This window comes from Mus musculus, chromosome 5 (assembly GCF_000001635.26).
Source record: "Mus musculus strain C57BL/6J chromosome 5, GRCm38.p6 C57BL/6J".
Classification (NCBI taxonomy): Eukaryota; Metazoa; Chordata; class Mammalia; order Rodentia; family Muridae; genus Mus; species Mus musculus.
The window spans coordinates 145665242-145737330 of NC_000071.6; the positions used below are offsets into that span (position 1 = coordinate 145665242).

The 72089-nt window shown below is 41.3% G+C and overlaps 1 protein-coding gene across 2 annotated transcripts; it reads right to left on the reverse strand.

The window, feature by feature from the left end:
• Nucleotides 1-28807: 28807 nt before the first annotated feature.
• Nucleotides 28808-54895, reverse strand: Cyp3a41a (cytochrome P450, family 3, subfamily a, polypeptide 41A). 2 transcript variants are annotated; one of them, NM_017396.3, is made up of 13 exons: nt 54738-54895; nt 52684-52777; nt 50229-50281; nt 48273-48372; nt 43804-43917; nt 43636-43724; nt 43216-43364; nt 40509-40636; nt 39550-39619; nt 36887-37047; nt 34485-34711; nt 32896-33058; nt 28808-29361 (listed from the first exon to the last, which is right to left on the reverse strand). In NM_017396.3, exons 1-13 carry the CDS (start codon nt 54806-54808, stop codon nt 29266-29268), a joined length of 1515 nt encoding a protein of 504 aa, NP_059092.2. In that variant the 5' UTR covers nt 54809-54895; the 3' UTR covers nt 28808-29265. The 2 variants fall into 2 exon arrangements, with proteins under 2 accessions (NP_059092.2, XP_006504907.1); XM_006504844.2 differs by lacking the exons at nt 50229-50281; nt 54738-54895 and having other exon boundaries at nt 52684-52768.
• Between the last annotated feature and the right edge of the window lie 17194 nt (nt 54896-72089).

Here is a 72089-nt window from a genome sequence, read left to right on the forward strand (position 1 = left end):
ACTCATAGCCCTTAGTGCCTCCAAAAAGAAACTAGAGAGAGCATACACTAGCAGCCTGACAGCACACCTAGAAGCTCTAGAAGTAAAGGAAGCAAATTTACCCAAGAGGAGGAGACAGCAGGAAATAATCAGCCTCAGGGAAATCAACCAAGTGGAAACAAAAAGAACTATCAAAGAATTAACCAAACCAGGAGCTGGTTCTTTGAGAAATTCAACAAGATAGATAAACTCTTAGCCAGACTCACTAGAAGGCACAGGGATAGATTCCTAATTAACAAAATAAAAAATGAAAAAGGAGACATAACAACAAAACCTGAGGAAATCCAAAACATCATCAGATCCTACTACAAAAGGCTATACTCAACAAAACTAGAAAACCTGGATGAAATTGACAACTTTCTAGGCAGATACCAGGTACCAAATTTAAATCAGGATCAGATTAATGATCAAAACAATCCCATTTCCCCAAAAGAAATAGAAGCAGTCATCAATAGTCTCCTAACCAAAAAAAGCCCATGATCAGATGGGTTTAATGTAGAGTCTATCAGACCTTCAAAGAAGACCTAATTCCAACTCTTCTCAAACTATTCCAAAAACAGAAACAGAAAGTACTCTACCCAATTCATTTATGAAGCCAAAGTTACTCTGATAGCTAAAACACAGAAAGATCCAACAAAGAAAGAGAATGTCAGATCAATTTCCCTTATGAATATCGATGCAAAAATACTCAATAGTGGTTCCTGGATTTTGCCAAGACTGGTCTTCACAGGTGAGAGTGTGGACTGGCGAGGCTAACAGCTTCTGGGACAGGCAGAAGCCACAGAACTTCTGCAGCAGACCTTGTTTCAGGCACCAGAAACCCATGCACCTTCCCTGCCAGAGGAGAGGTGTCCACCCCCGCCCAGGAGGGCTTTGCCATAGCATCTGGTGGAACCATCTTGTTTCTGGGATTCCACCAAGACTGGTCTGCCCAGGAGAGAGTGTGGACTGCTGAGGCTAACAGCTTCTGGGACAGGAAGAAGCCAGAGAGCTCTGGGGCAGACCGTGTTTTGGCACTAGACATCCGGGCTCCTTCCCTGCCAGAGGAGAGGTGTCTGACCTGCCGGGAGGGTTTTGCCACAGGATCTGGGGGGGGGGGGTACATCTTGGTTCCCAGATCCCACCGAGGCTACTCTGTGCAGGTGAGAGTGTAGACTACAGAAGCTACACAGTTTCTGGGACAAGCCCTGTTTCGGGCCTTCATCTTCTGCCAGGAGGCAGGTCTGAACGCCAGATATCTGTGCACCTTCCCTGCAAGAGGAGAGCTTGCCTGCAGACAGTGCTTTAACCACTGAAACTCAGGTTAGAGCTAGCCTTCCAGGTCTGCTGATAGAGGCTAACAGAATCAAGAGAGGAACAAGCTCTAACTAGAGACTACTATAACAAATAACTCCAGAGATTAACAGATGGCGAAAGGCAAATGTAAGAATCTTACTAACAGAAACCAAGACCACTCACCATCATCAGAATCCAACACTCCCACATCACATAGTCCTGGGCACCCCAACACACCCAAAAAGCTAGACGCAGATTTAAAAGCATATCTCATGATGATGTTAGAGGACATCAAGAAGGACTTTATTAACTCACTTAAAGAATACAGGAGAACACTGCTTAATATCTCTTAATATCAGTGGACTCAATTCCCCAATACAAAGACATAGACTAACAGACTGGCTACACAAACAGGACTCAACATTTTGCAGCTTACAAGAAACCCAATTCAGGGAAAAAGACAGACACTACCTCAGAATGAAAGGCTGGAAAACAATTTTCCAAGCAAATGGTCTGAAGAAACAAGCTGGAGTCTCCAATCTAATATCAAATAAAATCAACTTCCAACCCAAAGTTATCAAAAAAGATATGGAGGGACACTTCATACTCATCAAAGGTAAAATCTGCCAAGAGGAACCCTCAATTCTGTCTATGATCCAAATGCAAGGGCGGCCACATTCAATAGAGAAACTCTAGTAAAACTCAAAGCACACATTGCACCTCACACAATATTAGTGGGAGACTTCAACATACCACTTTCATCAATGGACAGATTATGGAAACAGAAACTAAACAGGGACACAGTGAAACTAACAGAAGTGATGAAACAAATGGATTTAACAGATATCTACAAAACATTTTATCCTAAAACAAATGGATATAGATTCTTCTCAGCACCTCATGGTACCTTCTCCAAAATTGACCATATAATTGGTCACAAAACAGGCCTCAACAGATACAAAAATATTGAAATTGTCCCATGCATCCTATCAGATCACCATGGACTAAGGCTGATCTTCAATAACAACATAAATAATAGAAAACCAACATTCATGTGGAAACTGAACAACACTCTTCTCAATGATACCTTGGTCAAGGAAGGAATAAAGAAAGTAAAGACTTTTTAGAGTTTAATGAAAATGAAGCCACAACATACTCAAACTTATGGGACACAATGAAAGCATTTCTAAGAGGAAAACTCATAGCTCTGAGTGCCTCCAAAAAGAGACTAGAGAGAGCACACACCAGCAGCTTGACAACACATCTAAAAGCGCTAGAACAAATGGAAGCAAATTCACCCAAGAGGAGTAGATGGCAGGAAATATTCAAACTCAGGGGTGAAATCAACCAAGTGGAAACAAGAAGAACTATTCAAAGAATCAACCAAATGAGGAGCTGGTTCTTTGAGAAAATCAACAAGATAGATAAACCCTTAGCCCGACTCACTAGAGGGCACAAGGACAGCATCTCGTTTTCATCAGGAATGAAAACAAGACATAACAACATATCCTGAAGAAATTCGTAACACCATCAGATCCATCTACAAACGGCTATACTCAACAAAACTGGAAAACCTGGATGAAATGGACAGATTTTTAGATAGATACCAGGTACCTAAGTTAAATCAGGATCAGGTTAATGATCAAAACAGTCCTATAATCCCTAAAAAATAGAAGCAGTCATTAATAGTCTCACAACCAAAAAAATCCCAAGACAAGATGGGTTTAGTGCAGAGTTCTATCAGACCTTCAAAGAAGATCTAATTCCAGTTCTTCACAAATTATTCAAAAAAATAGAAGCAGAAGGTACCCTACCCAATTCATTCTATGAAGCCACAATTGCTCTGATACCTAAACCACAGAAAGACCCAACAAAGATAGAGATCTTCAGACCAATTTCCCTTATGAATATTGATGCAAAAATTCTCAATAAAATTTTTGCTAACTGAATCCAAGAACACATCAAAACAATCATCCATCCTGAACAAGTAGGTTTCATTCCAGGGATGCAGGGATGGTTTAATATATGGAAATCCATCAATGTAATCCATTATATAAACAAATTCAAAGACAAAAACCACATGATTATCTCTTTAGATGCAGATAAAGCATTTGACAAAATCCAACACCCATTCATGATAAAAGCCTTGGAAAGATCAGGAATTTAAGGCCCATACCTAAACATGATAAAAGCAATCTACAGCAAATCAGTAGCCAACCTCAAAGTAAATGGTAAGTAGCTGGAAGCAATCCCACTAAAATCAGGGACTAGACAAGGCTGTCTACTCTCTCCCTACCTATTCAACATAGTACATGAAGTCTTAGCCCAAGCAATTCGACAACAAAAGGAGTTAAATGGGATAATTTGGAAAGGAAGAAGTCAAATTATCACTATTTGCAGACGATATAGTAGTATATATAAATGACCCTAAAAATTCCACCAGAGAACTCCTAAACCTGATAAATAGCTTCAGTGAAGTATCTAGATATAAAATTAACTCAAACAAGTCAATGGCCTTTCTCTACATAAAGGATAAACAGGCTGAAAAAAAATTAGGGAAACAACATGCTTCTCAATAGTCACAAATAGTATAAAATACCTTGGCGTGACTCTAACTAAGGAAGTAAAAGATCTGTATGATAAAAACTTCAGGTCTCTGAAGGAAGAAATTAAAGAAGATCTCAGAAGATGGAAAGATCTCCCATGCTCATGGATTGGCAGGGTCAATATAGTAAAAACGGCAATCTTGACAAAAGCAATCTACAGATTCAATGCAATCCCTATCAAAATTCCAACTCAATTCTTCAACAAATTAGAAAGTGCAATCTGCAAATTCATCTGGAATAACAAAAAACCTACGATAGCAAGAACTCTCCTCAATGAAAAAAGAACCTCTGGTTTAATAACCATGACGGACCTAAAGCTGTACTACAGAGTAATATTGATAAAAACTGCGTAGTACTGGTATAGTGACACATAAGTAGACAAATGGAATAGAATTGAAGACCCAGAAATGAACCCAAACACCTATGGCCACTTGATTTTTGACAAGGGATTTAAAACCATCTAGTGGAAAAAAGACAGCATTTTCAACAAATGGTGCTGGCACAATTAGCAGTTTTCATGTAGAAGAATGCGAATTGATCCATTCCTATCTCCTTGTACTAAGGCCAAATCTAAGTGGATCAAGAAATTCCACATAAAACCAGAGAGAGTGAAACTTATAGAGGAGAAAGTGGGGGAAAGTCTCAAAGGTATGGGCACAGAGGAAAACTTCCTGAATAGAACAGCAATGGCTTGTGCTGTAAGATCGAGAATTGACAAATGGGACCTGATGAAACTGCAAAGCTTCTGCAAGTCAAAAGACACCATTAATAAGACAAAAAGGCCACCAACAGATTGGGAAAGGTTCTTTACCTATCCTAAATCAGATTGAGGACTAATATCCAATATATAAAGAACTCAAGAAGGTGGACTCCAGAAAATCAAATCACCCCAATTAAGAATGGGGGCTCAGAGCTAAACAAAGAAATTTCACTTGTGGAATACCGAATGGCTGAGAAGCACCTGAAAAAATGTTCAGCATCCTTAATCATCAGGGAAATGCACATCAAAACAACCCTGAGATTCCACCTCACATCAGCCAGAATGGCTAAGATCAAAAATTCAGGTGACAGCAGATGCTGGCGAGGATGTGGAGAAAGAGGAACACTCCTCCATTGTTGGTGGAATTGAAAGCTTGTACAACCAGTCTTGAAATGAGTCTTGCAGTTCCTCAGAAAATTGATCAAAGTACTACTGGAGGATCCTGCAATACCTCTCCTGGGTTCATATCTAGAAGATATTCCAACTGGTAAGAAAGACACATGCTCAACTATGTTCATAGCAGCCTTATTTTATTATCCAGAAGCTGGAAAGAACCCAGATGCCCCTCAACAGAGGAATGGATACAGAAAATGTGGTACATTTACACAATGGAGTACTACTCAGCTATTAAAAAGAATTAACTTATGAAATTCCTAGGCAAATGGATGGACCTGGAATGCACCAGCCCGAGTGAGGTAACACAATAACAAAAGAACTCACATGATATGTACTCACTGATAAGTGGATATTAGCCCAGAAACTTAGAATACCCAAGATACAAGATACAATTTGCAAAACACATGAAACTCAAGAAGATCGAAGACCAAAGTGTGGACACTTTACCCCTTCTTAGAATTGGGAACAAAATACCCATGGAAGGAGTTACAGAGACAAAGTTTGGAGCTGAGGCGAAAGGATGGACCATCTAGAGACTGCCATACCCAGGGATCCACCCCATAATCAGCCCCAAACGCTGACATTACTGCATACACTACCAAGATTTTGGTGAAAGGACCCTGATATAGCTCTCTCTTGCGAGGCTATGCTGGGGCCTAGCAAACACATAAGTGGATGCTCACAGTCAGCTATTGTATGGATCACAGGGCCCCCAATGAAGGAGCTAGAGAAAGTATCCAAGGAGCTAAAGGGGTCTGCAACCCTTTTGGTTGAACAACCATATGAACTAACCAGTACCTCCCTGGGCTCGTGTCTCTAGCTGCATATATCTCAGAAGATGACCTATTCTGCCATCAGCGAAAAGAGAGGCCCATTGGTCTTGCAAACTTTATATGCTTCAGTACAGTGGAACGCGGTGTGGGGGGGGGGCGCGGAGTGGGGGGCAGGGCTTGGGGGACTCATGGGGTAGCATTGAAAATGTAAATGAATAAAATACCTAATTAATAAAAATAAGGAAAAAAATACTCAATAAACTCCTCACAAACTGAATCCAAGAACACATCAAAATGATCATCCATCATGACCCAACCTGGCTTCATCCCAGAGATGCAGGGATTGTTTAATATACAGAAATCCATCAGTGCAATCCACTATATAAACAAATTCAAAGACAAAAACCACATGAACATCTCGTTAGATGCTGTGAAGGTATTTGACAAAATCCAACACTCCTTCATGATAAAAATCTTGGAAAGATCAGGAATTCAAGGCCCATACCTAAGCATAATAAAAGCAATCTATAGCAAACCAGTAGCCGACATCAAACTAAATGGAGAGAATCTCGGAGCAATCCCACTAAAATCAGGGACTCGACAATGCTTCCCACTTTCTCCCTACCTATTCAATATAGTACTTGATGTTCTAGCCAGAGCAATTTGACAACAAAGGGAGATCAAGGGGATACAAATTGGAAAGGAAGAAGTCAAAATACCACTATTTGCAGATGATATATTATATATAAGTGACCCCCAAAATTCCACCAGAGAACTCCTATACCTGATAAACAGCTTCAGTGCAGTAGCAGGATATAAAATTAACTGAAATAAATCAATGGCCTTGCTCTACAAAAAGGAAAAACGGACTGAGAAAGAAATTATGGAAACAACACCCTTCTCAATAGTCACAAATAATATTACATACCTTGATGTGACTCTAACTAAGGAAGTGAAATATCTGTATGATAAGAACTTCAAGTCTCTGAAGAAAGAAATTGAAGAACATCTCAGAACATGGAAATATCTCCCATGCTCATGGATTAGCAGGATTCACATAGTCAAAATGGCTATCCTGTGGAAAGCAATCTACAGATTCAATGCAATTCCCATGAAAATTTCAACTCAATTCTTCACTGACATAGAAAGGGCAATTTCCAAATTCATCTGAAATAATAAATACCTAGGATAGCAAAATTATTCTCAACATAAAAGAACCTCTGGTGGAATCACCATGCCTGACATTAAGCTGTACTACAGAGCAATTGTGAGAAAAACTGCATGGTACTGGTACAGTGATAGACATGTAGGCTAATGGAATAAAATCTAAGACCCAGAAATGAATCCACCCACCTATGGTCAGTTGATCTTTGACAAGGGAGCTAAAACCATCCAGTGGAAAAAAGACAGCATTTTCAACAAATGGTGCTGGCACAACTGGCGGTTATCTTGTAGAAGAATGCGAATTGATCCGTTCTTATCAAAGCCCAAGTCTAAGTGGATCAAAGACCTCCACATAAAACTAGAGACACTGAAATCAATACAGGATAAAATGGTGAAAAGCCTCGAAGATATGGGCACAGGGGATAAATTCCTAAAAAGAGTAGCAATAGCTTGGGCTGTAATATCAAGAATTGACAAATGGGAGCTCATAAAATTCCATAACTTCTGTGAGGCAAAAGACACTGTCAAGAAGACAAAAAGGCTACCAACAGACTGGGAAAGGATTTTTACCAATCCTACATGTGATAGGGGACTAATATCCAATATATACAAAGAGCTCAAGAAGCTGGACTCCAGAAATTCAAATAAACCCATTAAAAGATGGGTTACAGAGCTAAACAAAAAATTCTCAACTGAGGAATACTAAATGGCTGAGAACCATCTGAAAAACTGTTCAACATCCTTAATCATCAGGGAAATGCAAATCGAAACAACCTTGAGATTTCACCTCAAACCAGTCAGAATGGCTAAGATCAAACATTCAGGTGAGAACAGATGCTGGCGAGGATATAGAGAAAGAGGAACACTCTTTGCTGGTGGGATTGCAAGTGTGTACAACCACTCTGGAAGTCAGTCTGGAGGTTCCTCAGAAAATTGGACATAATACTACCAGAAGATCCAGCAATAACATACCTGGGCATATACCCAAAAGACGTTACAACTGACAATAAGAACACATACTCTACTATGTTCATAGCAGCCTTATTTATAATAGGCAGAAGCTGGAAAGAACCCAGGTGTCCCTCAACAGAAGAATGGATACAGAAAAGGTGGTACATTTACACAATGGATTACTACTCAGCTATTAGAAACAATGAATTTATGAAATTCTTGAATAAATGGATTTATCTGGAGGCTATCATCCTTAGTGAGGTAACCCAATCACAAAAGAAGTCATTAGATATGTACTCACTGATAAGTGGATATTAGCCCAGAAACATAGAACACCCAAGATACAATCTGCAAAACACCAGAAAATCAATAAAAAGGAAGACCAATGGCTGGATACTTTGTCCCTCCTTAGAATAGGGAACAAAATACCCATGAAATGAGTTACAAAGACAAAGTGTGGAGCTAAGACAAAAGGATGGACTATCCAGAGACTACCCAACCCAGGGATTGATTCCATAATCAGCGACCATACCCAGACACTATTGCATATGCCAGCAAGATTTGGTGAATGGACCCTGGTATAGCTGTCTTGTATGAGGCTATGCGAGTGCCTGGCAAATACAGAAGTGGATGCTCACAGTCATCTATATGATGGAACACAGGGCCCCCAATGGAGAAGATAAACACCCAAGGAGCTGAAGGTGTCTGCAACCCTATAGGTGGAACAAAAATATGAACTAACCAGTATCTCCAGAGCTTATGTGTTTTGCTGCATATGTCGCAGAAGATGGCCTAGTCGGCGATCACTGGGAAGAGAGGCCCCTTGGTATTGCAAACTTCATATGCCCCATTACAGGGGAACGCCAGGGCCAGGAAGTGGGAATGGGCGGTAGGGAAGCAGGGCGGGGGAAGGGTATTGGGAACTTTTGGGACAGCATTTGAAATTTGAAATGTTTATAAAGAAAATATCTAATAAAATGTGAAAAAAGGAAAAAGAAATTTTACATATTAAATATTGAAACTTGAAGTGCTATGCTTTGTTTCTACTTTTCCCATGAGAGTTGCTGTATGGAAAGTTTAATATCAAATCTGATCATATCAAGAGATAGAGAGACCTTGAAAGTGGGAGAGCCTTTGGAGAAGTCATTCCTAGACCTCCCTGTGCTATGGTCTTCAGCCTTACCCAGAGGGCATCCTAAGATTCATCTCCCTGCTATCCACCTGATCAATCTTCAGTTGCAACCAATTTCCATGGACACAAGCAGAGTTGGCATGGGTGGCAGACTGAGGAATTTTCACGATGTTTCCTTTTTAGATGCAGAGACCAAGAATGATGGAGTTGTAGAGCTTTTCATCAAAATTTCCAGGAAATCCTGGTAGATCAGATAGTTATTTGCTGTACAAACGATTAAATATAAATTGTTCGCATATAATATGAATATATTTATATATTCTAAGTCCTGTGAAGTCCTGTGAAGTGAATTTACTTCACCATATGTGTACTGCTGTGTGGAGAGCAGTGAGCAATTGCCATCATGAGCTTCCACTGTGCCTAACTGGTAAACAAGTAATGTGCGCAGGTGCAAGAGTGTTTTTGTGCCAAGTCACGGCCCATCCCGGGGCATGGTGATGAGGCTCTGGGAGAGCAGCCAATCAGGTGTGGACACGCCACACTAAGGTGTATATAAGCAGCACCTTTTTGGTGCTTGGGGTCTTCCTCTTCATTTTGAAACTGGTGTAATAAAGTTGCTGTAGAAGGATCTGGTTTCTCACGGATGTGTTCTTGCTGGCGAGACAATAGTGCATGTGAGAATTGGTGCTGAAACCCGGGAACTGCCTTACCATCGCCAGCACCGAGGAGACCCTCCATTCGCGGGGCAGATTCAGAACTGCAGTCAGGTTGATTTTTTAAGGTTCTGGGAGGCATGTTTGGTTCTGTTCTTTCTCTACAATTAGAAGGGGCAATGGAAGCCTTTGTAATTGTTTTTACAGCACTTATCCTTTTCCTTATAGTGAAAGCAGGACAGGGAGTGCTGGAGGAGGGTCAAGACAGCATGTCAGAAACAGAGCGGGGTAAAAGATTGGGAGCTCAAAGAAAAAAAGGTATACCTAAAAAACAAGGCCCTTCCAAGGATTCTGGATCTGAGGAAGAGAGAGAAAAGGGAAAGGATGCCCTGGGAGAGAAAAAGGAGAAGGGAGAGAGAAAGAGGAGGAAAGATAAAGGGGAAAGGAAAAAGGAAAGAAAAGGGAAAAGGAAAGGAAAATGGAAAAGGAAAGGAAAATGGAAAAAGGAAAGGAAGGAAGAAGGAAAGAAAGAAAAGAAAGAAAGGATTGAGATGAAAAGGTTCTCGGGTAAATGGGACAAGTTAAGGTTCCCTGCTTTGGGACAAGTTAAGGTTCACGTGTTTGGGACAAGTTGCACCAAGCACCATTGGGACTTGAGGTTTGCAGAGGAACAGGGGGTTTTACAAAAGGGGTTTTGTTGGTCTGGAAGTTAGTGAGAAATTGCATAGAAGATAAAGATGTGGCACAGAACTCCAAAGAGGTAATGAGGCACTGAATCAGGTGAGAGAGGGGTGCTCTCAATTGGTTTGGGACAGAGGGTCTGTTTGTGTTTCCTCAGGATCATAGACAACAGCTGCAGGTCCCAGAGTGGCTGACCAGAGCAATTCAGGGCAGGTGGAGCTGTGAGGACATGGATGTTCCTGTGGCTGGAGGTGCTCCGGCTAGTGAAAACTGAAGAGCTGTGTGTTCCTGAAACCATACCATTGAAGAATTCGGGTGTTTACTCAATTCTTTACATCTAACGCCAGATTTTAAGCCTTAATGGAACTCGAATAGCATCCATCATTGTTGGCAATTTTACTTGGCTTACCTCTGCTTTTTCTTACTTTAAGGAATGGGCGGGGGTAATTTTGTTTGCTGCTGCCATCTGCTGTGGGCTTGTGTTCATGCTCTGGTTGGTCTGCAAGCTCAGAACCCAACAAAACCGTGACAAGGTCATTATTGCTCAAGCACTTGCAGCCATTGAACAAGAGGCCTCCCCTGAAATTTGGCTATCCATGCTTAAGAGCTCTCTGCTCTTGTGCTTCTCGGTTCTGCGGATCCATTGCACTAAAATGAGAGAGACTCGACAATTAAAGCTCGCCCTAGACTATACTCAGCTCTTGCACCCCTAGAGCCTAGACTCATTGCACAGGGATGAGTGAGTAGGTCGTTGACTCTTATGAATTGTTGGACTAAGCACCGCATAGGAGTCGCTCAGAGGTTTGGGCACTCCTAGAAGACAAGTCGATTTGCATGAGAGTTGAGTGTCCAAGTGTCCCTCCCCTAGGAAAAACAGCACGGGAGCGGGTCAGGGTTGCTCTGGGAAAAAGCCTGTGAGCCTAAGAGCCAATCCTGTACATGGCCCCTATTTCTGCACACTAAGGATTCGACCTCTATCTTCATCCATTAAAGAGTGGCTTGCATTTTAATAAAATAAAAAGGGGGAGATGTGGAGAGCCGTGAGCAATTGCCATCATGAGCCTCTGCTGTGCCTAACTGGTAAACAAGTAATGTGCGCAGGTGCAAGAGTGTTTTCGTGCCAAGTCACGGCCCATCCTGGGGCGTGGTGATGAGGCTCTGGGAGAGCAGCCAATCAGGTGTGGACACGCCACACTAAGGTGTATATAAGCAGCACCTTTTTGGTGCTTGGGGTCTTCCTCTTCATGTTGAAACTGGTGTAATAAAGTTGCTGCAGAAGGATCCGGTTTCTCACGCATGTGTTCTTGCTGGCGAGACAATAGCGCGTGTGAGACTGCTGCTTGTGTAATCACTTGCAGTTGAGTCAACTCACATCCCATAAGCCACATGCACCCAGAGTAACTCTGAATGTAGCCCAACAAAAAACATTAAACTTATTTAAGGACTTTTTAAGCTCAGGGGTTAACAGGGAGATCCAATTTCTTATAACTCAGTTCATGGTCTCTGGAATGAATTTTGTATATAACGATGCTTTGTCACCATGTCAAACAGTTGACTCAACTGTACTTTTTGACAATTTCAATATTAGCACAACCAACTATCTTCTCTATGTAATCTCCACGGACAAAGAGTCCTTAGGTACACCAGCAAGTATCTTTACCCCAAGAGCCACTACTCCCACACTTTTGGTTTTTTGTGTGGTTTGTTTGTGTCTCTGTGCAGCCTTGGTTGTCCTGGAACTCACTCTATAGACCAGAATGACCTTGGACTCAGATTACCCTACCAGATTTCTTATGACTTCTACACAGGCACTGTGAAGGATATGCATGTGTGCACACCCACCAAAATGCAAACTTAGATGGTAATAATAAAATGTAGAGCCATTGAGGAAGACATCATTATGCCAACCTCTGGCCAACATATAAATGCACACACATGTACATATAACACACACAAAAAATTCAGGTCAGAATGAATATATATATTTCCAAGCAATTGGAAAAGTCAAGGAGATTTAGCTTTCTTCTAACCATAGAGACCAGATTTAAACCAGATTCATACAGACAGTGACTATGAAGGCCAGAAATATTTAATTTTTTGGTTTCTGGTAGACATGACACCATTATACCCCATAATGTCACAGAAGCTCTGTTTAATTTCACAAGTCACCCAAGGCCAGGCCAGTCAACATCCCAGCAGGGCTGCTGTGTCACATCAGCTAAGAGCTTCTGAGAGTGGATGGCTGCTAGAGGAAGACAGTCAGGTTTTTCTCGAGGGGTGTAGCCTGAGATAGTTACCTCTGCTCAAATGGATGCTCCCAATCTATGCACACATGGACAACACTAAATTGACTAAGTGGCTTATAAACAGAAAAGAAGACATCAAGTTCGTGGGTAGATTTGGGGTGGGGCATTCAAAGGAATTGGAGGTGGAGAATAGGGGGATGTATACTAACAAAATATGTTGTGTACATGTGAAATTCTCCAAGAATTAAATGTTTTATTATATTTTGTAAAAAAATATTTTCGTTCTTATTCTACTTGACTCATATATCTATATTCCCTTTTAATATATGTCCAACCCTCAGGTCACTAGGTCGTATTCACAATACTAGAAGGTGCTGTGCACAATACTGGATGAGCAAAGAAATGATGACTCCCACCTCACTGTGGACCTTTGAGATACAGTAATGACTTGCCTGAAAGACAAGCCCACTAGAACAACGATGGCACAGATGTTATGGGAGTAACCAATCACTTCATAAATTGGATGTCAGGCCCACTCCATAAGATGGAACCTATAACTGATAGTGTCTATGAAGTTATAAACCAGAGACTAGATGCATCCTATGTCCTAGCAAGAAACATACTACTATTAATCTATTAAAGAGATATAGCAATAAAATATACTAATGAAATACTGCCATATCCATAGAATAGTGTATCTCTCATTAGAAAAGCTTCATGCAGCAGTCAGTAGTAAGCAAGGAAACATACAACTTTTCAACATAAAGAGATTTTGGAATGCACAACTCTAACTATGTAGGATGATAAATCGTACATCTTGCCTCAAAGCTCAGGGATTTTCACAAAATGGAAAGAAGAAAGAGTGTAAGAGCCAGAAGTAGTGGGTGACTTTAAGGAAATAGCACTTTCAGACACAACATGTCAGGCACACATATGAACTTATAGAGGCTACAACAAAATTCACACAATCTGCACAAGCTCAAACCAAAGAAAATTGTAGCTGAGAGGAGTTCAAGTTCTTACCTCTAGCAAAGGAGATATGGTCAGCTGAGAGCTCTTGACAGAGGACAGATCAGTTTTTTTCAACAGGGTGACACTGGGTGGAACTTCACTCTAGGGTAGGCCTCACACCCAGGAATGGCTCTCCAACACAAACTGGACTTCACTGTTCAGAGCTAGTGTCTCACCGGCAAGAACACACTCAGACAACCGGATTCTTCTACAGCAAAGCTTTACTGTTTCATCAGAAGGAAGACCCCGAACCTGGAAAATGGCCTTGCTTATATACCCCTCCACACGGCGTGTCAGCACCTGATTTGTTGTTCGCCCATCACCTCATTGCTATGCCCCAGGATGGGCAGTGACTTGGCACGAATTTACTCTTGCACCTGCGCACATTACTTGTTTTCCAGTTAGGCACAGTGGAGGCCAGCACCATCTTGTAATGGTGATTGCTCATGGCTCTCCACATCTCCCCCTTTTAGTTTTATTAAAGCAAAAGTTTGTATACTAAAGCAAGGCTAGTCTAGGCCTGTGCAGTTATGACCATCTGTTGTGGCTCCTGTTTTAGGTCGTTCCTCTAATGTCACAGCCTCACCCGTTATAGGGTAACCCTATCATTACCGGGACCCATGTCTTAGGTTGGTCTGTGCATTAGGAAAGTTGCCCGTCTCTGGTTACCACAGTGCTTTGTGACAATAACTGCTAGATGGCCTAGGGTGAACTCTACAAGCGAGGCCAGCCAGGTTTTCAGGAAAAATTCGCGTGCAATGAAGAAACCTCAAGGGCTGATCAATGATCATTGAGTTTCTCTCATCCCAGTGCAATGGATCCGCAGATCTGTGGGGTGCAAGAGCAGAGAACTCAGATGCCAATTAAGTCTTAAGCATGGATAGCCAAATTTCAGGGGAGGCCCCTTGTTCAATGGCTGCAAGTGCTTGAGCAATGACAACCTTGTCACGTTTTTGTTGGACTCTGAGCTTGCAGACCAACCAGAGCATGAACACAAGCCCACAGCAGATGGCAGCACCAAGTAAAACTACCCCCACCCATTCCTTAAAATAAGAAAATGCAGATGAAATCCAGGAGGAGAGGCCCTCTGTCAATGACAGGTCCACTTGAGTCGAGTTGATCCTTAAAACTGCTGCCATCAGGGCCTCTAGAGACTCATCGAATCTTTCGGACCAATTTCCTGCAAGATACAAGGAAAGCTGTCTAGACAGATTAGCTCCACGAGTCAATTTTTCATACTGAACACTGATAATACACAGAGGGCCCATTTTTCTTTCACAACCCAACTGTGCCAACTGGTATAGGACACCTATCTGTTCCTCAACCAGATCAAGGCGCTGATTCAAAATCATCAGCCCTCCTTTCAACTGGGCACTAGCAGAAGTTTGGACATTGATGGCATCAGTCAATTCGACTGAAAGCTGATTTAATTTAGTGCCTGTTTGGACTGTACCAGCCATAGTGAACCCTGCAGCTGTAGCAGCAGCTGCACTGGCTGAAATTGCTATGATCATGGCAGCAGTAATGCCAAAATCTCTTTTTTGTCAAAACAGGGATAAGGTGGAGGGTGTTTCCACCGGAACAGGGATCCAACGTGGGATCCGGGCCACCATGGCATGGGTGTTCTTTGTTGTATCCCAACATTAAAAATCCAACAGGAATTATTTACACAGTTTTCAAAAGAACCATTAGATAAAATAAACAAGAAAGAGGATAGACACATACTGTAGTTGATATATAGCTGGTTTGATTATTTTTGTCTTTTTTAAAAAATTTTTTTATTAGGTATTTTCCTCGTTTACATTTTCAATGCTATCCCAAAGGTCCCCCTTATCCATCCCCCCAATCCCCTACCCACCCACTCCCCCTTTTTGGCCCTGGCGTTCCCCTGTACTGGGGCATCTAAAGTTGGCAAGTCCAATGGGCCTCTCTTTGCAGTGATGGCCGACTAGGCCATCTTTTGATGCATATGCAGCTAGAGACAAGAGCTCTGGGGTACTGGTTAGTTTATATTGTTGTTCCCCCTATAGGGTTGCAGTTCCCTTTAGCTCCTTGGGTAATATCTCTAGCTCCTGCATTGGGGGCCATGTGACCCATCCAATAGCTGACTGTGATCATCCACTTCTGTATTTGCTAGGCCCCGGCATAGTCTCACAAGACAGAGCTATATCTGGGTCCTTTCAGCAAAATTTTGCTAGTTTGTGCAATGGTGTCAGCATTTGGAAGCTGATTATGGGATGGATCCCTGCATATGCCAATCACTAGATGGTCCATCTTTTTGTCACAGCTCCAAATTTTGTCTGTGTAACTCCTTCCATGGGTGTTTTGTTGCCATTTCTAGGAAGGGGTAAAGTGTACACACGTTGGTCTTCCTTCTTCTTGAATTTCATGTGTTTAGCAAGTTGTATCTTATATCTCGGGTATACTAAGTTTCTGGGCTAATTTCCACTTATCAGTGAGTACATATTGTGTGAGTTCCTTTGTGACTGGCTTACCTCACTCAGGATGATGCCGTCCAGGTCCATCCATTTGCTTAGGAATTTCATAAATTCATTTTTTTAATAATTGAGTAGTATTCCATTGTGTAAATGTACCACATTTTCTGTATCCATTCCTCTGTTGAGGGGCATCTGGGTTCTTTCCAGCTTCTGGCTATAATAAATAAGGCTGCTATAAACATAGTGGAGCATGTGTCCTTCTTACCAGTTGGGATATGTTCTGGATATATGCCCAGGAGAGGTATTGCTGGATCCTCCGGTAGTACTATATCCAGTTTTCTGAGGAACCGCCAGACTGATTTCCAGAGTGGTTGTACAAGCTTGCAATCCCACCGACAATGGAGGAGTGTTCCCCTTTCTCCACATCCTCACCAGCATCTGCTGTCACCTGAGTTTTTGATCTTAGCCATTCTGACTGGAGTGAAGTGGAATCTCAGGGTTGTTTTGATTTGCATTTCCCTGATGATTAAGGATGTTGAACATTTTTTCAGGTGCTTCTCAGCCATTCGGTATTCCTCAGGTGAGAATTCTTTGTTCAGCTCTGAGCCCCATTTTTTAATGGGGTTATTTGATTTTCTGGAGTCCACCTTCTTGAGTTCTTTATATATATTGGATATTAGTCCCCTATTCAATTTGGGATAGGTAAAGATCCTTTCCCAATCTGTTCGTGGCCTTTTTGTCTTATTGATGATGTCTTTTGCTTTGCAGAAGCTTTGCAATTTTATGAGGTCCCATTTATCGATTCTTGATCTTACAGCACAAGCCATTGCTGTTCTATTCAGGAATTTTTCCCCTGTACCCATGTCTTCTAGGCTTTTCCCTATTTTCTCCTCTACAAGTTTCAGTGTCTCTGGTTTTATGTGGAGTTCGTTAATCCACTTAGATTTGGCCTTAGTACAAGGAGATAGGAATGGATCAATTCGCATTCTTCTACATGATAACCGCAAGTTGTGCCAGCACCATTTGTTGAAAATGCTGACTTTTTCCACTGGATGGTTTTAGCTCCCTTGTCAAAGATTAAGTGACCATAGGTGTGTGGGTTCATTTCTGGGTCTTCAATTCTGTTCCATTGGTCTACTTGTCTGTCACTATACCAGTACCATGCAGTTTTTATCACAATTGATCTGTAATACAGTTTTAGGTCCGGCATGGTGATTCCACTAGAGGTTTTTTATCCTTGAGAAGAGTTTTTGCTATCCTCAGTTTTTTGTTATTTCAGATGAATCTGACGATTGCCCTTTCTAATTCGTTGAAGAATTGAGTTGGAATTTTGATGGGGATTGCATTGAATCTGTAGATTGCTTTTGGCAAGATAACCATTTTTACAATGTTGATCCTGCCAATCCATGAGCATGGGAGATCTTTCCATCTTCTGAGATCTTCTTTAATTTCTTTCTTTAGAGACTTGAAGTTCTTATCATACAGATCTTTCACTTCCTTAGTTAGAGTTTCGCCAAGGTCTTTTGTATTATTTGTGACTATTGAGAAGGGTGTTGTTTCCCTAATTTATTTCTCAGCCTGTTTATCCTTTGTGTACAGAAAGGCCATTGACTTGTTTGAGTTAATTTTATATCCGGCTACTTCATTGAAGTGGTTTATCAGGCTTAGGAGTTCTCTGGTGGAATTTTTAGGGTCACTTATATATACTATCATATCATCTGCAAAAAGTGATATTTTGACTTCTTCCTTTCTAATTTGTATCCCCTTGATCTTTTGTCATCTAATTGCTCTGGCTAGGGCTTCAAGTACAATGTTGAAAATGTAGGGCATGAGTGGACAGCCTTGTCTAGTCCCTGATTTTAAAGGGATTGCTTCCAGCTTCTCACCATTTACTTTGATGTTGGCTATTGGTTTGCTGTAGATTGATTTTATCATGTTCAGGTATGGGCCTTGAATTCCTGATCTTTCCAAGACTTTTATCATGAATGAGTGTTGGATTTTGTCAAATGCTTTCTCAGCATCTAACGAGATGATCATGTGGTTTTTGTCTTTGAGTTTGTTTATATACTGGATTACGTTGATGGATTTCCATATATTGAACCATCCCTGTATCCCTGGGATGAAACCTACTTTGTCAGGATGGATGATTGTTTTGATGTGTTCTTGGATTCGGTTACCAAGAACTTTATTGTTGAATTTTGCATCGATATTCATAAGGGAAATTGCTTTGAAGTTCTCTAACTTTGTTGGGTCTTTTTGTGGTTTAGGTATCAGAGTAATTGTGGCTTCATAGAATGAGTTGGGTAGAGTACCTTCTGTTTCTATTTTGTGGAATAGTTTGTGAAGAACTGGAATTAGGTCTTCTTTGAAGGTCTGATAAGACTCTGCACTAAACCCATCTGGTCCTGGGCTTTTTTGGTTGGGAGACTATTAATGACTGCTTCTATTTCTTAGGGGATATAGGAATCTTTAGATCATTAACCTGATCTTGATTTAGCTTTGGTACCTGGTATCTGTCTAGAAACTTGTTCATTTCATCCAGGTTTTCCAGTTTTGTTGAGTATAGCCATTTGTAGAAGGATCTGATGGTGTTTTGGATTTCTTCAAGATCTGTTGTTATTTCTCCGTTTTCATTTCTGATTTTGTTAATTAGGATGTTTCCCTGTGCCCTTTAGTGAGTCTGTCTAAGAGTTTATCTATCTTGTTGATTTTCTCAAAGAACCAGCTCCTTGATTGGTTGATTCTTTGAATAGTTCTTCTTGTTTCCACTTGGTTGATTTCACCCCTGAGTTTGATTATTTCCTGCCTTCTACTCCTCTTGGGTGATTTGCTTCCTTTTTTCTAGAGCTTTTAAGTGTGTTTTCAAGCTGCTAATGTGTGCTCTCTCTAGTTTCTTTTTGGAGGCACTCAGAGCTATCAGTTTTCCTCTTAGAAATGCTTTCATTGTGTCCCATAAGTTTGGGTATGTTGTGGCTTCATTTTCATTAAACTCCAAAAAGTCCTTAATTTCTTTCTTTATTCCTTCCTTGACCAAGTTATCATTGCGAATTGTGTTGTTCAGTTTCCACGTGAATGTTGGCTTTCTATTATTTATTTTGTTTTTGAAGATCAGCTTTATTCCATGGTGATCTGATAGGATGCATGGGACAATTTCAATATTTTTGTATATGTTTAGGCTTGTATTGTGACCAATTGTGTGGTCAATTTTGGAGAAGGTACCATGAGGTGCTGAGAAGAAGGTATATTCTTTTGTTTTAGGATACAATGTTCTGTAGATATCTGTTAAGTCCATTTGTTTCATCACTTCTGTTAGTTTCACTGTGTCCCTGTTTAGTTTCTGTTTCCATGATCTGTCCATTGGTGAAAGTGGTGTGTTGAAGTCTCCCACTATTATTGTGTGAGGTGCAATGTGTGCTTTTAACTTTACTAAAGTTTCTTTAATGAATGTGGCTGCCCTTGTATTTGGAGCATAGATATTCAGAATTGAGAGTTCCTCTTGGAGGATTTTACCTTTGATGAGTATGAAGTGCCCCTCCTTGTCTTTTTTGATTATGTTGGGTTGGAAGTCGATTTTGTTAGATATTAGAATGGCTACTCCAGCTTGTTTCTTCATACCATTTGCTTGGAAAATTGTTTTCCAGCCTTTCATTCTGAGGTAGTGTCTATCTATTTCTCTGAGATGAGTTTCCTGTAAGCAGCAAAATGTTGGGTCTTGTTTGTGTAGCCAGTTTTTTAGTCTATGTCTTTTTATTGGGGAGTTGAGTCCATTGATATAAAGAGATATTAACGAAAAGTAATTGTTGCTTCCTGTTAGTTTTGTTGTTAAATTTGGCATTCTGTTCTTGTGGCTGTCTTCTTTTAGGTTTGTTGAGGGATTACCTTCTTGTTTTTTCTAGGGCGTGGTTCCTGTCTTTGTATTGGTTTTTTTTTTCTGTTATTATCTTTTGAAGGGCTGGATTCGTGGAGTGATAATGGGTGAATTTAGTTTTGTCGTGGAATACTTTGGTTTCTCCATCTATGGTAATTGAGAGTTTGGCTGGGTATAGTAGCCTGGGCTGGGGTTTGTGTTCTCTTAGTGTCTGTATAACATCTGTCCCGGCTCTTCTGGCTTTCATAGTCTCTGGTGAAAAATCTGGTGTAATTCTGATAGGCTTGCCTTTATATGTTACATGACCTTTTTCCCTTACTGCTTTTAGTATTCTATCTTTATTTAGTGCATTTGATGTTCTGATTATTATGTGTCGGGAGGAATTTCTTTTCTGGTCCAGTCTATTTGGAGTTCTGTAGGCTTCTTGTATGTTCATGGGCATCTCTTTCTTTAGATTTGGGAAGTTTTCTTCAATAATTTTGTTGAAGATGTTTGCTGGTCCTTTGAGTTGAAAATCTTCATTCTCATCCACTCCTATTATCCGTAGGTTTGATCTTCTCATTGTGTCCTGGATTTCCTGGATGTTTTGAGTTAGGATCTTTTTGCATTTTCCATTCTCTTTGATTGTTGTCCCGATGTTCTCTATGCACATATCTTCTGCACCTGAGATTCTCTCTTCCATCTCTTCTATTCTGTTGCTGATGCTGGCATCTACGGTTCCAGATTTCTTTCCTAGGGTTTCTATCTCCAGCGTTGCCTCACCTTGGGTTTTCTTTATTGTGTCTACTTCCCTTTTTAGGTCTAGTATGGTTTTGTTCATTTCCATCAGCTGTTTGGATGTGTTTTCCTGTTTTTCTATAAGGACTTGTAACTCTTTAGCAGTGTTCTCCTGTATTTCTTTAAGTGAGTTATTAAAGTCCTTCTTGATGTCCTCTACCATCATCATGAGATATGCTTTTAAATCTAGGTCTATCTTTTCAGGTGTGTTGGGGTGCCCTGGACTGGGTGAAGTGGGCATGCTGGGTTCTGATGATGGTGAGTGGTCCTGGTTTCTGTTAGTAGGATTCTTACGTTTACCTTTCACCATCTGGCAATCCCTGGAGTTAGTTGTTATTGTTGTCTCTGTTTAGAGATTGTTCCTCTGGTGATTTTGTTACCCTCTATCAGCAGACGTGGGAGACTAGCTCTCTCCTCTGAGTTTCAGTGGTCAGAGCAGTCTCTGCAGGAAAGCTCTCCTCTTTCAGGGAAGGTGCACAGTTATCTGGTGTTTGGACCTCCTCCTGGCCGAAGATGAAGGCCCAAAACAGGGTCTTTCCCAGAAGCTGTGTTGCTTTGGCCTGTCACAGAAGCTGTTGTTTCAGTACTCCACACTCTCACCTGTGTAGATTACTTTCCCAGGATTCCCAGAACAAAGGTGGCACCCGCGGAAGCTGAGGCAGAAGCCTCTTGGGCCGGGTGGACAACTGTGCTCTGACCTGGAAGGTGGCCCGTTGTCTGGAACCGAAAATGGCGCCGCCTCAGAAGGTCTGTGGCTCTTGCCTGTCCCAGAAACTACTGGCCTCTGTATTTCACACCTTCACTCATGCAGCCTGCCCTCCGCGGAGTCCTGGAACCAAGGTGGCTCCCGCGGAAGCTGAGGCAGAAGCCTCTTGGGCCGGGTGGACAACTGTGCTCTGACCTGGAAGGTGGCCCGTTGTCTGGAACCGAAAATGGCGCCGCCTCAGAAGGTCTGTGGCTCTTGCCTGTCCCAGAAACTACTGGCCTCTGTATTCCACACCTTCACTCATGCAGCCTGCCCTCCGCGGAGTCCTGGAACCAAGGTGGCTCCCGCGGAAGCTGAGGCAGAAGCCTCTTGGGCCGGGTGGACAGCTGTGCTCTGACCTGGAAGGTGGCCGGTTGTTTGGAGCCGAAAATGGCGCCGTCTCAGAAGGTCTGTGGCTCTTGCCTGTCCTAGAAACTGCTGGCCTTGTCGGGTCTTATTTAAACCAAAGATCTCTTCAGTATGAATTATATATTTTTTTGTTGGTCCATATGCCCCAATCAGGGTATAATTTGAGAGACCAGTGTAAATGGCCTTTCCTACAGCACCTCCTTTTAAGAAAACAAGGGGATTAAGATCTGTACAGCTTCCATTAATCCCACAATGTAGCCATTTGTGGTAAGGGCTCAATCTGCGGTCCTGCAAGAAGAGGCCCATTCTCGTTACAAACTCTTCCTCAGGCCTGAACAACATATTGGGGGAGAAGGTAAAATATTTGTGCTCATCAATCCATCTGGCTACAGACGACTGACAGTCTGTCCATGGCGGCAACTCCCCGTCATCCTCTCCACCACAATGGGGTGCAATTCTGGGTTGGCGAGGATGCTTAATCTCATTCCAATTGGGAGAGGGGAATGTACGATTTAGCCAGACTGTCAATTGCCACCAAAACCATGTAACATGAATAATACTTTATTTCCTTTTTCTCGGGTTTGGGTGAAATTTACAGTCCCCCTATCCTTGAATGATCCTAACATACAGATACTGAGCTGAATACTATCCCCCTTTTGCGGTAATTGAAAACATAGGGAGCCCTGTTCTTGGAGGGAGCGATTTTCTCCTAACAGGACCCGTAAAGGGTCAAATGGCAAATATGGTAAATCCAGTTTTTTATTAGTAGTAAAGAATTTTGGAAAAACTATAGCATCATGGCGAACCGGCATTGGTTAACGAAAGCTGAAAGAATGGCCCATCTCTGTTCGCCCATTATACTAGGAACCTGAGACAAGTTCAGCATTGTCAGAATCAAAAGCAATCCTCGGGAGGTCAGCATCTTCCACACCATTCTTGATTAATATCTTGCGGGTGAGTCGTTCCGGCAGCCAAAATGGGTTGTCTTCACTCTGTGGAAAAACACAGACAGCTCCCCTGGATCTTATTAAAATAGTATCCGGGCCTTTCCACAGACCAGATAAGACATCTTTACATTTCACCATTTCTTTTGGTCTATCAGGGTCTGAGCTATGTCGATCAGCTGCAGAGCGACCTTGCTCGTCAAGATTCAAAAAATTAAGTGTGAAGAGTGCTGTGGAGACAGCTACTCTTGGCACGGAGGGCAGAGTCTCATCAACTCCCACTTTTTGTTTTATAAAATAAGACTTGAGTGTACGGTGGGCACGTTCCACAATGCCTTGTCCTTGAGGATTATAAGGAAGGCCAGACAGGTGAGTGACTTCCATTTGATGACAAAATTGCTGAAATTTAGCAGAGGTATATGCTGGCCCATTATCAGTTTTAAGGATTGTGGGCTTGCCCCAAGCACTCCAAGCTTCTAAACAGTGCTGTATAACATGAGAGGCTTTTTCACCTGTTAAAGGTGTAGCAAACATTACACCAGAACATGTGTCAATGGAAACATGTAAATATTGATTTCTTCCAAAGGAGGAAACATGAGTGACATCCATTTGCCAGACTTGTAATGGCCTGATGCCTCAGGGGTTTACCCCTACATGAGGAGTAGGCAAAAATTGACAACAGTTTTGACATTGGGAGACAATGTCACGAGCTTCTTTCCTGGTTTAAGTGAAATGGCGGCGCAAAGTTTCAGCCGTCACGTGGAAGCGTTTATGAAACTCCCTTGCAGCCTCTGCCTGTGAGGACAGAGAAGTAGCCACGATTCTAGTGGCTTTGTCTGCTAAGTCATTTCCATGAGACATGGGGCCAGGAAGGCCAGAATGAGCCCTGACATGAGTAATATACACAAGATGTCTTCTATGTAACAGGGCTGACTGAATTTGCTGAAAAATGTGAACAAGCTTGCTAGAGGGTCTAATGAAAACAGCAACTTCAAGTGTATTAACTGCATTAACCACATATAAGGAATCAGATACAATATTGAGCAGTCCCGGGAAAGTTTCAAGGACCTCCAGTACCACCAAACACTCTACAACCTGGGGTGATGTCTCATTATATTGTTTAGGTGTTACTTGGCCATTTACTACATATGCACCTATGCCAGATTTGGACCCATCTGTATACACTACTACCCCATCCGGAAGTGGGTGTTTGGCTGTTATTGCTGGAAACACTATGGCTTGGCTTAAGGCAAACTGTAAATTTGGATGTTTTAGATAGTGATTATCAATTTGTCCTGAATAGGAGGCAACCAAGACTGCCCAATCATTAGTTGTTGCTGCCAGGGCTTGAACTTGAGCAGAGGTATAAGGCACAATTAGCATAGGAGGTTCTTTCCCAAAATGAGTAATAGCTGCTTTTATCCCCGGAAGTGCAAGTTGAGCAACTGCATTAGGATACCATTCAATGATTTTTGCAGGGGAAGCATTAGGGTGAACCCACAATAAGGGTCCATTTTGCCACAAGACTGCTGTTGGCAACTGTGCAGTTTTTAATACGCACAATTCAAATGACTTCGACTCGTCAATGTATTGTAATTGAGCATCTTGTAAGGCCTTTTTTACAGTTTGTAAATTTGACATGCAGCCAGGGTAAGTGCTCTGTGGGAGGAGATGTGGGTATCTCCCTCTAATATATCAAATAAGGGCTTTAGTTCTGCTGATGGAATTTTCAAAAATGGTCTTAGCCAATTAATATTTCCCAGCAATTTTTGGAAATCATTCAAGTTATGTAGTTGACCTTTGTGAATCTCTAATTTTTGAGGAACAATTTTGTCAGGATAAATGAGTGATCCTAGGAAGGTTCCCACTTGAGCAACTTGCACCTTTTTGGTGGCCACCTGCAATCCCCATTGCCCTAACGTTTTTATTAACATAGGGTATGCATCTTGCAATTACTGTGAATTTTTATGGCAAATGAAAATATCATCCATGTAAAGTACCCAAAGTAATGATGGAAAATGATTTTTAACTGATGTAAGTGCCAATTGCACATACAGTTGACATATGGTGGGGCTATTTGCCATCCCCTGAGGTAGGACCTTCCATTGGTATCTTTGATCAGGCTCTAAATGATTAATGGCTGGGATGGTAAATGCAAATCTTTGCCTATCTTGAGGGCATAAAGGTATAGAGAAAAAACAATCTTTAATATCTATAATTATAATTTCCCAATTTTTGGATAGGGCAGAAAGCAATGGAAGTCCTTGCTGAACTGACCCAAACAGGCGCATTTGTGCATTAATTGCTCTAAGATCATGTAATACGCACCATTTGCCAGATTTTTTCTTAATTACAAAAATAGGTGTATTCCAGGGTGAGGTAGAGGGCTCTAAATAACCCAAGCGTAGCTGTTCAGAGATCAGTTTTGTGGCTGCTTCTAATTTTTCAGAGGAGAGAGGCCATTGAGGAATCCATACAGCTTCCTCTGTAAGCCATGGTATGGGCATGGATCCCTCAATGGCCCCTAGGAAAAACCCAAACCTTGTCTTCCATTATTACCTTCTTGAGGGATAGGTTCAAGTCTACCCTGCTCTCCTTTCCTTAATCCTCTTCCTTCTGTATAGCCCATTTCTTCATCATTTGACCAGCTTGTGGCGAGTATTCATTAGTCAAATCATTCCCATTGCCTGCAAAATATCTCTCCCCCAGAGATTAACTGGGAGTTGTAAGACAAAAGGAGTGAACCGTCCCATTTGACCTTCAGGTGCTTGCCAGCTCAAAGAACGGGAGCTAATAGTGGGGCAGGACTGATAGCCTAACCCTTGTAAAGAATATGATGACTGAGTGACGGGCCAGGCTTTTGGCCACCAGTGGGAAGAGATGATACTTTTATCTGCTCCTGTATCTAAAATCCCTTTAAATTGTTTCCCCTCTATAACTAATTCTAAGGATGACCTGGAGTCAAAAGACATTATTAAGTAAGCAGAATCATTTCCAGTAGAGCCAATCCCTCTGGCAGCTCGAGGGACACCAGAGGAAGGAAAACAGCCATGTAGGCTTGGCAAAATTATTAGCTGAGCTATTATATCCCCTTGTGAAATAGAAAAGACACCCTGAGGGCATGAACAGATTATTTGAAGTTCCCATTCATAATCTTGATTTATGACTCCAAGGTGAACAAGAAGGCCTTGTAAGGCGAGGGAGGCCCGGCCCAGTGTTAGGACGACACTTCCGGATGGCAGAGGCCCTTTGTAGTTAGTAGGAACGGGCTGCACCCCCATATGGGGCATCAGCATGAACCGGGTAGTGGCATGGAGGTCCAATCCAGCTGATCCTTCTGTTGCCCTGAGGGCTGTGGGGTCCACCTTTTGCCTGCCAGGATCCCATATGTTTTGGGGCCCTGAGACCTGGGGCCCTGATACCCGTTTTTTGGAATGGCCTCATTCTCTACTGCTTGAGAAGAAATCCTGGCTGCAGGGGCCTGCCTCAAATGTCTTTCACTGAGCGACAATCTCTGGCCCAATGATATCCTTTCCCACACTTAGTACACAGTCCTGGCGCTCTCCTTTTGACAAGGGCTCTGCAGTCTTTTTTTTAAATGTTCTGGTTTGCCATAATTATAGCAGAGTTTGGGCTCAGCCATGTCAGGGTGTTTCTTCCCTTAGAATGACAGCTGCCAAACCGGCATTAGTGAGCAGCCCTCCAAGCTCACGGCAAACCTTTAACCAGTCCTGCAATCCTTTACTCTTTCTGGGTGTAATAGCTGCCATGCATTCCTGCGTGGCCTGTTCATAGACCAACTGTTCAATTAAAGGCATAGCTGCCTCTGGGTCTCCAAAAATTCTCCCTGCCGCTTCTGTCATTCTATTCACAAAGTCTGAGAACGACTTCTGGGCACCCTGAATGATCTTTGTTAAGTGTCCACTTGCCTCTCCCTTCCTAGAGAGTGCTTTCCACGCCTTAACGGAAGCAGCTGAGATCTAGGCGTAAGATCCCCAATGGTAATTTGTCTGGTTAGCAGCGTGTTGTCCCTGACCCGTAAGCAACTCAAAAGTCCATGTTCTTTGGTCCCCTTCAACGGCGGCATTGGCTCTTGCCTGTGCTTGGCAGGAATCTTGCCACAAAGATTTCCATCCTAGATACATTCCCATATTAGGGGCTGCAGCTTTTACAACAGTCATCCAATCCCCGGGAGTCATAGCCAAAGTAGCAAGCCTTTCGACTTGCGCTATAGTAAAATTGGTGCTGACTCCATAGTTACGGACTGACTCAGCAAGCTCTTTAATCTGTATATACTACACCGGAGCGTGAACGCCTCTGCCATCGGCGCCTTCAAAGACCGGAAACGCTTGCTGCACTTTTCTCTGTTCCTCTTTTGGAATGAATAAGTCTGAATGATAACTCTGCACATAGGGCGGAGGTGCACTAGGACCCAGAGGTTGAGGGCTCGGAGACCGCGCAGCAAGCTGACTTTGAGACCACGCAGCAAGCTGACTTTTGTCTCTAGCTGCTTTTGTCTTATTCTGTGACTGATTAGCTCGTCTTTCACCTGGATGGTGTCTTTCTTCCTTATATCGAGCCAACTCTTCCTCTGAGTCTGTTTCCTCAGGGGGGCTAAGCTCCTCATCCGATTCTGAGCTACTAAAACCTAGAGCCTTAAACTCATCTAATGGCGAATAGAGGCTCCCTCCCCTAGGGGCCTGTCCAGCTTGATCTCTCTTTGTCTCTCCCTTCCCATCTCCATTTTTAAACTCTCCCAGGACATACTTTCCCTTGTTTCTCTTTTCCTCGGGCTCAAGGTCTGTGGAAAGGCTTTATTTTTAATGTTTAGGTGCACCATGTTTCCTCTGAACTCCTAATCTCTCTCCCCACTCTGTCTCTGATAGACTGTCTTGGACTTCCTCCAGTACCCTCTGCCCCACTTAACCATTTGTTGGCATTCCTCATCTTTTAAGCACGATCTTATCAGCTTCCACAACGACATGGTCCCAGCTTTAAGTTTGCCATTCTGCTGTTCCCCAACTAGATCTCCTTTCAGTTTCTCCCAGGAGGCAATAGTTAAGGACCCTGAGCACGCATACCATGGAGCTTTGTGATCTATCTCTTTAACAAAACCTTCTAGCATCTTAGTGGCAATCTTCAGGCCATGCTGCCTCAGGACCAACTGTAAGCGGTCACCACAGAGTGGGAAGTTCCCATACTGCCCTTTTATCTAACCCTGCCTGACCGAGACTGAGAACCAGTCAGCAGTTCCACCAGTGGAAGCAGTACGCAACCAAAAGAAAAAGAATGAGCCCCGTGAAAACAAACAAAAAGACCTCTAATGCTGGAGAAAGTTCAAGACCGAACTTACCTTACAGAGCTTACCTCATCCTGTAGTTCTGAATCTGCCCCGCAAAAACGGAGGGTCCCCTCTCGGTGCCTGGCTATGGTATGTTCCTGGGTTTCAGCGCCAATATTGTCCCGAGCTAGTGTCTTGCCGGCAAGAACACACTCGCACAACCGGATTCTTCTACAGTAAAGCTTCACTGTTTCATCAGAAGGAAGACCCCAAACCCGGAAAATGGCACTGCTTATATACCCCTCCACGCGGCATGTCAGCACCTGATTTGTTGCTTGCCCATCACCTCACTGCTATGCCCCGGGATGGGCAGTGACTTGGCACGAATTTACTCTTGCACCTGCGCACATTACTTGTTTTCCAGTTAGGCACAGCGGAGGCCAGCGCCATCTTGTAATGGCGATTGCTTACGGCTCTCCACACTTCACAAATTTGTTTTGTTGCTTTGATTATTGCTTTGCTTTGGTTTGGTTTGGTTTGCTTTTTTTTTTGCTTTGCTTTGGTCTGAAATAGTGCGAGAGATTATAAAGTGGCTGGGAAAGAAGGTAAGATAGGATCTAGGAAGAGTTGATGGAAAGGAATTCATGTGATCAAAATGTATTCTATGAAGTTCTCAACAAATATTAAAACGCTTGAAATGAGGATTTTTAATAAGTGTTTATTTACATTTTCTGTGCAGCATTTATTATAAAATATGGCAACTAAAGCATCTGATAACAATTCTACAATTAGAGATGTTACAATAGCTCACATTTTCATCAAAAATTTTTGTTCAAATTACAAACACTTGGTTACTATCAAAAGATCTCAAAAGGAATTAGCAGAGACAATGAGATGTGGATGGAGATGGTCCCATGAGAACCAGTGAAGGCAAATTTGCTGTGCTGTCACTAATTTATTCATCTCTTTTTAATTAGATGATAACCTGTACAGACACTGAGAAAGCTCAGTGGATGTACTGAATCTTTAACCATGAATCAAAATCAATCTATTAAGCCCCTTATTCATCTCGATTTTACTCATGATGAAACTAACATATCTGATGTTCTTAGACACTGCCTTTCTGAAGAACTCAGCAGAACTCCTTGAGGGAAACTCATGCTCCAGTTATAACTACATCCCGTGGTACAACCTTTAGAACAATGGGTTTTTCTGGTTGAAGAAGTCCTTGTCTGCTTAATTTCAGAGGTATCTGCAATAGGGGAAGAAAAATATTGAGAACCAGTGAATGAATCAACAAAATCACCAAAAGAAAAGTAAAACAAGATAAAACAAGAGTTTGGCATAATATGCTATGAAGGAAAAAAGAACTGCATTCAAAGTCATATGTTTTCCGTGCCTTTTCCTCCAAGCTGTCTCACTTGGGTGGTGAGAGTATGCATCCAAATACACATTATGTAAAGTGGTGATTGAGAAGTTACTGTTTTCAGGACCTGAAACAATCTCATGCTGGTTTATACTAATATTGTGTGCTGATTTAGAGTACAAGAAATGAGTTCCACATTTTTAACCTTATTCTTAGTCTTTATGTCATATTGATTTTTTTAAGTCATATAAAGTTATTTTTGGTTTTTAAGCTTGCAAGATAACCATGTGAGTATACCTGTCAATGCTATTAACAATTCTCAGCTCCAAGATCATGTATACACCTCAACAGTCAGCCCGTTTATGGAAAGTCTTCTGAAAGAAACATATGTTGCTTTTCTAGCATCTATTCTTGGCTTCCAAGGATGTGGTGAATGGGAATGTCTGACGCCGCAGGGTTTTCAATAATACTTTAGCATCATATGTTTTCAAAAATGAATGGGGAAAGTTGCGAATACACAAATCTTCTAGTCAGAGGAAAAGGAAGGGGAGTATTGTTGTCATGGAGACAGAAAAGTGTCAATTTTCAGATGACTGGAGCTTGAAAGAGCAACCCCTCTGCCAAGTGTACCATGGGGTTTAAAAACAAGAACCATATTTAGTCTGTGTAAATCCCTATGCATAATGTAAATGCTTTACTGATAAAGTACTAAAATAAGTGATTGTGGGCTATGCACAGACAGCCTGGTTTCCAGTCGAGTTGAGGTCTTGAAACCCAGTGAGACCCGGTGGTGGTAATCTCCCCCTACATGGGACAGAAGGTGTTCCCTCATGTCTCCTGCACCGCTGGATCCTGTCAAAGTTACCACCCCCACAGCTCCCACAACAGAAGCTGTAGCTTTCAGTCAAGTAGACAATGTCTCAAGTTTCTGGCCTTCTGGCTAGACTCCTCCCCAGAGTTACCTAGCAATAGAAGATAACAAGCCAACTATAAGAGGGGCTGTTTGGCCCCTCCTCTCTCTCTCTCTCTCTCTCTCTCTCTCTCTCTCTCTCTCTCTCTCTCTCTCTCTCAGCTTTTACCACTTTATCTTACTCTCAAGCCTTTTTCACTTTCTCTCTTTCTACCTTCTCTCCTCTTGGCCATGGCCAGTCTCTCTCTCTCTTTTTCTACCTTTTTCTGCCTGCCTTTCTAAAATATAGCTCTAAAACCATAGAGAGAGGCAGAGACAGGCCATGACCACTTAGAGAGAGGGAGGAAGGGAAAGAGTGAAAAGAGAGTTAGAGAATAAGAAAGGTAAAGGCAGAGAGAGAGAGAGAGAGAGAGAGAGAGAGAGAGAGAGAGAGAGAGAGAGAGATATTAGGGAGAGAAAGGTAAAAGCTTTGAGAGTAAGAGAGCTTATAGAGAGAGCAAGGAGGGGCCTAAGAGCCCCTCTTATAGTGGGCTTGTTATCTTGCTTTTGCTAGGTAACTGTTTGGAGGAGGCTAGCCAGAAGCTTGGGACATTGTCTACATGACTGAAAGCCATAGCTTCTTTTGGAGGACTGTGGGGGCAGTAATTTTGAAAGGATCCAGGGGTTCAGGAGACATGAGGGAATGCCTTCTGTCCCATGTAGGTGGAGGTTACCACCACCAGGTTTCACTGGGGTTCAACACCTCAAATCAACTGGAGACCAGGCTGTGCATAGCCCATTGCCCCACAAGTGAGGTTGTAAGAGAATAAAGCATTACAACTGCCTTTAGGAACAGATCAAAGAATAAACACTTCTGTCCCTTTGTCCAGAAAAAATTCCAATCGATAAAGAGGAGACACACTCTAAATACACAAGTCCTGTAATATTAGCCATGCTTGTTACATGAAACAAGAACAAGTTATTGAGGAAAATGCAATATAAATGCTTTTATTAAATGTCTTATTTTATGTTTTTTATAATTATAAGTACTACGCACATGGTTTGTATTGAGGCATACAAAAAAAGATGTACATCTAAATATTTGCATAAATGATACTAATTTTTAAATTAATGTTTTTATCGAATAATATTATAACTGTAAGCCATACTTTCAAACATTTACCAGGTTTTGAATGTGAAAACTATCCTCAAAGAACTGTTTAGAATTTGTGCAAGGAATAATTATGAGGTGTTATACAAAAGAGAGAGGATATCCTTTAATACAGAGAGTACAAACATAAAAAAAAACAAACAAACTGGAGGTTTTAATGGCATATAAGTGATTGAAACAGCCCGCAGGACCCAAAAGTTGAACATGCAGTAAATAAGGACAGAAACCTAAGAGGAAGATTCATTTAGAGAGTGAAGAAGAACTTGAAGTATGAGAGCAAAATAAATGGGGAAATAGACAACTACCTATTTTTAGAGCAGGGTTCCTGAAAAATGAGCCACAATCAACAAGATGTCTCATAAGGTTGAAGTTCATCATAATAAGCAACTTTTAAAAGAATATAGCTTATGTACAAGAATGTTTTCCCTGCACTTTGTGTATACACCATGTGGGAATTCTCAAGAAGCCAGAGTGGGCCATGAGAGTCACTAGAACTGGACTTAAAATGGTTGTGTGCCACCATGTGGGTATTGGAAACTGAACCCAAGGCCTCAAGAGCAGCAAGTGCTCTTAACTATTGAGCCAGCTCATGAGAACAAGCACTTGTCATTATTTAAAATAATGATTCTCAGCTTGGCATGACATGGGAAATCAGAAATGAGCTTTTAAAGCCACACTGTGGGTGAGATGTTTTAGGACTTCAGAAATGGCAAGGTATCTTGAGTTTCTGGTTCCTTTTTGAGATACGTGGCCCATGTTGGCTTCAAACTCACTAACTGACCAATATTACTTGAAATTATGATCCTCTAGCCTCTATCTCCTGAGTGAAGGTCTTGCAGGTATGAAACACCAGAGATTGTTCATGTACTTCTGGGGACAAGAACCAAAGATTTATTCACAACCAGTAGGCATTTTGCCAAATGAGATCACTCCAGACCCCATTATGAGTTTTAAAGCTCTTCTGTAACTCTATTGTACATATACTAGTTGAGAAGAATGTGAGAAGAGGGCTTTTGTGAGCTCTAGAAGAAGAGGGCAACAAACAACACACATTGAAGAAATGACCATTGTACATTTGAAAGGCACATGACATATTCAATCTCCAATGGACATGACTAAATTTCAAATGGAATGCATGGAATCTTGTCTCACTAGCCTACTCTGACTCTTCATAATGCTAAGTTTCATTCTATACCGACAGAGAATAAAAGGCTCCTTAGGTAAAACAAGGAAAAATAGCTCATTTGGTCAGAAAACAAATAATTAAACCTCAAACATTCATTATTATTTTTATATACAGAACCTTCAGTTGGAAAAAGCCTCCCATAAAACACTATATAGAGATCATTTTCTGCCTTACCTGTGTTTCCTGACAAGGCTGGAAGGAAAAGTTCTGCATAACTTTAGTGAGAGCAAGTTTCATAGTCATGAAAGCAAACCTCATGCCAATGCAGTTCCTGGGTCCAATTCCAAAGGGCATATATAAATAAGGATCAATGCTGCCCTTGTTCTCTTTGCTGAACCTGGAGGCACAATACATGACTAATTGACAGAGAATAAAAGCATAAGTGTTGCACATATGAAGTTTCCTTTTGACATCTATCCAGTAACACACAGGTAGTTTGGGAAAGGTTTATTGAATTTCTACTTGCAGGTATTTGGATCTGAGAATTTTCCACTAAAGTTTCTTTCTATTCCCGTTCCTTATAAGTTTCTCCTATGTTGAGACAACATAAATGGTGTTTTAAAAACTGCATCATTGTTTGGGTACACACTAGTGAGATAGTGGTATTACGGGGTAGGGGAAACCAACCATTTTCTGATTGGTTAGAGATCCAGTTCACTGGGGAAATTAATGCCTAGCACTGAAAATTTGTTAAAAGTCCTAGGGCTGCAGAAATCATAGAGAAGAATGTGGTGATGTTTTGCTAAGTCAACATGGTACCAAAATGCCTTTTTGATATTTATCTTTACACACAAAAATTAGTGCTGATCTCAGCTTTGGTCAGAAAAGCCTCAGTTTTCAGTGAGAAGCAGCACAGAAACTCATGATTTGTTATAGTGCTGAAAAGTGGTGGTGGAGTGCTCAGTCCCACCCAGAATCAGGAAACATCACAGAAGGAGGGTAAGTAGAAATGTCAGAGACAGGGCATAAAATAAATGTTGGGAAGTACTATCTTCTGGATATGGCACATCCATTGCACTCATGATTTCACAGCATCTGTGAACACCTACACAAGACTAGACACATCATAATTGTATTATGGGAGGGAAATAAAGTTCATGAGATGCCACCTCGCTAAGGAGCTGTTGACAATAAATGCTTAGTGGATGATGGAGGAGTTTTTCTTCAATGGTACAGTCACTGGTGAGTTGATCATTCTCCAAGATATAACCCCTACATCTATGCTTATGCAAACAACCCTAAGTAAACTCACAAGTCACAAAAATCCAAATATATATAAATACAGGAATAAGACAGGTTGAAGACAGACAGGGATTCCACATGAGTGTGAGGGAGAAGAGACAGGGCAATGTGAGGTGAAAATGACCAGAATTCACTATCCATTCATGAGACAGTTAAAAAAGAAAAAGAACCAAGAAATGAACTATACCTTTAAACACTAAAAATCCATTTGGGATGATGCTGTATTCCAACTGTGAAAATACATATCATTTTAACTGGAGAAAAAATGGGTTCTTGCCTCACAATTAAGTGGGTCATTAACTACTTGAAAAAGAAGGAGGTAAAGATTCTTTGTGTAATTAGTTAGACTTTATGCCAGTCGCACTTCCCCTCTCCTCTCTTTTCTTCTCTTTTTTGCCATTCTCCTCACACAATGCAAATGTATGGAAAATCATACTTAGATCATCTTCCTATGAGAGACATCATAGTATACACAGGCTTGCTGAGTATAGAGTGTGTTCCTGCTCCTGAGGTTCTAGTACCTTTCAGGTTGGAATTCTTCAGGCTCTGGCCAGTGCTGTGGGTCATGGTGAAGAGCATAAGATGGAATCATCACTGTTGACCCTTTGGGGATATACACACCATTGAGTTCAACATCTTTCTTACAGAATCTCTCAAGTCTATTACCAATGGGATATAATCTGAGGGTTTCATTAAGCACCATATCCAGGTATTCCATCTCCATCACAGTATCATAGGTGGGAGGTGCCTAGGAAGAAAGAAAAAAGATTTGTCGTGCAATTTTAGTTTAATTTTCAACTGTGTCTAGTGTTGAGTTCTCAGCATCCCCAAAGCCAAGCTCAGCAGCTCAAATTAATTAGTTAGTACTTATAATTTATTTTAAAAGGTTTCTAAGATTGTTTTAATTCATATATGTATATATTTTGCTTGTATATGTTCATGTACACTATATAAGTACAGTGCCCACAGAAGAAAAGGAAGACATCAGATCTCCTGTAACCAGAGGTAGATTAGTTGAAAGCCTTAATTTTCATGCTGGGACTCAAATATGAATGGATAGTATGGCAGAGCAGCAAGTGTTCTTAACCATTGTGCCATCTCTCAAGCTCCTTACAAATGGAATGACTGTCACTGGGGACCTGGAAGATGCTCAATTAGTGAAGAGTCTACTATGAAAGCCTAAGGATGAGGGTTCAGATACAAATCATTATAAAGCCTGACACAGTGGCACCCATTTCTAATCCCAGTAGTAGGTAGACTGAGACAGGTTATGCCTGGTTCACATTGACTAGACAACCCAACCCAATCGATAAGCTCCAGGTTTGGTAAGAGAGCCCGTATCATAAAACATGGTGGAAAGTGGTTTAGAAATGTATACAATGTAGGTCTATGACCTATACATATACATATGCACACAAACACATACATAGAGAGGTGGCGGTGCTTGGCTCATAATTTCAACACCAAGGCTCACACCTTAGTTTCTTCTCCTATAATCATAAATAGATAGGGGGAAACATGGCACAGGGTTGAGTCAACCCACACAGATTAATCTAGGCCAAGGCTAGCCTCTCTCAGTATACAGCAGGGAAAACATAGCAGAACTAGCAGTATCATAGAACCATTTAGAGAGTTATATGTTAAGTGCATATCTTTAACATCACACAGGTTGTGTGCATGTTGTTTGCTTGGTATTCTTGTGGTCCTAGATAACAGACACAACAGGCCCAGCCCTGTGTCACAACAACCTTCTGTTGCCATGAGTGTCTTTATTGCCCATTTCGCCATCTGTGTCATGTTCATGATAATTTCTAAATGGTTCTGGGAAAAACCAGTGCTGTGCTCTTGTTACAAATTATGAAGGGTTGCTCAGACAGATCAGAGAAAAAAGGTGCCTGCCATTGAGCCTACTTACCTGATTTGGACTCTTAAAACTCATGCAGCAGAAAGAGAGGACAAATTCCTTCAGGTTATCCTTTGACCTCCACTTACATGCTGCAGCACACATGCCCCCATACATATATACACTCATACGCATATATAAATACATATATATGCCCATACATACATACATATATGTAAAGAAAAAAATCTCCAGAATCAGAAGGTTGGCTCAGTGATGTGAATGGTCACTCACTCACTCACTCACACAAAATTCATATACAGAGAAAAAAATACATATATGTGTCTGTGATGATATGGAGTCTCGTCAGTGAGAACACACACACAGGACACACACAGGTTCTTCTGCAGCATAGCTTTAATGCATCTCGAGAGAAAGATGATCAGCTTCTGGAACAGGCCCAGAACACAGGAAACTCAGTCCTTAAATAGACCACAAGAGGGGTTGGAGACATATTTCACACTGACTGGCTGCTCACTATCAGCCCAGATGACGCCTTGGGACAGGCAGGGCACAAGGAATGGAAAAATACCCCAGCACAAGCGCAGACTAATTGTTTACCAGTTAGAACACCGGATATCAGCGCCATCTTGTAATGGCGATTGCAAGAGCGGCTCCTCACACATATACACCCCCCATACAACACCCCATACAACATACACACACTCCACCTCACTCACACAGTCTTTGTCTCTCACTCACACACGGAGACTCTATTTCTCTCTCTGTCTCACACACAGGCACACACTCTCTCACACACCTATATACACACAAACTTTCTCTCTATCCCCCATTCTGACTCTCACACACTCTATTCCTCTCTTTGTCTCTCTGTGTATCTCTCTGACTCTGTCTCTGTCTCTGTCTCTGTCTCTGTCTCTGTCTCTCTCTCTCTCTCTCTCTCTCTCTCTCTCTCTCTCTCTCTCTCTCTCTCACACACACACACACACACACCATTGCAGTTGACCAAACTGTGTCTTTGTTGAGATTTCTCTTTTCCCTTCTACACCGTCATCTCACCTTATTGGGCAGAGTCTCATCGATCTCTTCCTGCAGTTTCTTCTGGATATCAGGGTGAGTGGCCAAACAATACAGGGTGAAGGAAAGTGTGCTACTGGTGGTTTCATACCCAGCAAAAATAAAGACAATTGACTGGGCTGTGATCTCCATGTCAGAAAGGGCTGAAAGTAAGAACACATTTCAGGTAAGTCATGTCATGGTGTGCTATCACGGAGGAGATGAAGAGAAAATCAAATGAGCCCCCATTTTCCTAGACAGACTATGGAAATGGTGTTCAGTCACACTGACACTGTCTTCACCATGCCAGCAAAATGACACATCCAGAAAAAGAAGAAGGCTTCATGCAGGTTGTCCTAGTGTTTCTGCTAATTCTCACAATCCCCCGTGGGCAGCTTCAAGACATGGACTTTCACATTTGTAAATTTTATTTTAATTTATGAGTACTTCTGTTTGTGTGTATCTGTGTGGAGGCTGTCAATGTGTAGGGAGGGTGTCCATGGAAGTTAGAAACCCCTAGAGAAGCAATTATAGAAGGTCCCTGGTATGGGTTGAGATCATTTTAAATTTTATTTATTTATGTGTGTTTGTCCAGGAAGGCCAGAAGATGGCATTGGAGTCCACAAATGTAGAGTTACAGGCAGTAGTACATCTTCTACCATGAGTGCTTTAATTCTATTGTTTGTAATTTTTTTCTCCCAATTAGTGTAAGTGGTTGCTACTAAAGTAAAACTGGACTATAAATCCACAATTGGTGCCTATTTTTAAAGTGAATATTTATTTTAGCAAACAAAAAATTAAACAGAAAGACTGAGATGTAGTTAGTAGATGGCAGTACTTCCCTAGTGTTCATGAAGCTTTGGGTTCAGTCCCCAGCACTTTGTGAATCAAGTGTGGTAATGTCTATATTCTTGTTTACACTGGAAGATTGATAGGAAAGAAGACAGTCAGTGATGGAAAATTTCTGCTTAATAGCAGAAGGGGGATCAGCCCCTCAAGGACTAATCACTGACAGCTTCCTAGACGCTCATTTTATTGTTAGAAAAAAGGAACCTTCAGCAAGTCAATTTCCATACACCAAACCCTCTTAACTGATAGAGGGCTTGTCTTGAAAGACCCATCACCTAAGCAGTTCTCAGCCATGGGAAATTTCCTGGCTTTCCAGGCATGCCTACAGACTAAGGTATGCAAAGGCTCCGGAAATATTTCCGAAGAAAACCTCAAAATCTCAGATAACAATCACTGACAGAAGTCTACTTCAAAGCTGAGTGGCCATCACTCCAGATTCACTCCAGATTCAATGGTTCTGCTAAAACTGTGCTGTATGGTAGTACGTGTCTGTAGTCTCAGGAGTTAAAGGTCATTCTCAGGCACATTGTGAATGTGGGTCAGCCTGGGCTACATTGGAGCCTGTGGCAAAAGGAGGAGAAGGTGTAAAAGAACTTGAAGTTACCTGATCACATGAAAGGGTTTCAAGTGGGCAGACAGAAAAGGACTAGAAACACAAAATACATGCCACTTTAAATATTAAACATGGGGACACAAAAGGCCATAACTACATATAAGCAAGTGAGTTTATGGGAAATAATCAGATAGGTAAGAATGGAAGACTCCCTTTCTATTAGTTACTGATGCACACCTTTACATTAAAATCTGGAACTGGAATGCTATCATTCATGATAATAATAGTGATTATAAATAAAAAAAACACATATGGGAGGCTAGAGAGATGAATCAATGGGTAAACCTGAGTTTGAGTCCTCAGTTCCCATGTAAAAAGCCTGGTGGAGCAGCACATACTTGTAACCACAACACTGTGGATTGTTGGGACCTGCTGGCAGCCAAGTTTGTCCCGGGTTTAAAAAAAAAGATCCTGTCTCAAGGAAATGAGGCAGAGAGGGATTGAATAAGACACTGGGTGCCTTCATCTGTTCTGTGTACATATATCTAAAAGTGTGCAAGTATGAACATACTCCAGCATACACATATACTACACAAAGAAGATAATAAACTGTAAGTGAGAGTTTTATGTGTTTTGAGATAGGGTTTGTCTGTGTAGCCATGCCTGTCCTGGAATTTGATGTAGACCAGGTTGGCCTTGAACTCACAGAGATCCACCTCCCTCTTCCTCCCAAGTACAAGGATTAAAGGCATGCTCCATCACTGCCCAACTATGAGTGATTTTAAATACATAAAAGAATGAAAGGGAAAAATCCTTTTGTACAAAGAGGCTTTCTCCAGAAGCTACTTACACATCACACTATGAAGTCTATCTTTACCATGGATTAGGCTAGAGAACACGTGTTCAACAGGGGTCCCAGAGAACTTCAACACCACTTGGGTCCATGCCCCTGATTGGAAGTTTAGACACAGATGTCTAGGCTGAGCTCTGAGATTTCGTGCTGGGAAAGACACAATCAGCACATGTGCTCACCCAGGTAACAGACAGACCACTGCAGAGGTCCATCATGGCCACCCTTCCTGTTAGGAGTAAACTTTTGCCCATGTGAATCCAGAATATTCCATGTTGATAATAGACATGCCTGTCTTTCAGCAAATCAACAGTGTTTTCCCTCTACCTAGAAAAACCTCCTTGCATATTTTCTGAGCAACTCACCTGCTCCCCAAGAGTTTCCTCGCCTATAGACCAGGAAGGGATTGCTTACCTTTATGAGAGTCTTTGTCTTTGGAATTATTATGAGCGTTCATCATCAGCTGAAGAAAATCAACTCGGTGCTAGAAGCAGAAAGAGGATACAAAAATGGAAGGTCAATGGTAAGTTCAAAGGTCAGAGGTGGATCACAAGTGCATAACCTTAATTCTCTCCCTCCGAGAAGGTGGTTCCCTCAAACTCACAACTGTGGCTATGGTTATATGGTTAGAGTCATTAAGGAACAAAAGCATGAGTGGACTAATTAGGAAGAATCTAGCTCCCACACCAACCACTTTTACAATAAATTATAATAGATAAAATTCTAAACAAGCATTTTATTCTCTAAAAATGTTTTTGAAAGAGATGAAAATAATATTTCCCCCTTTTGAACATTTTTATTTGTTATTGGAGTTTCATACTCATACACAATCAGATAAGGTCATCTCCACCCCAGTGTTTGCTCTAAACAATTCCTTCTATACTGTCTGTAACATTTCTTCCTCCATATTCCATGCCCTCTTCTTAGTCACCCACTATGTCCAACTAGTGTTGTGCATATGTGCATGGCTGTGAGGAGTTCCATTGCCTCATGGGAAACCTACTAATATTCACAACTTCCATCCACAGCTATGAACTTCCAATTGACCCTCAGCAAAGAGCACTGCAAACAGAGATCCTCTCCCATCCTCGTTGGAGTTCTGACAGTCTTGACCTTGTTCAGGTCTAGCACCATGCCATTTTTTTCAGTCCTAATGCAGGATGTTCTAACTTTCATCCCTATTGCTAAGGATTAATTTTTAGATTATTCTCAATCAACTTATAAAACTCCAACTTCTCCTCTATGAGAAAACATGAATATATTTTCTCTCTTTAAATATAGCCTTTTGTATCTTCCACTAGCACACAGCTTACATGTTCACAGCCCAACATGTTATTAAACTTTGAACCTCTCATGAAACCACCACCTTTTACCTTCTGCTTAGAATCGAGGCGGCTTTCCTTCATTCTGTTCACAAATTTTTTGAAAAATTCTATTGAATCCTTTGGGAACATGCAGATATTTAACATTTCATATACTGGTGTCAGGAATGGAAAAAGTACTAGAAAGAAAATAGATAAGTTTTAATTGAAATGGAAATTTTATTTAAAGAAATCATAAAGCAATCCCTAGAATAAATCACCAGTGTCTCAAACAGAAGTCATTCTCTCTATGAACTTGCTCACAGTGGGTCAGCACCATACTTCTCCTTCTGTGCTGTGTAGTAGCCAAATCTGCGACCTGACTCTTGAATTTAACTCTGCACCTAGAGTTCATTTGGATTCAGAAAGAAAATTCAGGAGCCACTAAGATGGATCAATAGCTACAAGTTTCTCCAGGCAAGCCTAAAACCTGAGTTTGATTCATGGATCCCACTCGGTAGAAGGAAAGAACCAACTGGTGTTAGCTGTCCTCTGATCTCCCCATGACACACAGTTACCAAGGCATGTGCATGTGCATGTGCATGTGCATGTACACACATATGAACAGTCAAGGCTACACAGAGAAGCCTGTCTCAGAAAAAGAAAAAAGAAAAACCTAAGCTCAAATACAGGTAACAAAAAAGCAGGAAGAATTAAAAATCACATACTTTTCCATACTTCCAGATTCTAGCCTCTATGAATAAATATGTATAAAGGTCTAAATATATTTATCATACCGTGCTTCAAAGGAGAAATAGAGGATACTAGGTGACAAGGATGAAATGTAGGCATAGGGACACATGAGCTTTGTATGGAAATATAGTTGATAGGGAAAGTATTAAAACCCCAAATAACACACCATGGTTAATTTTACCCAGAATATATATACAAAAACCCCCAACAATTGGCACTCCAAGAAGAGCCAGGTTTTAATCCCAGCACCCACATGGCTGCTCTCAACCATCTGTAACTCAAATACAAGTGGATTCGAGACTGCATTATGGCGTCTTTAGGCACTGCATGCATGCAGGTAGTACACCCATACACAAAAAACAAAACTAAATAAATCTTATAAAATGATAAAGCAATTAAGCTATGTATGAGAAGACCTAGCCAGGCAGTGGTGGTCCTTGCCTTAATCCCTGAACTCAAAAGGCAGGGGCAGGTTGAGATTGGTGAGTACAAGTCCAGCCTATTCTACAGAGTGAGTTCTGGGATACCCAAAGATAGACAGAAAAAAACTCTGATCTAAAAATTGAGAGACAGACAGAGAGAGAGAGAGAGAGAGAGAGAGAGAGAGAGAGAGACAGAGAGAGAGAGAGACAGAGACAGAGAGACAGAGACAGACAGAGACAGAGACAGAGACAGAGACAGAAAGGAAGAAGATCTAAAAATCATATATTAAAACATCCTAGACCTGCGTTTATGGCAGATAGTTATGTGTACAGTAGCCAGAGCTACTATACACAATGTATGTTCAGTTGCTTAATACGTTAAAAATTCAGTTACTTATTGACTCAGCAATGCTGATTTTAAATATAACCCCCCAAACATAAAACTAAATATTTAAACATAATCTTGTTTTTGAAGGCTCATGGCAGAGAAATTTATGGCAAACATGTGAGACTAACTTCCATGTCCATCAACAATAGGGAGAATAAATTACTCATGGACACAGCACATGGTGACACTTGATCCATTTAATATTGTGCTAAATAAAAGAGGCATGTCACAGAAACAAGATAGTCTATGATCACATTGATGTTAAATGCCCAGAATACACAGATACAGAGAAAGTGAACTGGTGGTTGCTTAGGTCAATATTGCTTGAAAGTTACAACATGGCTAGAACAAAGTCCTATTTGATTGACCATGGTTATGGGTCAGGGTGCCTTCAGTAAATGCTGATCCTAAAGAGATCAGAGACAGAGAATAAGGAGCTGTTGAGCGCTGAGCCCTAAATGGAGCATCTATATCACCACCCCACACATCGAGGCTCATGGAAGATCATGAAATGTGATGTGGAACTAAATCCAGAGGCAGGAATGAGTTTTGTGAAAAGCCATACTGTAGACATGACATTGCCATCTCTTGAACTGACTGCCTGCAGTAGACCAAGCCAATAATACTGGTCAGAATCCTAGCATGCAGAACCAAATGGACTCGACTAGCTACCAAAGCAGAGAAAAGGACAGAAAATTGGGAGGAAGATGTATTGGGTGTCTAAACAATGTGAAAAGTAAGAGTTAGCAGTGTGTGTAATCGAGACAGATGTATGAATGTATGATATCGAAACTATGGAGAGTTCTGGAATTACAGAGTGACCAATTTGTATTTATACTAATTATTCATACAAAAGAAATAATTCTAAAATAAACCCGGAACCCAGGGCTGTATACAGTAATTGTAGCCCTCAGGAGGACGTGTTACAGGGATCTCTGTAAGTTCAAGACCAGCTTGGTATACACAGTTATATCCAGGACAGCTAGAGCTACATGGTAAGACCCTGTCTCAAAGCAAAAAGAAGTTAAAAAACAGAGGTAATCTGGCTACATGTTTTAAAAATACTGAACTGTGCCTTTAGGCGATGAATTATATGACAGGTGACACTACACACCACTACAGCCGATCATTTGGGAAAATTGAGGAAGAGAAATGCAGAAAGACAAACAAGGCCACAGATAACAGCAATGATCAAAACCCAGAACCCTCCACTCACCAACTGAGAAGACCAAAGGATCAAAAAAGTCAACTCTTAAAATCCCTTTGGCTTTCTCCACAAAGGGATCCTCTGGGTTGTTGAGGGAATCCACATTCACTCCAAATGATGTGCTGGTGATCACATCTATGCTGTAAGCACCTAACACACTGAGGAGAGAGAGGAATAGGAATTGAACATGTGCCAGAGACTGGAAAAGAACTCTCAGGAGACAGTCAAAGCCACCTCAGTATGGACCAAGCCCTTCCCACCTGTTCTACCCTCTATCACTGTAAACTTCTTACTGTCACATTTCTTCCCTTTAAACTGTGTATAGTGTCATCTAGTGTCTAAAGGGGCAAGGACAAGCAGCTGGACCATGTGAGCTGCACCCCAGTTACCCCTCCTCTCCCAGAACCACAGTGATGGACCAGCACTCACTCTTTCATAGTAACAGGCTTGCCTTTCTCTGCCTCTTGCATCAAGTACTTTACCAAAATGTCTCCATACTGTTCAATGACAGGAAACATCTACACAAAACAGAGAAGCATCCACAGTTAGGATGGAGACTCCAGTATCTCAGCCTACAGTTAAAAGAATTTCACTCACCTCCTTGAGTTTTCCACTGGTGAATGTGGGGGACAGCAAAGCTCTATATCTCTTCCATTCCTCATCCTTAGATATTGAGATAGCTTTACTCATTATCCCCACTGGGCCAAATTCCTAGAGTCAAAAAAGAAAAAAAGAACCTTCAGAATGCCTCACAGCCTATGAGAAATGAGCTGTGTACTCATCTTTCTATTGTGGTTTCAACCCTTCATGTTCCAGGATTCTTTTAAATGGAAATTTCTCTGTGGTTGGAAAATTATGTCCAGGGGTTGGGAACAAGGTGAAAACAAGCCTTAGTCGATCTCTAGAACTGTGTGGTTGGAGTTTGGCTTGGAGAAATTTAGAAAGTTAATTTTGTAACAGACAAGTTCTCCAGCTCTGTATTTACAACATGAGCAATGTGAAGAGGATGGCTACAGTCTCTCTCTCTCTCTCTCTCTCTCTCTCTCTCTCTCTCTCTCTCTCTTTATCTCTTTGTCTGTCTGTCTGCCTGTGTGTGTGTGCGTGTGTGTGTGTGTGTGTGTGTGTGTGTGTGTGTTTGTGTGTGTGTGTGTGGTTTGTACATACAAATGCTGGTGCATGTAGAACCATAAAATGTAGCTTAGTTCCCTGTTGAACTAATGCTCGAAGCCCCAGAAACTATGAAAAGACTGTAGGTGCTTCACTGGTTACTGGGCATCAGGACCCTGTCACTAGTCGTAGCTTCCATAGGTTTGTGGCCTCAGTCACATAAGGGCAATGCCCCAAGCCTCTCCATATGTAGATTACACGACCTGTGGTGACATAGGCTCAAGAGAGATATTCATTTTAGTGAGGTACCTTAAGGCTTGGAGGGCTTAGCCAATAAGCATTCTTTACCAGACTCTCCTCTCTGAAAAGCATATTTAACCTTAGGTGCACCTGAGAAGTGGGTTATGGTTTCACCCATCCACTTTCTTCCTTGATAATAAATGTCTTAAAACCTTGGATTGCCTTTCTTTATCTGGATCTGCCATGGGGAGCCATGCAGAAGGCCTTTGCCTATAGAGCCAGCATCTAATCTCCTGTAGAAAGTTTCTCTGTGCTCTCACATATGGGTGCCACCAAGCCTAAGCTCAAGAATGCAGCTAGCCATCAAGCCAAAGACTTTCCCTGCTTTACCAGCCAGAGCTCGCACCTTTATCCCCTGGCTGTGGGGAATTGGGATATGCAAAGACAGGCTGGTCTCCACTTGAGCTGAGGTCTGAACCCCAAAGAGTGATAATTCACCTTCGTGACTTGGTAGGCATTCTGTTATGCTCCTGGAACTCTGGCCCCTACATAAGTTACTACCCCCACAGTCCTCACAAGAGAAGCATGGCTGGAAGTCACATAGACAATGGCTCAAGCTTCTGACCTTCTGGCTAAACTTATCCCCAGTTACCTAGCAACAGTTAGGCCCCCACCTCATTATCTTATGCTCTTACTTCTCACTCTCTTACTTGTCTCTCTCTTTCTCCTCACTCACCCCCTCTCCTCTCTCTTTGTCTTCTCCTCTCCTCTCTTGTACTCTTCTCTCTCCTCTCTCTTACTTTCACTTTATCTTAGCCTTCTCTCTGTCTCTCTCTCTCTGTCTCTCTCTGTCTCTGTCTCTCTATCTCTCTCTCTTCTCTCTTTCACCCTACCTTTCTACAATAAAGCTCTTAAACCATAGAATGTCTCTGCTCATCAAGGCCTACTGCACTTGGAGGATGGGACAGGCTTTCTACTAATGAGCCGTTTCTAATTTCCCATTAGAAGTCCTTCCTGTGCTCCAGCCAAGATCCTCTACTCTCACTCTCATCAGTGTTGGAAACCACTTCCCTCATCCTTCTCGCCCATAATTCCAGTGACTTTAGCAAAGTAGCTCTGGGACTCCCAGGTAGGGCTTCCCCTTGCCACCAGGTCCTGAAGAGTGGGTCAGAGGCTTACATGCCCCCCAGGGATGAGTGGAAGGTACATGCAGCCATCCCATGCCTGACAGACCAGAGAATATGTAAAACTCTGGAGAGGTTCCCTTCCCCCTCTTCCCAGGGCCCCCTTTTCTGTTCTCAACACCTGGCCCCAGGCTTGATCCAGCCTGTGGGGCCCCCAAACAGTTCTCAGCTCTTCCACAGTTTCCAGTGCTGCCTGGATATCCAAGAGCCTGAGACCCAGACAGCCCCAGCTTCCTTGCAAGTATGGGAACCCCAGAGCCAGTTCTGGGTTTCCTGCACCGCAGACTGTGCTTTTCCACCCTTGGAATGGTGTTCCAGGGTTGCTCTACAACTCAACACCCACCTGGCCACAGCATGGACTAAGCATGGTCAACTTCCCACATCCGGACTCCCCAAGTGACCATGCCCTATGTCAGATCAGAAGCATGACTTCCCATAAAACCGCAGGTACAAATTCCCATGTGTGCTCATGTGGAGACCAGAGGTCAAGTGTCTTCCCCTATAACTCTCTATGGAATTTTTTGGGCAAGGTCTCTCTGTGAATATAGAAGTCTTATTTGGCTGGAGTCACTAGCATACAATTCCCTGAGATCTATCTCTTTCAACATACATCTCAAGAGTCACACATGATTGCTACTCTGCCCAGGTTTTGGTGGATGCTGAGGATCCAAACTCAGGTTCTTTACCCAATGATCAAGCCATCTCCCTAAGCCTCGGACACAAAGTGTTTAGTATTTGGATTTTTTAAAAGGATTACTTCACTATTGTATGGGTTTTGCCTAATGTTTCTTGTGTTATAATGCTAATTTTCATCTCCCAAAATGCTAACAGGAGTACCTGTACATAGGACTCTGAGGGACTCTACCCCCAGTTGGCTCCAATTGGTAAATAAAGATGCCAATAGCCAATGTATGGACAGAACAGATAGAGGCAGGACTTTTAGGATTCCTGGGCTTGGGAAAGAGAGGAAGAAGCTAAATCACCTTGAGAGGGGCATAGGACAGGCCAGCCATGTACGAATTGAGATAAGTGACTCTAGTGACCACAATCCCAATTGGGTCTGTAGTAGCAGAGTTGAAATACTGATTGTAAAGAATGTTAACCCTGGAATATCAGAATGGAATGTTTGCTAGCCTCAGGAAAGTTTAGAAGTACCAAACCATTAAGCTAGCCAAGGCATATTGAAATTAGCTGGTGTGTGTGTGTGTGTGTGTGGTATGTGTGTGTGTCTTTCTGTATGTCTGTCTTTCTTTATGTCTGTCTGTCTCTATGTGTCTATCTGTATAGTGTATCTGTGTGTGTCTGCCTTCCTGTGTTATGTCATTATGTCTGTCTTTATGCATGTGTCTCTGTGTGTGTTGCATATATCTGTCTGTTTGTGTGTGTGTGTTTTATCAGTGTGTAAGTGATATTAGAAATGATACTCTGCTTTTAGAAGAGAACCAGCATACCTGACTCTTGAGAAGTTTCATCCAGCAACACATGAAAACAGATGCAGAGGCTGTACTGACTGGTTTTGTGTCAACTTAACACAAAATGGAGTTATCACAGAGAAAGGAGCTTCAGCTGGGCAAGTGCGTTGATGAGATCCAGCTGTAAGGCTTTTTCTTAATAAGTGATCAAGAGGAAGGGGCCCTTGTTGGTGGTACCATCTATGGTCTGGTAGTCTTTGTTTCTATAAGAAAGCAAGCTGAACAAGCCATGTGAAGCAAGCCAGTAATGATCATCTCTCTATGGCCTGTGCATCAGCTCCTGCTTCCTGACCTGCTTGAGTTCCAGTCCTGACTTCCTTTGGTGATGAACAGCAATGTGGAAAGTGTAAGCTTAATAATCCCATTCATTTTGAACTTGCAGTTTGGTCATGATGTTTGTGCAGGAATAGAAACCCTGACTAAGACAGAGACCCTGAGCCAAACATCATCTACAACTTGGGGAGTCATGTGGATGAGTCAGGGTTAGAATTGTGTAAGCTGGAAGGGTCAGAGACCTCAAAGACGACATACAGAGTCAAATAACCTGGGACCATGGGGACTCACAGAGACTGAATCACCAACCAAATTACTTATAGTGGCTGGACTTAGGCTCCCTACACATCAGTGTACAGCTTGGTCTCTGTGTGGATCTCCTAAAAATTGGAGCTGGGACTGTCTCTGAATCAGTTGCTAGCCACTAGAACTCCTCCCCGTATCTGGACTGCCTGGTTGTGCCTCAGTGGGAGAAGATGCACTTAGTCCTGATGCTGGTGGATGTCCCAGGGAAGGTGGTACACAAGGGGGGGCTTCCCCTTCTCTGGGGAGAAGAGGAAGGGGTTATGGGAGGTGGAATCAGTAAGGGTAGGACTGGGAGGAAAAGCGGGAAGTGTATATATTTATTTTACATCCTAATTGCAGCACACTTCCCGCTTTTCCTATATGTGTGTGTGTGTGTGTGTGTGTGTGTGTGTGCCCCTGCGTGTGCGAGTGTGGGTGTGTGTGCCTGTGCATGTACGTATATATGTATATTTATATGAATGTATGAAAAACCAATGTAACCTACCCGCCGGTTTGTGAAGACAGAAAAACATTCCTTCACTAGAACATTCTTAATCATCTCTGGGTCCGTGATGACAAAGAGAGGCATTTGACCATCAAACAACCTGTGTAGGAAAGGCAACTGATAAACCAGGTTCTGACGTAAGAGCCACACCCTGACTTTGATCCTAGTGCTTCAAGACCCTCACTCTGCTTATACAATACATGGTCACAGGAGTTCCCAGTTCAGCTTAGGAATTCTGACCATGTACTCAATGGAGTCTTTGGAAAATGATAATTAATGTCATTCAAGACACAATGAGCCACTTCAAGACAAACCAGCTCTGTAAGGCTCCACACTTAGAAATAATAAGAGGAAATTTGGCAAATCTAGATGTGTATATGTGAGAATTGCCTATACCATTTTCTATGAATTTGCATATTTGAAATATTGCAAGGGTCTAGAGTGATGGGTCCACAGTTAAGAGCACATGCTGCTCTTGAAGAGGACCTAAGTTTGGATCCTAACACCTACATTGGGTAGCTCACAATCTCCTCTAACACCAGCTCCAGGAATTTCCAATACCTCTGCAGTACACCAGAGCCAGAGGTAGGCAGATCCCTGAGTTCAATGCCAGCCTGGTTCACAAAGCAAGTTCTGGACAACCAGGGCTATACACAGATAAACCCTGACTTGAAAAAGACATAAAATATTAAACATACTAGAATATGTCAATATCTGGTGTTGTGTTGCAGCTCAGTATTAGGGTACCTGCCTAGAGTGCAGATCCTGGTTTTGATACACTGATATTAAAACACAGAATTTAACTGCAGTGCTTGTATCTACTTCTCCAAAACTCAGGTAGTCCAGAAGACACGACAAGAAGAGCATGAGAGTCAGGAAGCAGAGGGTTAGAGCTGGATAGGATTTCTTCTGTATTCCTGAATTCACTGTAGCTGGGAGAGCCTCCACATGCCCTCTACATGACTGTCAACATTCTGGCAAATGGATTAAGGTCCTGACCTTGTCTGAAGATTTGCACACAGCTAGTTCCTGGAAGGAGAAAATAAATGGTCCAAAGGTAGAGCATCTGGTGAGGTCAGCTCAGTCCCTGAGATCTATGTGTTGGAAAGAGAGAACTGACTGGTACAAGCTGTCATCTGATGCACACTTTTATCCAAAATCTTGGCAGGGCCTGAGGAGATGGTGCAACAGATAAAGGCACCTGATCCAAGCCTGATGACATGAGTGCAGTAACCTGGAAGTAGAGAACTAACTACTACAATTTATATTCTTACCTGCATATATGTACCAGCATACTTGTCCCCAATCCAGGAAAAAACATATGATGCAAAATAGAACATAAACAATGAAGTCTCTATATGAAGAGAGACTAAGCATGAATCATTTACCAAGCCCTTAGCTAGATTAGCCTGCCCCTACTGTCACATGGCATACTAAAGTCAATAATAAAGTGAAGAATGTAGGCTTCTATATGGAAATGACCCAGTGTGGCAAGGAAATGGAACATCATGTTTGCCAGAGCATATTAGTAGGACCTGAAGCAATGCATAGCATGTCAGGAAAAGAAAGTTTCAGAGAAGAAAGCAAATTAGAAGAGACAGTAGATAAAATTTCAAGCCTGGGGAGAGACTCAGAATCCCCACAGTCTTAGAGGATTCGAGAGGGGAGATTGTGTGAAGGACATGGGTATTGCGAAAGTGACCAGGTTGTAAACTGAACAAATTAATAATTACTGGAAGAAAAAAATAAAACCTCGAATCCATGGAACATCAAAGCCTGTCAAAATGCCTCAGTGTGCAATGTTTTCATGTCAATTAGACCTTTGAACCCTGGCAGTTAATAGGAGGCATTATCACCTTTACTCATGGCTACATTTCAGGCTGCCCCCATCCTTGCACAAGTAAAGTGCCTCTTCCTAAAAACAGTCAACTGGATGAAACTTTTCAGAATGCTCACCCCCATGTTTTTCCATACTTTTCATAGCACTCCATGTCAAATTTCCATAAACCCTGGAAAGAGAAATAGAATGAAATCCATTACTGTCCATTATGTCCTGACCACTCTGATTTCCAGAGCTTGAAAATCATCAGATCCCATAAAGACAGGTTTATTGTCTCTGACACAGAATAGATCTTATTCAGAAATGTTTGATGTGTCAAGAGCAGGATGGGTTGGTGGGGAAGTGCAGAATGAGAAAGCAGGACACATGACACCCTGTCATTGTGTCATTGGACTGTGCACAACGACTCACAACTCATACAAACAACACACACTAGTAATAATAATAATAATAATAATAATAATAATAATAATAATAGCAAAAATGATGATGATGATGATGATGATAATAATACGAAATGTTTTACAGAATGTGCAAGAGAAGCACAGATCTTGTAGGAAGAAAATCCAGAGCACACAATAGCACAAACTTTACCATTCAACCTCTGGGCATGAGGTTGGGAATGTGTGTCTGGAGGAATGACCATGGGCCATGTTTCAAAGCAGGCTACCTACATGGCACATTACATTCTCATTACTCTTTTTTCTAATAAGTTTGTTAAATCATACTTTCCCTAGTGTCTTTGATTTTAACAAATCTTTAAAAGAAAAAGAAGAAAATAAACACTCTATGTAGGTAAAGATCTAAGCTGACTGACAACCATCATCCTATCTCAAATATTCTCACTTGCTACAGAGACTCATGCCTAAGATTGCTACCTTAAAGGAAGAGAGGTGGCTGTAGGTCCAACGCAGTACCTAGAGTAGAGCAGTTTGCCAAGCATGCATGAGATTTGCATCTCATCTTCAGTACCAAAACAACAACAACAACAACAAAAGAAAAACAAAAAGAACAACAAAACCTACAACATGTCACTAAGCCTAAAGCACTGGTTGAACTTGCAAAGGGTTCAAGTTCTGTCCCCAGAATCCACATCCTGCATCTTGCCTCCACCTGTAATTCTAGCTCCAGGGAATTGAGAGCCCTCTTCTGTCCTCCATAGATGCTGCACTCACATGCACACACACACACACACACACACACACACACACACACACACACACACGCAACATTATACACATAAAATCTTTTTAGATGAAAGAGTCACTAACCAGGACCCCAGTACCTAAATAAAGAGAGAAGCTAAATTTTCTAGTTCTGAAAAACCTAAATATAAATAGTTCATGCTGAGTCTACTGTTATAGAAAAATCTTCACGGGTTTAAAAATTAAGCAGAGAACACAAGTACATGAAATGCCTCCAAAATGTGGGTCCTGGAGATCTGTGATAAACTGCTGCTTCAGAAATATTCAGAAAAAAGAACAAAAGTGTCGATCAGAAGACCTCATACAAAGAGAATTTTAATCTAGTAATCGTGTATTGGTGTCCTAGAAGTTGGAAATCCCGTGAAGATTTTCTCCAAATAACTACAACAGTGCCTTCCTGGAATCGACGCTGAGCAAGAAATAAAATCTTCCTTTACTGCTCACAAGATCAGAGTATCATATCCTCAGTATCAAGACTGAATGACAGGGAGATCTGTGCATTTTACTCAAGGTGAATTTCAATTGATTGCCACTAGAGACAGTGAGATGGCTCCAAATGAAAAGGAACTTGCTACCAAGCCTGACAATCTGAGCTCTATCCCTAAGACTACGATTTTAGCGAAAGCAGACTGACTCCCACAAACTGACCTCTGACCTACATGTGCCTGCTGTGCTGTGGCATATACACAAACTCTACCAAAAATAAATAAATGGAGTAGTGACAATGGGAGCTATGGAGATGCTTCAGTGAGAAAAGAACTCTGTCAAAAACAGAATTTGACTCTGAAGGTCTGTGTAAATACCTGGGAGGAGGTAATAGAACACATGTGCAAGAGTCAGAGAAAAGAGACCCCAAGAGCAAGCTGGTTAACTAAACTAATCAGGTCAGAGAGAGCCAGGTCAAAGTGAGAGACTCTGACTCAAAGGATGAACTGAATAGCAATCTGGAAAACACACAGTGCGAACAACTGACCACAAATGCACACATATACATGCATATTCACCTGCACACACTTATGGGCACTCACACACATGCAAATGCGCATATACATACTATAAAATTACACAGGCACACAGCATCCACATCCACACACATATACATGCATATGCCCCTGAACACATATATGGACATTCTTATACGTGCAGATACCCATATACATACTATAAAATATAAACACATACAAATATTTAATTAGTTTTACATGGCTAAAATATCTCAGAAGACCACTGGATTTTGACAGGAATCAAGAGAAAACAGAGTATGAGGACCTGATATCTCAGGATTTCCTCAGTAGAAGCATTTAATAGAACTAAGACATTATTAGCTGCAAGCAGAAGCCAAAAGGAAAGCTAGATCAACACTCACCTTGTAATAATTCAGCACAGTGCCTAAAAATGGCAGAGGTTTGGGCCCAGGAATCCCCTGTTTCTTAAAAAGTCCATGTGTACGGGTCCCATATCTATAAGGGAAACAGAAACACTGTATCCAAACACACAGAGAAGAGAAGAGACAAGCAAGACCATCATCAAAAACTGAAACAAATCAACAACTGGGCTCCATCCTTCCCAATTTCCCAGAGAGTTTTGTGAATAGTGAATTTGTATGTTAGCCAACTGCTGGTATTCATGTATGCTGAGTTCTCATGGATCTAGGGATAACCAAAACTAAGTTAGGTCAAAACTAGCCTAAGTGATATCATGAAACTACTGGGGGATGGCTTTGTTCACTGTGCATTCAATTGCTGTTTTCTGTACCCAAAGATCCAGTGCAGAGCTCTGGTTCAGACTTTGGTATTGTTGTTATCATGAAGCATCTCCTGAGTCAGTATTTGGAAAACATTCTTATCCAGCTTCTTCTGATTGGTCAAATCAAGGATACAACAGCCTATAGCTGGGCAAGAGAGAAAAACGTGAGAATTCTGTGCCCAGAGTGAGGGAGAGGATCTCAGGTGGGACCTGGGGACTCAGTAATCAGGACACAAAGAAGAGAGAGGTGCCAGAGCAAGACTACAATGGCAGGTAATATGCCAAAGGGTTGGGAATTAGGCTGGGGAGTAGGCCAGGCAGGATAGAATAGCTCAGAATCTGTCAGCTTAGTGCCTGAACCTTTAATATATATATTTCTGTGCAATTATACAAACTAAGTAACTAATGCTGGGCATAGAAATTTCAACCCTAACGGAGGAAGTTGTAGAAGATCTTGGGTTGGGTGCCTAGCAGATCTGCATAAAGTCAGTATTAACATTAAGAAGAGTTAGTAACACTGGGGCTATAGCTCAGAAGTAAACAGTTTCCCTAGCATATGTAGGTCTGGCTTGATTTCCCATATGGCCAAAACATTAAAATGAAAAATTAACTTGGTCCTCATTTTATTTGAGGCCTTCAAGATCACAACACAAGAAACGACATTGTTTGATAATATTGATAATCTTAGTTTAGTCTTTGGGATCCACATAATAGGAGAGAACTGACTCAAAAGTTGTCTTCTCACCGCCCCCCCCACATACATACAAGCACACATATAAAAAAAAACAGATACATCCACACACATACACTATAGGATTTGCTGTCCCTAACCAAAATAAATAAAAACATGAAAATTTGAATAGTTTTTTACAAGTGTTAATTTCAACTTTTGCTATCTGTTGGAGGAGGGTCTTTCATTCTCTGTATTCAGATGCTGGTTTCTGTACCCTGAGACCCTGATACTGGTCATAAATGGGCAATCTCATCAGTAATAAAGAATCCCCTGTATCACTGGGGTTTAAAGAATACTCCCCAGCTATCTCTTATTGGCTAATAAAGGACTGAATATCAAATTACTGGGCAGAATAGAACAAGTCGTTTGCCACAGGCAGGTTAGAGTCCAAGAGAAGAAGGGCCTGCAGGCAGATAGAGGAAGAAGAAGGTTGCCAGGAGGTCAGGCATGAGAAGAAATCACCAAGAGAGCTCAACATGAAAACACACATGGAATGCAGAAGACAGGGAAAGGTCACACTGTAAGGAAAATGGGGCTTGTGGCAGGGATCTTGATAGCTTTGTGGGTTAGAATAGCTTAGACTTGTCCAGTCATAGTGCTTAAAGCTTGATAATGAAATTAGTATGTCTCTGTCTCAATTATTTAGGAGCTAGCCAGGTTACAAAGCTACCACCCTTAAATACCATACTAGCTATGAATGTGGAAGTTGTCAGATCCCCTGGAGATATAGTTGCAGATGATTCTGAGCTCCATTTGGATGTTGGGGTTCAAACCTGTGTCCTCTGAAGGGACAGTCAGTGCCCTTAAACACTGAGCCATCATCTCTCCAGCCCCTGCTTCTAATAATCATTTTGATTTTCCTGATAATAACAGAGTAGAGGTCTGAGTATCACCCCAATCCTGAGGACATGGTCTGGGAAGGAACTGGGAAGATCACTCACCGGTAGAGGAGCACCAGGATGATTGCCAGGAGGACCCATGTATCCAGTGAGAGAGCTGAAAATAGGTTCATCCCTGCTTGTCTGTCAGCAATTTTACTCCTCAGTGTTCTCCCTCCAGATGTGTGTGTGTGACTCTCTGTAGGGCTACCTTTCTGCCTACTCTGCTGTGCCTGAAGTACTTATATGACAGGAAGATGGGTGGCACCAGGAATTCAGCCAGTAGATTGATTACCCCTGCATCACCTGGACTTTGGTCGTCTCTTTCCCTGGACACTTTATATAAGTTCATTCATACCCTATGTTGGCCTCCTTTAAGGTACCGTTCTGTGTGACATCAGTAAACAACAGTGCCATGTGAGTAAGGCCAAAGGATCTTGGTTTCTATCATAAATTCAAGCAAATTTGACAATATGAAACTGCCCCTCACCAAGACTGGCTTGATTTAAAAATACACTCAGACAGTAGAAGCAGGAGCCTCAGAATTTCAAAGACAAAATTCAAAACCATATGAAATGTTTTAGACCTGCCTGAGATATGGGAGACCATGTCTCATAAAAATTCCTTTACTACATCTAACCTTCAAAATTCAACACCTGTTATCCCTTGACTGTAGTACCAGTGATAAAGAGACAGGTCCTGCCACTCACTGCTGCCTATTGAGAGAGGGAAGAATTATACTCAGTTGTGATCCACTTGTGACTGGTGACCAAGACTCTAATGGACAGTTCCATGCCCACAGTCACACACGTGGCACTAAAGTCTTCAGGACACAAAACATTTCACAATATGGGAAGGAGATATTCAGGGGAAAACTAATGCTGATGGGATTGGGGTAAAGAGAGAATTTAACCAGAATGCATTCTAGACACAAAAAGTTGTCACACAGACACACAGAAAGAGAGAGAGGGAGAGAGATTGATTTAAATTTAAAATTAGCTATTGAAATACAGCCAGCTACAGTGAAACATCATCAGAGAAAGCCCAAGGAGTCCTATGGAAGTGTGAAGGATAGGACTTAGTGAGCCAGAGGGGTTAACAACACAACAAAAAGATCTACAGAGTTAACTAACCTGGAACCTTGGGACTGACAGAGCCTGAGCCACTAACCAAAAAGCATGCAGGGGTTGGACCTAGGGCTGCTACACATTCATAGAAGATGTTCAACTTGGTCTTCATGAGATTCCCCCAACAATTGCAACAGAGACTGTCTCTGACTCTGTTGCCTGCTACTCGATCCCCTTCCCCTATCTGGACTGCTTAGTATGGCCTCAATGGGAGAGAATGCAAGGAGTCCTGCTGTGAATTGGTGACCCAGGGGAGATACCTTAGTAGGAGTTTTACCTTCTCTGAAGAGTAGGAGGGAGGTCAATGGGGGAGGGATTTGTGATGCTGTGACTGGGAGAGGAGGGAGTAGTTGCTGCTACCAAAACTTTTTTTTTAATTTAGTAGAAAACAAAAACAAAAAATGAAAAAACAAAAACCACCAAAATCTCCAAGCCAAATCAGGATCCAAAAGCTCCTAAGTATAGGAGGGAATACTAAATACGAAGATGGACTTTAGGAAAATCATACAAACAACACTGTGGACTTGAGGTCATAAAATTCATTGTCTTCTAACTGGAACCTCAGAGTGCAAAAGGCCACACAATCAGAGATACATGCATATACATGCACCTAAAACCCACCAAGCTGACATCAGACAGTGATTACTAATATTTACTGTCCTGAGAACTTTGTCCACAGTAGCTAAGAACATTAAATCTACAACTCTGTGAGGGATAACTGTCACAAGTGAGCCAACCATGCCCCAAATGATAACTGATTCACTCAAGGTTACATATTTCATCCCTAATACAATGAGGATCTAAGAGATCACATTCAAATAGTTCAAATCATTTCTAAAGTTCAAATTCTCCATCTTTTTAAATTAATAATTAAAATAAAATTAGATCAACTCCTCACTCCAATTCCTCTAATCTCCCAACTTCCTCTCAAATTCATGCCCCTTTTATCATCATTATTATTATTGTTCCATGTATATAAATGTAGATATATGAATACATCCTGTTGAGTTCATTTAGTGTGGCTTAAACATATATGATTTCAGGGCTGATCACTTGGTGCAGACAAAGAAAGGTGGGACTTATCCCAAGGGAAGATTTAGTCTCCCTCTCTCAGGAATCATAATTGCCTGTGGTTCTTCATTTAGAAGAGGGTTTTGTTACCTGTCCACTTTAACATGTCTATTCCAGATGTCATTGTTCAGATCTTGTCTAGGTAATCATATTGTTAATGTTTCATGTGTGTGGCTCCCCTGTCTTTTCTGAGAGACACCATCTGGCAGCAGACTTCTGACTCCTCTGACTCTTACAATCTTACTGCCCCCTTTCCTCAGAGTTCCCTGAGATTTAGGTGTGGGGCTGTGTTGCAGATGTCAAGGTCTTCACGTTTGACAGAATCACCCCTGTCTGATGTCATACAGGATTAGTCAGGGATCCAGTACCTCATTCCAACTGGGCTGCTCCCAAATGGGTAACAAACAACCTGCACTCATCCCTCCAAGCAGGAGCAAGGTAAGGGGGACCAGCAAGATAACAATGAGTTCTGGGGAAGGTGAAACAGGAATTCTACAGTTCCTTTTCTTTTGCTCTAAAGGATAAGCCATGCTATTGCTTTTATAGCAAAACAAACAAACAAGTATTTCCACATGATGGTTACTTTCCAGTCCTTCCAAGAGACTGTCTTGAGGTTAGCTAGTCATTAACACACACACAGCACATCAGATCTTACAACTGCCTTTACACTTTCTTTGTGGTCCCCATGATGAGTCCCTAAGATAAGTAAGCTATTGTCCCTATTATGGAGCTGAAGCAATGACTCAGAAGTTATGATCATTGTCTGCTCTTGTAAAGGATATGGGTTCAATTCCCAGTAACATTCTTGTTGCTTACTATGATCTTTAGCTCCAGCTCCTGGATTTTTGTAGTCCTATTTTGCCCTCCACAGGCATACATATAGTGCACATATATGCATGCCAGCCACACACCCATACACATAAAAGTTTTTTTCTTAAATCTCTAAAGCCCATGTTATAGAAGTGGAGAAGTACACAAGGGAATGAAGTAGCAAAAGGTGATTGTTACTAGATTTTTAATTTTTTATAAAGATATAATCTAAAGATTTCACAAAGCCATAGCAACCCAAAGACTTAGTATGGAGGGCACCATGCCCAGAACATTTATAACTTGTTCCAAATCAAACTCAAAAAAGAGAACAAAGCAACAAATGGGTGCCTTTCTTGTGAGAATGACATAAAAAGAGTCCTAAGCTAAATAGTAACAACAACAACAACAACAAAAACAACAACAACACCCAGAGGACATATCATGACAATCTGGGTTCAACTCAAATTCAGGATGCCTAACACAGAATACAATGTGGATATCAGCTGTCCCACTAAAGATGAAAAAAAAGCTATAGGCTTTCAAGGTAGCTCAGAGAACAAAGTCACCTGTCTCCAAACCTGACAACCTGAGTTCAATTCCCAACATCTATGTGATAGAATAGAAGAATGAATTTCCACAGGTTGTCTTCTGGTCTCTTAAGCCCACACACGTATATGCTTACATATAAACTAATAAATATGTAATCAATACTTATTTGTTTTATGAGACAGTGTCTCATGGTGTAGCTATCCCTGGATGTCCTGGAATTGCTCTTTAGATCAGTCTGGCCGGAAAGTTGTAGAGGTCTGCCTGCCTCTGCCTTCTGAGTGCTGGGATTAAAATAATGTGCCAAGGAATGTGGAGGAAGGCATCATGAGGGTTCTGAATCTGGTGTGGGAAGAGACAGGAGAGAAAGCCACAGGGACTGAAGAGTGAATGAAAATCTGCAGCTCCTGAAGGTGAGCTATTGGGGCATTTCTAGGGGATGATAGAGACCTGGAATAGGGAAGGATCTCAGGAATCAATGTGGGGGACTTTAGCTGAGAAGCACAGCAATGTTGATATGGAACCTGAAGAGGCCACCTCATGTACTCAGGTAGGACCCTCAGTGGAGAAATAAGGACACCAACCCACCCTAAAAATGTTTATTCCCAAATTTGTCTGTCCACAAGAAATGCAGGGACAACGACTGAGCATATACTGAGGGAATGGCCAATCATTAACAGCCCAACTTGAAACTAATCCCCTGGGCAAGCATCAATCCCTGACACTGTTAATGATGTTCTGTAAAGCATGTAGGCAGGAGTCTAGCATGGCTGTCCTATAACAGGGTATACACCATCTTACTCAGATGGATACAGAGCTTCACAGGCAAACACAGCATGGAATTCGGGTCTCTTAGGGGAAAACTGGGGGGAAGATTGAGGGCCCCAAAGGGAAAAGGAGCTCCACAAGAAGACCACCAGTTTCAAAAAACCTGGAAATTTGAGAGCTCCCCCTGAGCCACCAAACAGAGAACATAGATGGGCTGGACCTAGCCAACCAAGCCAAATACATTTGTAACAAATGTGCAAAGTCTCCATCTGGATCCCTCAACAACCGGGGCAAGGATTGTCCCTAGAACTATTGCCTGTTCTGTGTAGTTTTAAAGCATGCTCTGCCTTTGCCCAGGAGCTGTTGCCCAGGCTCTGTCCCCTCCTAGATCCCTTTTGTTCCATCCAGCTTTGCTCTGGGATCTGTCACAATCAGCCCACTCCTGGCTTCCTTTTCTACTTGCCTTTGCTCCTGAAGGGTTGCCTTACCAACTCACTCCCAAGACTTTTGAATCCCTAGATACAATAAACAAACACTGCTTCATTACCTTTAGAATTTGACTCCAGTTCTAATTTCTTTTTTTTTAATTTTTAATATTTTTATTACGTATTTTCCTCAATTACATTTCCAATGCTATCCCAAAAGTCCCCCATACCCTCCCCCCACTTCCCTACCCACCCATTCCCATTATTATTATTTTTTTTTGTCCCTGGTGTTCCCCTGTACTGGGGGATATAAAGTTTGTGTGTCCAATGGGCCTCTCTTTCCAGTGATGGCCAACTAGGCCATCTTTTGATACATATGCAGCTAGAGTCAAGAGCTCCGGGGAACTGGTTAGTTCATAATGTTGTTCCACCTATAGGGTTGCAGATCCCTTTAGCTCCTTGGGTACTTTCTCTAGCTCCTCCATTGGGAGCCCTGTGATCCATCCACTCGCTGACTGTGAGCATCCACTTCTGTGCTTGCTAGGCCCCGGCATAGTCTCACAAGAGACAGCTATATCTGGGTCCTTTCAGCAAAATCTTGCTAGTGTATGCAATGGTGTCAGCGTTTGGAAGCTGATTATGGGGTGGATCCCTGGATATGGCAGTCTCTAGATGGTCCATCCTTTCATCACAGCTCCTAACTTTGTCTCTGTAACTCCTTCCATGGGTGTTTTGTTCCCAATTCTAAGAAGAGGCACTTTGGTCTTCATTCTTCTTGAGTTTCATGCGTTTAGCAAATTGTATCTTATATCTTGAGTATCCTAAGTTTTGGGCTAATATCCACTTATCAGTGAGTACATACTGTGTGAGTTCCTTTGTGATTGTGTTACCTCACTCAGGATGATGCCCTCCAGGTACATCCATTTGGATAGGAATTTCATAAATTCATTCTTTTTAATAGCTGACAGCAGATTCTGTCACAGGCGAGGATGTGGAGAAAGAGGAACATTCATGCATTGTTGTTGGGATTGCAAGCTTGTACAACCGGAAATCAGTCTGGCGGTTCCTAAGATATGTATCAAAAGATGGCCTAGTCGGCCATCACTGCAAAGAGAGGCCCATTGGACTTGCAAACTTTATATGCCCCAGTACAGGGGAACGCCAGGGCCAAAAAGGGGGAGTGGGTGGGTAGGGGATTGGGGAGGTGGGTATGGGGGACCTTTGGGATAGCATTGAAAATGTAAATGAGGAAAATACCTAATTAAAAAAGAAAGAAAAAAAAAAGAAAATTGGACATAGTACTACCGGAGGATCCAGCAATACCTCTCCTGGGCATATATCCAGTAGATGTCCCAACCGGTAAGAAGGACACATGCTCCACTAAGTTTATAGCAGCCTTATTTATAATAGCCAGAAGCAGGAAAGAACCCAGATGCCCCTTAACAGAGGAATGGATACAGAAAATGTGGTACATTTACACAATGGAGTACTATTCAGTTATAATTTCTTGGCCCAGATATCTACTGCCTGGAAATGTGTGCCCTCATCAATTTATTATCTTTTTCTCTCCCACATCCCTAAATTTAGTGGCTTGCATCATATAGCCTCCACCAATATCCTTGGCCTCCACCCGAAGCAGAGGCCACAGGAGGCCCTAGCTGCTCTGATATCTTACATGACTGCTGGTTAGTTTTTTTTCTTATTTTTTTTTTAATAATGATAAAATTTTATTTGTGCTGACTTAGCTCAGTGGCAGAGCATTTGCCTAATATGTACAAGGCCTTGAGTTTCTTCTCCAGGATTAAGTAATAGTAAATAAATTAAATTTAAAACGTTCTACTTTCAGCTTTGTTATATTTGACAATTCCATTTGTTCTTGGTGGTTGGTGTAATTCTCTACTTGGTTGCTGTTGACTTCAGGGTCATTAGTCCATCTTCCTTAATCCAATTTCAAGGTAAACAGCCTCACTGCCATGAATTTCATGGCATTACACTTTCATTCTACCTCTTAGCTTTTGTCCATTGTCAGTTATTTTTCTGTTGCATGCATTGTAATCACCTTATTATGCCATTTTTCTTCTCAGGTTTTTGGAAGGGTTGTAAATAATCAGGCATGCTCCAACATACCTCTTTCTGGACTGCTGTTTTCTATTCATTCCAGTGTAAGGCAGAAAAGGCCTCTGTCTCCTTCCTTGTGTCTCCTTTTCCTTTTGGGACTGAGAAGTCCCACCTGTACCTTACTCTCAGCAGTTATTCCCTGGGCTTCTTTATTGACAAGTTAAGAATAAATTGGGGAGCAAGACCTTAGAGACAAGACTTCCCCTTACAACTGTCTATGGAACCTGTTCCCCTAACTGAGCTGAATTGTCTGGCCTTGCTATGCACACTCCAGTGTAGTCTGCTTCACAGGCCAAGAAACCTGGAACCACTCACGAGGCAAAGAGTTTCAGAGAAACTTAACCTCCTGGAACCTTGGCATTCTCATAACCCATATAGTCATCACTTAGCCCTGCATTAGTCTGGTGTATAGATCCATGTGCTCTCTTTTATTGTTTTTTTTAATTATTATAAGTGCCTTTAAAGATTGAATTCTGACATAGCTAAGCCTTCACCAGCGTTCCTACATCCTAGAAAATCCTTGAAGCTGACGAATTTGGAATTCAGTGAGGTTATCTATTCAGTAACATTCAAATTTACTTCTAGTAGAGACAGTGAAACTAATTAGGCATTACAAAGAATGGAGCTAGAATAGCTCAGGGATAGTCTGCAGACTGATTACTTATTACACTGCATTTTTTCTGACAAATGGAGATTCTCCAGTCATACTTCAAAGAACAGTCAAGTTACATTTATACAAGAATTATCAAGGCCTAGGAAATAGTAGGGTTGTAGTATTGCATTATTCATGAGAAGGCCTGCTAGAACAGAACCCCCTGGTGCTAGCTTTCACAAGGCTCAAAGGAGTAGCACAAATTGTGACTGGGGTGTGAAATCCTTACCTGTCATTAGCTGACCTTAAGCAGAGCTGTTTTATCTTTACTGTAAATGTTACCTGGTTCCTGTAAGTCCTTTTGAAGTCATTCCTTTATTTTTTGTCAGGTAACTGCAATGCACTTTGCCTGCTGTGACATGCTACCCCTTTATTTTCTGTATTATATAAGACAGGTGTTCACTTTGGGACATTGCATTCATATTCTACACAATCTCCTATGTTGCATCTGTCTGTCATTCATTCACAGACTCCTTGTCCACCTGCAGCTATAGACCCATTCTATGTAGACAAGGGATCAAAAGGGTCTGCGGCATGGCCTCAGTGGAAGAATAGTGCCTAACCCTGCAGAGACTTGATGTACCAGAGTGAGGGAGATACACAGGGTGTGGTTGGGGCTCCACCCTCTCAGAAAGGAAGGGGAGGGGAAATGAGGGAATGACTGAGGTAGGCACAAGGAGGGGGACAGTGACCAAGATTTAAAGTGAATACATTAATTAATAGGGGAGAGAACAATAACCAAAATAAGCAAGTACCACCACCACCACCTAGAGCTTCATAGCTACTTTTAATGGTAGTTCTAGTGGATCCATTTTCTGGCCTCTGCAGGCAAGGCACACACTCTCGGGAGCACGCACTCACACACACACACACACACACACACACACACACACACACACACACACACACATAAAATGAGTCCTTAAAAAAGAAAAATCTTGTCTTCCCAGAAGTCTGGAAATAATATGATTGTGAACAGCTATTTGTGTATAGAAACATAAAACTATTACTTTTCATCAATCTAACAAAAATATTTTCCAACAATATGAAGAAAACTGCCTTTGTTTTCATTTCTTGAGATTGTTATACAAGAGTACTGTTTTTACATTATTTCCACCAATCTCCATCCCTTCTCCAACTTCTATTGCCCCACCTCCTCTCAACAATATATATATACACATATGCAGATGTAGATATAGATACAGATACAAGTCCATTTAGTGCTGCTTTTGTGTACATCAGTTTAGGGATGACCACTTGCAGGTTGTCATACCATACAAACCACACACATCCAGAATCACTCTGAATGCAGCCCAACACAAAACCATAAACTAATCTAAAACATTATAAGCTCAGGGGTTGTCAGGGAGATCCAATTTCTTGGAACTCAATTTGTTGTCTTTGGCATGAATTTTGTAGATGACAAAACTTTGTCACACTGTCAAACACTTTACTCAGCTCCACTGTTTAACAATTTTAACATTAGTACAAACAACTTTGTTCTATGGAACTCTCACAACCCAAAAAATTACAAAAATGACACATTATTTCAGAACAGAGTCCCTCAGTTGAAATTTTTAACCTTATTATTAGTTTTTAATGTCATAGTATTTTTTTAAGTCATGACAAGTTATTTTTGGTTGTAAAACTTGCAAGATAACCATGACAGGATACATTGCAACTCTATTAACAGTCCCTAATTCCCAGATCATATGTCTCCACTACACCTCAGAATATTTAGAGCAAGTTTCTAGAGGACAGATACTTTGTTTGCCTTTCTAACATCTATTCTTGACTTCCAAGGATGGAATTAATAGAAACCTCTAATTCTACAAGATTTTTCTATAATGATTTAGCCTCTTGCTCTTGAGTGATGAATGGGGAACGCCTCCAATGAAGAAAACTTATAGTCACAGGAAAAGAAATGGAAACAAAGTTGTCATGGAGACAGATAAGTGTCAATTTTAAAATGACTGGAGCTTGAAAGAACATCTGCCCCAATGCCAAATAGGCCACTGGGTCTCAAAACTAGAACTTTGTTTCATCTGTCTAAATCCGTGTACAATTTAAAGAACTAATTTAAGTAAAGATGTGTGTGGATAAAGCTATACAAATGCCTTAAGGAACTGATCAAAGAATAAAAGTATCTGTCTCTTTGTCCAGACAAAAACCACATTAATATAAAGAAGCCACCCTCTAAATGTACAAGTCCTATACATTTCACCCTTCCCTGTACATGAAACAAGAACAGGTTATTAAGTAAAATGCTATGCAAATGCTTTTTCTATGTGTCTTATTTTATTCTTTTGTAAATTCAGTACTAAACACATTTTTGATTAAGGCATACAAAAATGTGTACATACAAATATTCACATAAATGGCACAGTTAATTTTTAATTAATGTTTTTATGAAAGAAAATTCTTTTTTTTACATATTTTATTTATTTATTTATTAATTTTTCTTTTTATTATTACGTATTTTCTTCAATTACATTTCCATTACTATCCCAAAAGTCCCCCACCCCTCCCCCCCCACTCCCCTACCCACCTATTCCCATTTTTTGGCCCTGGCGTTCCCCTGTACTGGGGCATATAAAGTTTGCCTTACCAATGGGCCTCTCTTTCCAGTGATGGCCGACTAGGTCATCTTTTGATACATATGCAGCTAGAGTCAAGAGCTTGGGGTACGGGTTAGTTCATAATGTTGTTTCACCGATAGGGTTGCAGATCTCTTTAGCTCCTTGGATACTTTCTCTAGCTCCTCCATTGGGGGTCCTGTGATCCATCCAATAGTTGACTGTGAGCATCCACTTCTGTGTTTGCTAGGCCCCGGCCTAGTCTCACAAGGGACAGCTATATCACCGTCCTTACAACAAAGGCTTGCTAGTGTATGCAATGGTGTCAACCTTTGGAGGCTAATTATGAGATGGATCCCTGGATATGGCAGTCTCTAGATGGACCATCCTTTTGTCTCAGCTCCAAACTTTGTCTCTGTAACTCTTTCCATGGGTGATTGCTTCCAATTCTAAGAAGAGCAAAGTGTCCCCACTTTGGTCTTCGTTCTTCTTCAGTTTCATATGTTTTACATATTGTACCTTATAACTCGCTATACTAAGTTTCTGGGTTAATATCCACTTATCAGTGAGTACATTTCATTTGAGTTCTTTTGTGATTGGGTTACCTCACTCAGGATGATGCCCTCCAGGTCCAACCATTTGCCTAGGAATTTCATAAATTCATTCTTTTTAATAGCTGAGTAGTACTCCATTGTGTAAACTCCATTTTCTGTATCCATTCCTCTGTTGAGGGGCATCTGGGTTCTTTCCAGCTTCTGGCTATTATAAATAAGGCTGCTATGAACATAGAGGAGCATGTGTCCTTCTTACCAGTTGGGACATCATCTGGATATATATGCCCAGGAGAGGTATTGCTGGATCCTCTGGTAGTACTATGTCCAATTTTCTGAGGAACTGCCAGACTGATTTCCAGAGTGGTTGTACAAGCTTGCAATCCCACCAACAATGGAGGAGGGTTCCTCTTTCTCCACATCCTCGCCAGCATCTGCTGTCACCTGAATTTTTGATCTTAGCCATTCTGACTGGTGTGAGATGGAATCTCAGGGTTGTTTTGATTTGCATTTCTCTGATGATTAAGGATGTTGAACATTTTTTCAGGTGTTTCTCAGCCTTTCGTTATTCCTCGGATGAGAATTCTTTTTTCAGCTCTGAGCCCCATCTTTTAAGGGGGTTATTTGATCATCTCAAGTCCACCCTCTTGAGTTCTTTATATATATTGGATATTAGTCCTCTATCTGATTTAAGACAGGTAAAGATCCTTTCCTAATCTGTTGGTGGTCTTTTTGTCTTATTGACGGTGTCTTTTGCCTTGCAGAAGCTTTGCAGTTTCATGAGGTCCCATTTGTCAATCCTCGATCTTACAGCACAAGCCATTGCTGTTCTCTTCAGGAATTTTTTCCCTGTGCCCATATCTTTTAGATTTTTCCCCACTTTCTCCTCTATAAATTTCAGTGTCTCTGGTTTTAGGTGGAGTTCCTTGATCCACTTAGATTTGACCTTAGTACAAGGAGAGAGGAATGGGTCGATTCACATTCTTCTACATGATAACAACCAGTTGTGCCAGCACCATTTGTTGAAAATGCTGTCTTTTTTCCACTGGATGGTTTTAGCTCCCTTGTCGAAGATCAAGTGACCATAGGTGTGTGGGTTCATTCCTGGGTCTTCAATTCTATTCCATTGGTCTACTTGTCTGTCTCTATACCAGTACCATGCAGTTTTGATCACAATTGCTCTGTAGTAAAGCTTTAGGTCTGTCATGGTGATTCCACCAGAAGTTCTTTTATCCTTGAGAAGACTTTTTGCTATCCTAGGTTTTTTGTTATTCCAGATGAATTTGCAGATTGCTCTTTATAATTCGTTGAAGAATTGAGTTGGAATTTTGATGGGGATTGCGTTGAATCTGTAGATTGCTTTTGGCAAGATAGCCATTTTTACAATGTTGATTCTGCCAATCCATGAGCATGGGAGATCTTTCCATCTTCTGCGATCTTCTTTAATTTCTTTCTTTAGAGACTTGAAGTTTTTATCATACATATCTTTCTCTTCCTTAGTTAGAGTCACGCCAAGATATTTTATATTATTTGTGACTATTGAGAAGGGTGTTGTTTCCCTAATTTCTTTCTCAGCCTGTTTATCCTTTGTGTATAGAAAGGCCATTGACTTGTTTGAGTTAATTTTATATCCAGCTACTTCATTGAAGCTGTTTATCAGGCTTAGGAGTTCTCTGGTGGAATTTTTAGGGTCACTTATATATACTATCATATCATCTACAAAAGTGATATTTTGACTTCCCCTTTTCCAATTTGTATCCCCTTGATCTCCTTTTGTTGTCGAATTGCTCTGGCTAGGACTTCAAGTACTATTTTGAAGTGGTGGGGAGAAAGTGGGCAGCCTTGTCTAGTCCCTGATTTTAGTGGGATTGCTTCCAGCTTCTCACCATTTACTTTGATGTTGGCTATTGGTTTGCTGTAGATTGCTTTTATCATCTTTAGGTATGGGCCTTGAATTCCTGATCTTTCCAAGACTTTTATCATGAATGGGTGTTGGATATTTTCGAATGCTTTTTCCACATCTAACGAGATGATCATGTGGTTTTTGTCTTTGAGTTTGTTTATATAATGGATTACGTTGATGGATTTTCGTATATTAAACCATCCCTGCATCCCTGGAATAAAACCTACTTGGTCAGGATGGATGATTGCTTTAATGTGTTCTTGGATTCGGCTAGTGAGAATTTTATTGAGGAATTTTGCATCGATATTCATAAGGGAAATTGGTCTGAAGTTCTCTATCTTTGTTGGATCTTTCTTTGGTTTAGGTATCAGAGTAATTGTGGCTTCATAGAATGAGTTGGGTAGAGTTCCCTCTACTTCTATTTTGTGGAATAGTTTGTGCAGAACTGGGATTAGATCTTCTTTGAAGGTCTGGTAGAACTCTGCACTAAACCCATCTGGTCCTGAGCTTTTTTTGGCTGGGAAACTATTAATGACTGCTTCTATTTACTTAGGGGATATGGGACTGTTTAGAACGTTAACTTGATCCTGATTTAACTTTGGTACCTGGTATCTGTCTAGAAATTTGTCCATTTCATCCAGGTTTTCCAGTTTTTTTGAGTATAGCCTTTTGTAGAAGGATCTGATGGTGTTTTGGATTTCTTCAGGATCTGTTGTTATGTCTCCCTTTTTCATTTCTGATTTTGTTAATTAGGATTTTTAGGTCTATTATGGTTTTGTTCATTTCCATCACCTGTTTGGATGTGTTTTCCTGTTTTTCTCTAAGGACTTCTACCTGTTTGGTTGTGTTTTCCTGTTTTTCTTTAAGGACTTGTAACTCTTTAGCAGTGTTCTCCTGTATTTCTTTAAGTGAGTTATTAAAGTTCTTCTTGATGTCCTCTACCATCATCATGAGATATGCTTTTAAATCCAGGTCTAGCTTTTTGGTTGTGTTGGGGTGCCCAGTACTAGGTGGCGTGGGAGTGCTGCATTCTGATGATTGTGAGTGGTCTTGATTTCTGTTAGTAGGATTCTTACGTTTGCCTTTTTGCCATCTGGTATTCTCTGGATCTGTGCAGGATACACTAGGCGGGGTCCTGGAACCAAGATGTCTGTGCAGGATACACTCGGCGGGGTCCCAGAGCTGAGATGTCTGTTGCAGATGCTCAGGCAAAGCGCTCCCATGCCGGGCAGATCCCAGTCCTCAGAATTTTTAAGATCGCATGGCTGGTGTTGTGGGTATCTGGCGGTAGTCAGCCGACTGTGCGCCCTAGCTACCCCTCTGCTGCTCGTATTGGAAGGGGCTTGTGCCCCTACTCCGACTGGGTTTTCTGCTTCCCTAACTAATGCAGTCTCAGGTCCTGCGCAATTGGATTGGAGCAGATGCTGTGTTCCACTCACCAGAAGTCTTAAGATCGCTTGGCAGGTGTTGTGGGTAGCTGGCAGTTGTCAGCCGATTCTGCGCCCTAGCTACCCCGGTGCTGCTCAGACCGAAAGGGGCTTCTGCCCCTACTCAGACTGGGTTTTCTGCTTCCCTGACTAATGCAGTCTCAATGAAAGAAAATTTTAACTGTAAACCATGCATTTAAACATTTATGAAAACTTTTCAATGTGAAAGCTATCATCAACGAACCATTTGGATTTTATGGAAGGAATAATACGAGGTAATAAACACAAGACAGGGGATATCCTTCAATACAGAGAGAAGAAACATGGAAAATAATGGGGATTTAATGGCACATAGATGGTGAAAATAATGTGCAAGATTGAAAAGTAGAATATAGAGTACATAGGACATAAAATTAAGAAGCAGATTCCTTTAGAGCATGAACAGGAACTTGAAGTATGAGGAGAGAATAAGAAAGAAAATTTGGAAATAGGACAACTACCTATTTTCTAAAGCAGAGCTCCTGAGAAATGAACTGGAATCATCAAAATGTTCCATAAGATTGAAATTCATCATAACATGTAACTTTTAAAAGACTTGTAGTTTATGCATAGGAATGTTTTGCCTGCACATTGCATATATACGACAACTAGGAAGTCTCAAGAGAAGATAGAGTAGGCCAACAGAGACCCTGAAACTGGACTTACAAATAGTTGTGAGCTACCATGTGGATACTGAAAACTAAATTCACGTCCTTTCCAAGAACAGCAAGTGCTCTTAATGATTGAGTCATTTTATGATACCCAGCAAGTGCCTTTTAAATTCATGATTTTCAACTTGGCATGACCTGGGAAATCAGAGATGAGCTTTTAAATCCACACTCTGGGTGAGTTGTATGAGGATTTAAAAAAAAAAAGACCAAGCATCTTGAGTTTCTGGATTCTTTTTGAGTCACTAGAGCATGTTGGCTTCAAATTCACTAAGTAGCTAATGATTACTTGAAATTCTGATATTCTATCCTCTAACTCCTGAGTGTACAAATTACAGGTATCTACCATCAAGGCTTGTTCATGTAATTCTGGGAAGTAGAACCAGATATTTGTACATGACAGACAAGCTTTTTGCCAACTGAGAAATATCCCAGACCTCATGTATGAGTTTTAAAGTTCCTCTGTATTTCTAATGTACATCCACTGGTTGAAAGGACTATGATAAGAGGACTTTTGTTAGCTCTGGAAGAAGAGTGCAATATGAACAGACATTAAAGACAGGACCATTGAGCCTCTGGATGGCACTTGACATACCCAATCTCCACTTGATACAAAGAGAATGCATGGAATCCTGTCACAATGGCCTAAACTGACTCCTCATAATGTTAAGTTCTATTATTACAAAAGGACCCTTAATAAATACTTAGATAGAAATAGTTCATTGCATCAGAAAAATTATCCTCAAACCTGCATAATCTTTTTTATACATAGAGCCTCCAGTTGGAAAAAATGCCTCCCATAGAACACTATTTGGAGTGATATTTTTCTCCCTCACCTGTGTTTCTTTACAAGGCTGGAAAGTGAAATTCTGTAGAACTTTAGTGAGAGTGAGCTTCATGTTCAAGAGAGCAAAGCTCATACCAATTTAGTTTCTGGGTCCATTTCCAAAGGGTAGGTATATATAAGGATCAATGTTGCCCTTGCTCTCCTTGCTGAACCAGGAGACACAATAGTAGATGACAACAAATGATAAAAGTATAAGAACTACACATGTGAAGTTGCATTTTGACATCTATCTAGTAAGCATAGGTACTTTGGGAAAGGTTCATTGAACTTCTGCTTGCAGGTATTTGGCTCTGAGGATTCTATACTAAAGGACCTTTTCATTACACTTCCCTAATAAGAGTCTCCATATGGTAGAGATAATATAAATGTTCTTTAAGAAAATACATCCATGTGTGGGCACACACTAGTGTAATAGTGGTGTTATAGGGTAGGGGGAACTAACCATTTTATGATTGGATTGGAGGTCCAAATAATAGACAAAATGAATGCCTGGTACTGTAAATAAGGTCAAAATCCCATGGCTACAGACATCATAGGCACTAGATAACTGTGTACTGGTGTTGGTTTGCTACGTGGGCATTGTATCAAAATGTCTTCTAAATATTTATATTTACATTCAAAACTTAGTGCTGATTTCAACCTTGGTCATCAAACTTTCAGTTTCAGTGGCAGACATTTAACACAGAAACCCTTGACTGGTCATAGTGTTGAGAATAAGCATTGGTGGAGTTCTCAGCCCACCCAAGCTCAGGAAACATCACAGAATTAAGATCAGAAAAAAATGTAAGAGTAAGGGCATACAATAGGTGCTGTGAAGTACTATCTTTTGAACTCACATTGGACTCATCAACATACAGCAACTGTGAATACATACACAAGATTAGACACATCATCCTTCTATCATGGTTGGGAAAGGAAGCCCATGACATGCCTCCTGCCTAAAGATGTAATATAATAATTTGTTGGAGGAGGAGGGAGAAGTTTTCCTTCAATGGTGCAGCCACTGGATAGTTGACCATTCTCCAGTATTTAACTTATTATTTATGATTATGCAAGCAACAGTAAGGAAAATCAAAAGTCACCAAAAAGCCAAAACCACATAAAAGCATGAGGAAGACTGGATGATTATAGAAAAGCATTCCACATGAGTAGGAGGGAGAAGAGACAGGGCAATGTGAGGTGAAAATGACCACAATTCATTATGCTTTCATGTGATTGTCAAAAAATAAAAAGGGAAAAAAAAAGGAGTTACCCTTTAAAACACTAACTATCCATTCAGGATAATGCTGTGTGCCAACTCTGAAAATCACATTTCATTTGGAATGCAAGAAAAGTGGTTTTCTGTATCACACTTAAGTGGGTCATTAAATATTGAGGAAAGAGGAAACATTGTGTACTTAATGTGTCATGATATTCTGTTTACAAAGTTGTCTCCTGTGCCAATGGGTTCAAGGCTATTCTCCACTTTTTGTTCTATCAGTTTCAGTGTATCTAGTTTTATCTTGAGGTCTCTGATCCACTTGGATTTGAGTTTTGTTCACGGTTATAGATTATGGATCTAGTCTTCTACTTACCAACATCCATTTTGATCAGCAATATGTGTTGAAGATGCTTTCTTTTTCTTCTGTTGTATATTTTTGGATTCTTTATCAAAAATCAGGCGTGGATTTAAGTCTGGGTCCTTGATTGGATAGCATTGATCAATGTATCTGTTTTTATGCAATAGAACATCTTGAGATCAGGGACGGTGATACCTCTGGAAATTATTTTATTGTATAGGACTGTTTTAGCTATTCTGAATTTTTTGCTGTTTCATATGAAGTTAAGTATTGTGCTTTCAAGGTCTGTAAAAATTGTGTTGGAACCTTGATGGTGATTGTGATAAAT

Coding starts and splice junctions, on each gene's coding strand:
- Cyp3a41a (NM_017396.3), bottom strand. CDS start 54,808: ATGAACCTATTTTCAGCTCTCTCACTGGATACATGGGTCCTCCTGGCA. Junction 48,373..50,228: donor AAGTATGGAAAAACATGGGG/GTGAGCATTCTG, acceptor TTTCCTACACAG/GTTGTTTGATGGTCAAATGC. Junction 33,059..34,484: donor GAAGAATTCCAACCTGAAAG/GTACTAGAACCT, acceptor TTGTGCCTCCAG/GTTCAGCAAAGAGAACAAGG.